Below are 71,747 nucleotides of genomic sequence, written 5' to 3'. Positions count from 1 at the left end.
ACATCGAGTAACAATTGGTTCTGGTTTTACCTGTTGCTGTGCTTAAGCTTCTCCTATTTCTATAGGTTTGTCCTTAAAAATCAGAAAAAGTCTGCTCTTTTGCCTCAGATTTCTCCCATTTGGGGACTTGTGGGAAGGCTGGCCGGGTGTGAAGAGGCTGAGATCCAGCCCCAGAGGGAAAATTGAAGGAAGAGCCATGTATGCTCAGCCTGAAGAAACTCCCTCTTCACTGCCTGCAGCTCTGAGTCTCTCCCCAAATACTAGGATTCCCTAAAAACTGGGGTCCTTAAGAGGTGGTTTTGACCCTGTTTCCAGGAACAAGTAAGTTGGTAGCAAGGTGAGGTGTGTGTTTGGAACCCTTGGCTATTTTTAAGGCACAGCAGATACAAATGAAGGAAGAACAAAATAATCATTACTGAGCTAAAAGTTTTCCTTGTATCATCTCATTTGAACCCCATAACAACCCTCTGTGTTGAGTCTTATTATCCCCACTTTACAAACATGGAAACTGAGGCATGGGGAGGTCAAATCATACATGCAGTATCATTTAGCTCGTAAGTGGAGCACCTGGTATGCAACCCCAGTAAGTGTGACCAGAGCTCACACTCACCCCCCACACACCACCAGCACCAGCACCACGTGCATGAGGGACATGCTGCTCTGCGTGACCAGCACCTGGCTGACAGGTAGAAGCTCAGGAAGACAGGCGGGTGTCTGGTTCACTGAAGCACTTTCTAGAAGTCAGGAAGGTTGGGTTGATGGAATAAGCTGCCTCATAACATGGTGAGCACTGAGTTGGCAGGATGGGCCAGGAAGCCACACTGATCCAATTGAATCCAAGAATCCAATTAAAACTAGATGGAGCAACCTTAAAAAAAAAAAAAGGAGAGTGTGGAATGAATGGTGTTTACAGTGTATCTCTGAGGCCAGATGTGTTTCAGTTGCAGGTGGAAACTCTTTCTCCAATGTCTGCATTTCTGAGTCTCTCCCCAAATACTAAGATTCCCTAAACACTTGGGTCCTTGGGAGGTGATTTTGACCCTGTTTCCAGGAATGAGTTGTCAGAAGCCAGGAAGGGAAGAGGGGTTGATGAGCATTGAGGGACTGTGCCCAGGCCTGCCCAGCCCCTTGTCTTGTACCTCCCTTCCCAGCTCAGGCAGCCCCTGAGAGCCCCAGCTGGCTCCTTTTCCTCACTGCAGGCAGCGCAGGGCAGGCAGAGTCTATGGGTGCCCAGAGGTGGAAAGGAACTATCAGGGGCATATCACTGGGTGAGGGCTGCCAGTCTGGTCCTGCCATCACCTGGGAAGGTGGCAGTGGGCAGGAGGGATGGCCAGTAGCGTGTAGGAGTGCGGGCCTCCACTCCACAGCCACCTGGATCGGCTGCCACCCAGACCTCCTCATGTGACTGAGACAGGATGCTGGCCAAACACTGGCTCTCTTTGAGCCCATTTTGTCCTCCCTGCAGAGGGGACAGTTCTGTCCAGCACACAGAATTCAGGGGCTAATGGGCCTGGCACACAGTCCTGTTCCATAAATAGGAGTGAATATTACCCTAGAGAACACGGCTAAGGACACCTGACGTGGGTTCAAATCCTGACCCTACTACTTCCTAGCTGAGGGCCTGGAGCCAGTGGTGTAACCTCCCTGTGCCTACTTTAAAGTGGGGATAAAATAGCTTGTAGCCCAGGGCCTGCCTGGCTCAGAGAAAGTTCTCAATGAATGGTTACTATTGTCATTATTATCCTCATTAGTTTTGCCCCAAACACCATTGGCTTCCCCTTGGGGGTTTGGGAAGCTTTACAGGAAAAAGGAAGAGCAAGAGAAGTGGACATAAAAACAGTGAGGGGGATTCCGACTACAAATATTTGTGGAGCTGCTATGTTTGCCAGGCACTTGTACTCGTATGTGCACGTTATTTAATCTCCACAAAACGTATGCAGCAGGTGTCCTTTGATCTCCATTTTCTGTGTGATGGGATGAGCCTCAGAGAAGGCAAGTAACTTACCCAGGGCTACAGAGCCCATACGGGGAGTCCAGGAGGGACAGAGCCCTGTGGTTTGGGGGGGTTTGCCCACATTCCGTCCTGGGAAGTCTCAGAGGAGGGGCTGAGCTTGGTACTGTCACCCCCCACCCCAGATCCTCAGGCTCTGGAATAGAATGGATGGAGCATTTTGGCCTCCCGTTTCTCCTGATGATGAATGTTAGGCTCGAAGTCGCTTGAGAACTGGGACCTAGTTGGGAGCGGCAGGTTGGACATGTGTCTGGGGCATTGCTGCTCTTGAGTGACCAAGCTGACGTCCAGATCGTGCTGGGGCTCATCCAGGAGGCAGCTCTGTGGCCGGTTGATGGCTGCTCTGTCAGGCCTGGGCTCTGCGCCTTTTCCTGCCCAGGCTTCTTTCAGCTCCCCCTGTACCTTAGAGGGGTGATTATATTCTTCTGTGATTCTGGCTCTGTCCCTTACAGGCTGAACAGTGACCTGGGATCTGGGGCCAAGGACAGGTGTTCTCCTGTGAGTGGCCAATGGAAGGGGGCGCTTGGGAGAGGGAGGACCTCAGGGCAGCAGCAGCAGGAAGAACAGCCCCAGAGCCTGCTCTCCCAGGATCCCTCTGTCCAGGCGCCCCATGTGGGAGGGCCTTGTAGGTGCCACTTCACAGACCCAGAGGCTGAGCCATTTGCCCGCGGTTGGGCATCTAGTAAGTGCCAGGGCTGGGAACTGGACCTGGTCCCCAGGCCTGCAGTCTTACCACCGTGCTCTCCTCTCATGGCAGCGTCCTGCCTGGAGCACCATTGCTGGGCCCAGGGCACCCGATCCCTCTGCCTCATGGACCCTTGGGGGTCAGAGGTGGGCATGGGGTCAGGTAGCCCCCCTCCTTCCCAGAAAGGCTGCCCACCCACCTTCGCCCTCTCCTCCTGACTCTCCTTTTGTCAAACGGGGAAGAGCTCATGAAGAGCATCTTATGTCTTGTTTGATGGACAAGAAGACTGCAGCCTAGAAAGGGCAAGTGACTTGCCTGGGGCCACAGAGCAAACTAGGGGCAGAGCCAACTGGAACCAGGCGTCCTGACTCCCCTGTACACTCGTGCTCATGGGTGGGGCCTCCACATAAATGTGGAAGGGACCAGGCACAGCCATGACGAGCCCTCTCTGTTCAGCTATTGAGATATTCTAAAACTCAGTAAAACGGAACAATTTATTGGTGGGGATGGTAATGGCTCCTAAGTGCCCTTATCCGGAGAAGCCTCTGGTGTAGAAATCAGGCCCCACCAATTCTCTTGTTTCCAGTTGTTCCCATCTGAAGAGCAAGGCAGTTAAACCAGGGGCTCTGGTTTCCTTCCAGCCACCCCCTCCTGGAATCCCAGCAACTCCCTTTTGATCCTGGGGAAGCTGCTGCCAGCCTCAGTTTCCTCATCTGTGACATCTGGCTCCATACCCTCCTTGTTGGACTCCTCAAGAGACCACTGGAGAAGTAGGGTTCTGAGTGCAAAGTGGGCTCTGAGCCTTTTGTTCCTGTTTTAACTGCAGCAGGCATCCTGCCTTCCAGCCAGGGCCTCTCCTTTCCCCTGAGTAAGCTTTCTCCCTGTGCCAGGGAGACACCGACCTCAAAGGCCAGCCCACAAAGGGGCCCTGACATCTTGGGAACAATGTCGCCTGTTTACCTGACAGATTGTCTGCTTTCTTTTCATCTCGGAGGAAAAGAGCTCCCGCTGGGAGCCGCTAATCCTAGAGTAAACAGATGACCTCCTAGCGCCTTTCTCCTGGAGGTGGGGTGCTAGCAAGCGCCCCAACTGTGCAAACAGACCCTGGAGGCCTCGTGCACTCTCAGGGGGGCGTGGCACTGGGACTGGCCGGGAGGGGCCTTTCCCTCTCCCAGCCCTCTGTCTCCCTTTGTGTTTCACATTGAATGGGGGGAAGCTCAAAGGCAAGGGCATGAAAGGTCAAAGCCAATTTGCAGGGTCAAGCATGGGGGAGGAGAGAAGGGGTGAGACTAAGTGCTTTGGAGGCTTGACCTTCACCTAAATACAACCCCTGTGGCCTCTTAACAGCCTTCTGAGGACACTGCCCCAGGCAGAGCTGGCTGTTCCCTTACTAGCTGTGTGACGAGGCTAGCAATTGTGCCTCTCTGATCCTCAGTTTCCTCATCTGGAAAGCAGGGATGAGGACACCACTCTCTCGGGCTGTTGCAAAATATTGTCATGTACACTCAATAAGCGATAGTGACTTATGATGAGGGAGGGAGTAAGGCTGAGTCTGGAAGCTGGAATCAGCTGCCAACAGCGTGGGGAGGGTATTCTGGGGAGGGGGTAGGCAGAGCCCGGACAAAGGCGCTCAGTTGGGAATGAATAGGGCCTGTATGGGAGACAGCGAATAAAATAGCCTCTGAAACAACATATTACATTGCAGGGTTGTTATCTCTGGGAGGGAACCCAGATTCCCCTTCTTCCTAGCAGTGTGACCTTGGAGAGCTAGTTGGCCTCCCTGTCCTATAGTTTCCTCCTTTAAAAATGAGGTTGAGAAGTTCTGTATCAAAGGACTCTCATAAAGATGAAAAGAACCTGACACGTGGTGGATACTCAATAAACATCAGTTCCTAGGGGTTTAGAAAGGAGAGGGTCTTCATTCCCTCAAAGGAGCTGGGGGAGTCGGGATGAGTCAAAGCCGTGTCCCGTCAGGCCTCACGTGGTCACCCCCGCACCGCAGCCCCTGCCCTTTGCTGCAGAGACGCCTTTCCTCACACCCGCTGAGCCCTCAGAGCCCCGGTGGCCCAGGCCTGAGCCGTGTGCCTTCCTGACCACCCTCTCCTTGGCGGCGCCTCAGGCCTGTTCCTTACCCCTCTGGGCTTGCTCCTCTTGTCTCGGCCTCCTTGAGTCCTAGCAGAGAAGGCGAGAAATGCTGAGGTTAACTGATGCAGGCCGGTGGCTGCTGTAGCCCTGGGCCCACCTCTGACACCTCAGTGTTTTCCTATGTTCCTCCGCTTTCCCTTTTAAAGGGAAAGAAGGAACAAGTAGAGGAAAGGCAGGGAGGAGATGACATATTTGATGAGCATGTTAAAGCAAGCTCATTGGTATCAGAAACGGCTTCGCTTAACAGCAAACTCAACTCAACGTAGCTTAAACAAATGGAGGCTTATTTTTCTAACATAATAAGAATCCTGGGAGTGGGTGATTGCTTGTCTGGGTCAGCTGTTGGTGATGCCAAAAAGGACTGGGCTCTTTCCAGCTTTCTGCTCATTATCCCTAGCACGAGGGCCTACTTGTCACCTCATGGTGGCAGGCAAGACGGCTGCCTCGGCTCCATCCGGAAGTAGAGGGTCTCCCAGGAGCCCCGTGTTGATGTCTCATTGGCCAGAAGTGGGTCACATGGCCACTCCTGGCAACAAGGGATGCTGGGAATGCAAATACCTGAATGTACTTCTCCAGCCTCCAGCAGGGGCAGGTAAGGTGGGTGGCAGCGTGGGGCAAGGGAATGGGTGTCAAGTCATCCAATCAGCTTCCTGCCAGAGGAGAGGGTGCTACTGTGTCTTACAGATGGGAAGCTGGTGCCAAGAGCAGAGAAATGCTTACTCAATAAGCAGTTTGATTGATTTGCTTTGACATTCTGGGCCAGTAACCAGAGATGCAGAGATAAAAGCCACTCCCTTGCCTTCCAGAGAGAGAAGGAGAATAATAATAGTAATAATAACAACAATATAATAGCTAAAATTCACTGAGCATGTACCAAATGCCAAGTGCTTGCTGGGCTCTTTCCAGATTTTGTCTCATCTTATGCCCACTCCAACCCCAAATGACAGGCATGATTCTATCTGCTATGGAAGAAACGGAGGCTCAACTAGGCCCATGACACATAGAGCTGCTCCTCACGCTGCATGAGGTGGTGCATGTAGGAGCCCAAGTATGAATCAGGCTCTTGGGGAGCTCGTGGGAATAGGCTGCCACACACCCTAGGGAGGACACGGAAGCTTTCTGGAGATGGGAAAATGTGCGTAGGGCCTAGAAGCCAATTCTACCACTTAGAGTTTCCCAGTTAGACAAGGTGTGGTTAGTGCCTTAGGGGAGGAAGGACATCTGCAAGGACACATTAGAAGTGACAGTGGCAAAATCTGCAGCACTCCTTAGGTCCGTCCACCCATATTTTCCCAGGAACTTTTGTATTTAAAAAGAGCATTGAAAATAGTATCATACTTCTAAAATCAGTGAGCAACATGAATAACCAAAGAAATGCAAAATTATTGAAAATAAAATTCTTTAGTTTATAAAATTGTCAAAGATTAAAAAAATAAAACACATTGACACTTGATGCTGGTGATGGTGTGGTGAAATAGACAACATTCACATACTGCTGGTGAGAGAGTAAATTGGTGTAAACCTTTAGAAAAGTGAGTTGGAAAATATTCTGTAAAATTTGCTGATCTTTCAGCTTCACTTCCAGAAATATATCTTAAAGAAATGATAAAGCAGATTGTGTAGGACAGATAATTTATTGGAATATGAATTGGTGTTTTCTCACTTGCAGTTTCCCTCTCAATGTCCCAGATTTGTAGCCAGATCCCTGTCTACTCCTTAGTTCCAGGAGTATTTTGTAGAACTCACCCACAAGCCACTCAAAGGCAGCTATCTTTTGTGAAAAGAAAAGAACAAGAAAGAAAATATTCAAGAAGTTCCAAAAAATGGGGTGGGGTGGGGGAGAGAGTTGTGAGAAGGAAGGGGGAAGGTCCCTGGCACATGGGAAGGGGTCTCAAGTCTCAGAGGTGGGACTTGGATAGCAAGGAACATGCCCACTGGGAGGGTGGGTATCTCTGGGGAACCTTCCCTGGTGCCTGGCAGGCTGTGCAAACCCCAGGATCTTTGCATGACCCTGAAAGTCAGGGAGTTTTGAAAATGACTGGAGTTGATTTTCCTGGTCAGGCCTCAAGTGGAATTTAAAGAAAAATTTTGAATGTGACATTTTCACATATCTACTACATTCATGCAAAAAAAAAAAATGTTTTTAAAAGGTAATTGAGTATAGGGTTATCTTGTTTTGATTTTTAAAACTAGAGTTAAATATTTTTCATAGAAAGATACCAAAGTCCCCTGCCCTGTGTTCCCTGACCTTCAGGCACATACCTTTACCATTGCACTAACCCTGCTGGGAAAGTCATTATCTGTATTTAGTGCCTCACTGTTCTTCAAGGTTCTTGGTTCTGGAGACTCATCAGGACATTGTTTTGTTTACCTTCATATCTCCAGAGCCTTGTACAATGCCTGGCAAGCACTCGGGGAATGAAGCAGGGAATAAACAAGTACATGAATGAATGAATGAATGAATGAATGAATGAATGAAGTAACAGGTGTCTGGTGTCTGAGATGAAGGGTCTGGTGAGGTCCTCCCTCTCATCCCTACACAGATACTCCTGGCAGCCCTAGGGCTGTGCACGCAGCCGATGGAGTTAACTGCAAGCACACCCTCGGGGAGTGTAAACAGCCCTCCTCTGGGCCAGGGCTGACTGGCAGCCTCCCGGCAGCTTGCACAATCCTGTGGGCTGCTGTGATTCTCATTTTTGGGGCATGGAGTCATCTCTGCCATGGGCCTCTCCCTCCTTGTCCTGGATTGTCTCTTGGCAACATAAAAGGAGCTGTGAGTCTGTTGTCAGTCTGAAGAACTTCAGACCCCCAAGCCCCCCATGAAGTCCGTCCTGATTCATTGGATCTGCCCAAGAACACAGGGAGGTTCAGGCTGAAAGGGAGCGTGGAGATAATCCTGCTGAACCCCTTCATTTCAACCCCTTCCTGAGTCCCAGTCCCCTGAGATCTTGAGTTGGGGACACAGCCCACTGCACATGTGGCAAAGCATAGTACAGAGCTGGGTGTCCTGGGATGGCAGCGAGGTTCAGAGCCAGCCAAACAGGGCAGCCACTGTCCAGTCATGTGACCTAGGGTCAGGGACCTGTCCTTCCTGCGTCCCAGTCTCCTCGTCTACATTGCACTGCATGCAGACCTGCTGCTCTGCCATCTATGAAGCTCCTCAGGTAGCGACTGGCTCGGACTCGGACTAGCATCTTCTGTCCCCTTCCTCCTCCTGCGCTTTCTTTCCTAACTTCTCCCACTCATCATTTCTCACCATTTCTCCATGTCTGGGCATGAAGCGCCCATGCTTCACTCTGAACCCCCCACTGCAGGGAAATTCACTTCCTCAGTTGGCTGTGCATGATGTCATTGCCCTAGATTCATTAGTATCCGCCTCCTTTCTCTCATGCTTCTCTCCTCACACACCTCTTGATCTTGCCAAATTCATTCATATTTTCCTTTCTCCCTCCCTTCCTGCAAGCTTTTCCAGGCCCCTGCTGTGTGCCAGGCACCTGCTGGGCAGAGACGCTCATGGCCAGCACCTGCCCTTTAAGAGCTCACCTATTGCTCAAGAGAGGCCATGTGGGCAGTGACAACACAGGGGAGGAGAGCTGAATGGCGGAGACTGTTATGTGTCCACAAAGTCCTATGTCCTACATAAAAGGAGCTTTTGTTTCTAGAGCAGTGCAGTAGGCAGAATAATGGCCCCTTAAAGATGGCCATGCCTTATCCCTCAAATCTGTGACTATTACTTTACATGAAGGTGAAGGGTTTTGAGATGGGGAATTACCCTGAATTTCCAGGTGGACACAAGGATCCTTCTAAGAAGGGGGAAGGAGATCAGAGAAGAGAGAAGATGCTATTCTTCTTTTTCTGAAGATGGAAGAAAGGGACCACGAACCAAGGAATGTAGGTGCCCCTGAACCTTCAAAAGGAACCAGCCCTGCTGACACCTTGATTTCAGCCCCCATGATTCATTTTGGATTTCTGATTTCCAGAACTATAAAGAAATAAATATGTATTGTTTTAAGTCATTATGTTTGTGTTAATTTGGTACAACAGCAATGGAAAATTATGGCAAATACAAAAGACTATGCTTTCCCTTCCCCATCCCATGGCACCATGTGACTAATTCTGGCCAATGCAATGTGAGTGCAGGTGACACATCTTCCTTTAAGCCTGAGGCTTGACCCTCTGGCATCCCTCTTCCCCTGCCACAGCCAGTGATGATATTGTAGCTGGTGAAGCTGCAAGATGGTGATGCTGTTGGCAGCCTGGGCCCTGCATGACTGTGTGGAGCAGAGCCCCAGCTGACTGTCAGAACCTATTAGGATTTAGGGGGGTTATTCATTACTGCTGTAACATACCCAAGGCTCTTCTTGCCATGGGAAGTGTGATTCACTCTTGCTTCACAGAGGTGATGATTATGCCTTGAGAAGAAAGACAGGCACTCCAGGCAAAGACAACTGTGTGAACAAAGGCCTGGAGGGGTTTAAGTCTGTTTGGCTGGCCCGGGGTGCATGGGGACAGTGGTGGGAGTGCAGATTGGCTGCAAAGTTTGGGACAAATGGGGAGCAGGGGACTCCCATGCCTTTCTAGCTGTCCAGTCTCCCCCAACTACTCATATGCTCCCTGGATTCAGACTCGTTTCCTAGCATGTACTGCTCAGTGTGTATTTAGCGTGTATGCAGGCCTCGTGTGCACACACACATGTGTATGGTTGAGAGACCTGTGTGTGCACAGGTACATGTGCACACCTTCCCCACATGTGACTGTGTGTGTTTCCTCTAGCTCTAGGGAATTTAGGGACGTGCTAAATTAGTCAGGCTGCAGGAGGGTTTCCAGTGCAGAGGGGCTAGTTAGAGTGCACGGAAAACTGGATTCAAGGAAGATGGTGTATGAGAGTGTAACTGACTAGAGAGACTTTTAAACTCGTCAGCGAAGGAAAAGTTCTGGGGCACAGGGCTAGCTGGTAACACCAGGCCTGCCTCCCAGGGCCGACCTTCAGAGCAGTACAATGATTCATTAACCTGTGCCCCCCTCCAGAGGTGAGTAATGCTGTGTGCGCACAGCTCGTTCGCAAGGAACTGGTGTGAGCCAGAGAACGCCCTGTCACATCAGTCCCAACATGGTCAGGTTTGCACGATGTATTTATTGCTCACATTACTCACTATTTTGTTACCTGAAATACATTTAATTCCTATTAATAATGAGCACTGCAGGGCATAGATTTCATCATTCGCCTTAAATTACTTTATTGCTGTTTACAAAGGAGCTGCCTGTGATATCTGATGCAGGAGCAGCAGCCCGGCCTTCACATGAGAGCCGTTCACACACGTGTGGACACCGTACAGTGGGCGTGTGGGGTCAGAGGCACACGTATTTTCTTGCACACTTACAGCAGCTCATGAAGGTCATCTTTTGCCTGCTTGGCCCCTCTGTGGAGTGTTACAGGGCGGCTGTGCCCCTAAGAGGAGCCTGAGACAGGAGCTGTTATTACTGAGTCTACGACAGCCCGGATGCACGGCTAAGGGCTCTCAGGGCTCTTATCTCAGTAAAACCCAGGACCTGTGGGTAGGGGCTGCAATTGTCATTGTACAAAGGTAGGAATGGAGGCTCGCAGAGCCCAGAGGCTCTGCCTAAGTCTCACAGTAAATCCAGCCAGGCCTGGCTCCAAAGCCTGGGCTCCCTCTGCTCTTTCTTGCTACTTGCACATTCCTTAAACTCTCTGCACCTCAGTTTTCCCAGGCAGGAGGACGGCTCATCGTCCCCTCCCTGCCAACCTCATAGGGCACTTAAGATCAAGCGAGATGATGTGTTGGCAGTGGTGGGAGGTGCTGGGAAGATTACTCATTCTTTCATGTATTTATTTTTTTGCAATAACTTTTGCATTTTTCATTAAGAGTTATGAGAGTCTCCCCTCCATTCCCCCTGCCCCGGACCCCCTTGGTGCAGGGTTAGTAAGAACTGATGTGGGGCGCATGATCAAGGGGTTTGGTGGAACTGCTCTTCTCCTGCCCACCAAGCACACCCACTGCCTTTGCAAAAACAATTCCCTATTTGGCAAAGGGCAGTGTTTGCCCTGGGACAGGGCCTTGCAGCCTTGCGCCAGGCTCTGTTTACTCTGGCATAAAGCACGGTGATGTCCAAGGGCTCCAAGTTTGTCAAACTTCCTGGGTTTCTTATCGTGCAGCCTATCCTGCCAGGGAGCAGATGAAATGCTACTATGTGCCCAAGAGAAGATATTAAGAAGTTCCACAAACATCAGTCCTGCCCCTAGAGGGGCAAGCAGTACTGGCAGGGCCGTGGAGAGCTGGAGGAAGGCAAGGGTGAAGGAGCAGATCAGATATATAGATAAAGCCTCCCCTTTCCTTCACCTGGCCTAAATCTACCTTTCCCATGGCTCAGAGCCCTGTTGCTGAATTCTCTGCTCTGGCCAGCTGGGCTCCTCACTTTATCTGGAGTGCATCTTGCCCTGTCCGGCCTCCACGCCTGTGCCCGGGCCATGCCCGCCATTTGGAATTTCCTTTCCACCATCTCTCCAGTTGGAGTCTTACTTGACTGGCCCAATAAATGAATGGGCCTGGGTAAGTGACAGGGGTGCCGCACACTACACGTTTCTCACGTCTCCCTTCCCCTAGGTTCCTGGTCCTTAAGGGCTTGTTAGGATGTTTATCCTGGGATGTCAGAGTGAACCCTCAGGTAGCCCCACAGACATAGGAGAACTTGTTGCTGCCGCTGTCAGGAAGTTACACAACAGACCGCTGTGGAAGGTGTTGGGGGTGGTAAAAGGGTTTAGGGGGAGGGGCTTCCAGGTTTAGAGTTGGAAAAACGGGGTCACGTCCTAAATCCCAGCCTTCCAGCTTCGTGACCTTAAGAGGTGGCTCCAAGCTTCCTGTGCCTGAGTAGAGCAAGTATAGTGGCAGTGCCTTCCTCAGTTAGAGTATAGATCTAAGAAGCAGCTTGAGAATGGTAGGTATGGTCTATCAGTCCTTACGTCCCTCTAAGAGGACGTCACACAAATGGTTGGCCTTCGGCAGCATTTGCACTCTAATTGAACTGTTCATTGACTGCCTCCCACGAGGCATCTTACTTCACTACAAACCTGTGTGTTGCTATTGTTTTCCCTCCTTGCAGAGGAGGGGATTCAGTGAGCTGAGGTCAGTGGTCCAAGGACACACAGCTGATGGTGGCAGAGCAAGGGTTAAACCACGCCCACTTGACTCAACTCTGCACTCGGTCCTCTCTGCCTCCTGCTCCAGCTCCTGTGGCTGAACCCCAGCCCTCGAGCTGGCCTGGCCCTCCTGTGTCTGGGGGCCGAGGCAGGAGAGGCAGCTGCCAGTGTGGAGAGAGCTCAGGGGTGCTCTAGGGTCCCTTGCCAGACCCCTTTGTCTGCCCTATGCCCTAAATTCCTATCAATCCTTATGCTGCTGTGGTTCCCATGTGTGTGGGCAAGACCCCTGGTACAATGCAAGCTGCTGTCTGCCTATGAGGAAGGGATCCCAAGCCAGAGACATTCTGATGGGAGGAATGTTGGGTCCTAGAGTGGCCATGCTTGGAAGTGGGGTTCATCATATAAGAAAAAAAGGCTGTACAAAGGGAAGCAGAGAGAGAAGGAATGATATGGATCGAGTCCCTACTATGGGCAAGTATTGTCTTTATGGCACTTTCTCATTCTACTCTCTCAACAACCTGGTGGGGGAGGGCCTGATTTGGTCCTCATTTCACAGAAGAGGAAATGAGGCACAGAGAAGTTAAGTGATTTGCCCAAGGGCACACAGCTAACATGGCAGAGGAAGGTTCAATGCAGGCCTGTGACAACTTTCTAATTTTGTGGGACACCGTTCCCTATACCAGGCATGTGGTTATGGAAAGGGATTTGTCTTCAGGCAGAGCTAGCCAGCCTGGGTAGAAGAGAGGTTCAGAGAAAAGAACCATTGGTCCATGAATCAGGGATCTGGCCTTGGCAGCTCCTGCTGCCCACCTGGCATGGCCAGAGGTCTGGAGGTGCTTCGCATGGTTAGTCACCCCAGGCGAACAGTAAGCAGGCACCCATTAGGGGTTTGCTTCTCTCCGTGGCACTTCAGATGAGAAAACAACCGAAGTCCTGCATCTGGCCTCAGCCCTGAGTCTTGGTACCCAGGGTGCATTCCTCACTTCCTTCCTGGGACCTATCACCTCCACGGGAGGGGTTGCTGGCTCCAGCTTCACTGGGGGCCATGTGTCTATAGACGGTGTGTGCAGGTGGGCAGCACTGAATCACTCACATCCCCTTACTGGACCCCAAGGGAACCCCAGGCAATGAGAATGTCAGGCTGAGGCTGGGGTGCCTCTGCCAGAAATATACATTAAACAAGAATAAAGTTATCTGGCTCCTGAGCACCTCCAGGCTTCCCTGAGTCATTTGGTCACCTGCTCTAGCCTTTGGAGGGAGGCAGTATCACTTCATTTTATAGATGTACAAACTGAAACATCAAGAGGTTGACAAACCCAGGCTCACACACAGTACGAAAAAGACAGAGAAGGGATTTGACCACAAATCTGTTTGACTACTGAGCCTCAGTTCTTAATAAATACTGTCTACTACTACAATTCCAGATTTTATACCTAATATCTCATCAGCAGTACTTACCCCACCCTTCTCCCCAATGAGAAATTCAGTGCAAATGTCAGGTTTCATGTCTGTACACCATTCCATCCAATGGTCATCTACCACATGTATGTAACCCTCCGCTGGTGCTGGATACCTCAGTTATTTCTAAGTTCTCACCCTTAGAAACATGCTGTGATGAACTGTTTGGAGTCCAGGTCTGTATTTCGGGTTGTTTCCCTGAGGCACTGCTCCCACTCGAGTAGTGAGATCAGAGGTGGGGAACACTTTGATAAGCAGCTGGGAAGCACCACCCCACGTAGGTACCTGATTTGCCATCTCTGAGTGGACTGGCCACAGCCCAGCCCTGCTGGGCAGAGGTGAGAGGGCTGCTTCCCAGGGCCCGTATTGCCGGTATGCAGCCCCATGCTGAAGACTCACCGGGAGCTTGAACTCACAGCCCAGCTTTCCCTGGTAGGCAGGTACGGTGCCTTCTGCGCCACCACCGGGCAGAAGGTGAGAAAACTGTCTCAGAGAGGCGAAGTCACTTATCCAAGGTTACAGAGCAGGGGCCAGAACCCATGAAATGCAGCATCTCACACAGGGTTTGCAAAGCACCTGCCGCTACTTCTTCAGAAGTTCTAGTGAACGTTCCCCATGGGCTCAGGGTCCATGAGCGCCAGCTTACTTCCTACAGCATCTCAAGGAGGTTTTCACAGAGGTTGTGTTTGGGCTCAGTCCTTGCCTCCTGCCAGCCTCCCTTGAAACTATGTTTGAGACTCCTCTGCTTCTCCCCATCACCTCCTGCCTGGACTGGTGCAGTAGCTGCTGCAGTTCCACTTGGGTTAGATCTTGCTCTTCTCTTCTCAGCAGTAAGAGTGCTTTTTTTTTAAGGACCCAAATCCCACCTTGAGGCTCCCCTACTCTAGCCTCTGAGGAATTCCCTGGCTGGATGTGCGCTAACTAATCTGGGAACGTGCTGATATGGTTCCAGTCCAATAGGGTTTGAGTCAGTGTCCTCCCCATGTCAGGCACAGGGCTGGAATAGTGCACTGGACAGAACTTAGGACGAAAACCAAAGTCCTTAGCATGACCTTCCAGGGCCTGCCTGCGCTCTTCCCGGCCCCCCTCCCTGACCTCGTCCCACGCCTTCCCGGGTGCGCACTGGGCTCCAGCCCTCAGACTCCCCTCTGTCACACAGACCGGCCGGCCCTCAGACTCCCCTCTGTCACACAGACCGGCCGGCCGAGCCCTCGCCCTCTCAGGGGCTTTGCTGCTCCTTCAGCCTAGAACACTTTTCCTCCCAGTCCGAGGTCTGGTCCCCTCCCTTCCTACCCACACCAGCTGCTCTCTCTCTCTCTTGTTCATAAGTGTCCCCCTGAAACACACATACACACCACAGCTTCCCCAGGAAAACTCTCAATTCAGGAATTTTAGAGGTTATGGGAAACAAAGGGTTGGGGGAATGAACTTAAAATTGCCCTGGTCCAAAACTGAGGGTTGCTAGAGGGGTGGGGGGGTGGGGATAAGGGGAAGGTGAGATGTTTAGAAAATAGTCGGTAACCACAAGATGGCCACGGGGTTTTGAAAATTAATTTGGGGAACGTACAGAGGGATAGTGGATGGGGGGAGGGGGGTTCACACAGTGTGAGAGATATAAATGATAAACGTCTAAGTTTTGCTTTGTCTTGTGCACCTGAAACTAATAAAATAAATAAATAAATTAAATTATAAAAAAAAATTGCCCTGGTCATTTCTCTGTGTGCATATTTTCATTTTCATTTTTTAAAAATCCAACAAAGACATCACACTCAATGAGAAGAGTTATGGGATATAGAACTCGTCACTGGGTCTCATTTCCCACTATTTCATCAGGATCCCTATCAATTACGTGGTGAGCTGAGAGGTCTTTTCCTCCTGTGTTGGGTCTTCCAGGAATTAGATGCAGTGACTCTTGCTTCAAGTCCCTCCGTGGTCCCAGAGACATGATTTAGAGAAATCTCCTTGCAGAAATGTGAGTTGAAAGCCTCTTGCTTTGGACAGGGCCTGGCCCTTCCGGGGATGAGGGTGGAAGTGCAGTGGACCACGTCCCCCCCCTCACTGTCCCTCCACTGGCTGCCGAGTTTGCAACAGGCCCCCTTCATGAGCCTCTGCCTCCTTCTGGTTCGTTTGCAAGGGGAATTAAGAGCGCTTCGCTTGAAGCTTCCTGCGGCATTGGTGCAAAGAGCTCTTTGTGTGGGCCACCCACCCTCCATCTTCCTCTCTTCATTGTTATCCTCAACAGGAAAGTCCAGGAAAGCGAGGCAGGAGTTAAGCCACAGGTGCTGAAATGTAGCATAGAGGTGGCACGACACCGAGAGGGATCGCCACTTATACCTGCCTGTCTGCAAATTGACAGGTCTGCCAGGCTCCAGGATGGAGAACGGAATTCCGCAGAAAAAGAGAAATCAGCCCAATGATGGAAAAAGTTTTTACTGAGTTGAAAAAGCATGAATTACAAAATAAAGACATTAATAAAAAGGAGGCCTGGGTAAGTGTGAGCCAGCATGTCTGAAAATATGCTGGAGTGTTCATTCCGAAAAGGACCTACCGTGCGCCAGCCCTGGGCTAGGCACTGTGAGAACAGATATGCCTTCTGACTGCAAGAAATGTAGGGGCTAGAAGCAGGGCCTAAGATAAGCTTGGGCTGGACAAAGTCCTTGTTCTCAGCCTCCCACTGATGAGTTGAGTAGCACTGGACATTACACGTGGGAAGTTGCTCTTCTCAGATCCTTCTGAGATTGGTGACACTTCCTTTTGGAGGAACCTGGCTTCCTTTGGTGAAGCCATTTCTCCTCCTGTCAAGGGCAGGAGGTCTCCCTGCCCCTTCCCACCCTGAGACTCCGTGCTTGACCCACATAAAGGCGCTGGGCATTCTGCCTGGGCATTCAGACAGGACCTGAGGCTTGTGTGAGCTGGATGTTCATCACTCACATTCCAGGTTGCAGGACCTGGGTTTACCTTGAAGAAAGGGTGAGTAATTGTGGATAAGTCTAATATTCTGCAGTTACCCCAGGGAAGGGCAGTAGGCATTTGAGGAAAGCTCAGTGCAGAGCATAAGGGCAGGAGAGATGGGGTCCGCCCCAAGGCCTGGGGTCAGGGGTGGGCTGGTTACCACCCAGCATGTGGATGGAAGATAAATGCATTTGGAGCCAGCTCCCCAGGACAAGGGGCCTGCTTGAGAGAAAAGATACACAGGTGTGTGTGTGTGTGTGTGTGTGTGTGTGTGTGTGTGTGTGTGATGTGTGTGTATTAAAAGTGATGAACCACTAAGAGTTTCATCCTTTAGGGTCCAGGAAATGCTGCTGAGGGACCCCCCTCAACTGCACACAGCTCAGCTGCTTGGGTTCTGGCGGCCTCCCAGCTGGTAGCAGCACCAGTTCCCGGGCGCCTGCTACGGAGTAGGTACACTATAAATATTTGTCCACTGACAGAATGGGCCGCTTTCTGCTTCCCTCACAGGGCTGGGAACACGGTGGCAGCTGGTAGTTTCCAGTATAACTCTTAGCAGCAGAGGCCCCGAAGCCCCACGACCGGAAGGGCCTAGGTGGTGATGCTGCTCCTGCCCTCCCTCCCCGCCCACCCCCACACACACAGGGCCGGCCTCATGCAGGTGGGCAATCCTGCTGCATAGGCAGGTGGGCAGTGAGCAATGCCTGGATGGAGTTTTGGCCACAGGCAGGTGCCTCCAGGAGCTCTGATGTGTGTGGGAAGAGTGCCCTGAAGGAGCCCTTCCTGTAAATCACGCAGAGGCTTGGAGCAGAGTCGAGGCCTTTGTGGGAATGTGGCTCCATTTGACTGCCCAGGCTGCTTCGGGTGAGCAGTTCCGTTCATTCAACAAATATTTATCGAGCTCTAGCCAGATGCGAGATCTTGCCCCAGGGAGCGGTTATGAGGCTTAGAGGAGGTGACGTGGTGGCAGGAAGGGCTCAGTGCATGTTTGCAAGCAGAGTCCAGCTCAAGGGAGGACTGGAGATAGGGTCTCTGCATCGTCAGAGGAATTTTCCATGTCTCCTTCTTCCTGGACCCACCCTGGGTACAGAATTGGCAGGTCTGAGCCCTGCCTATGTGGAAGCTCTGGTGGAAAAGGCCAAGAGTCAAGGCCAGAAGTCTACCCTGAGGCCTTCTCGCTGAATACAGGTACTGGGCCTTCAAGATGATGGCAAAAGTAAAATTGATTTCTCATTCTTCCTTTCTCCTTAAATTGCAGCCAACTTCTGCGGAAAGAGGTAGATTGCACTGACAAGCCCTTCTCTGAGAATGTCAGAGTTGTAAATGACTTTGTCTTCCAGTCCAGGGTTGTCTGGCCCCCTGTTCCACTGGCCCTGGAATTCTTTCTCCCCCAATCCTGCCCTGGGACAATCAATCCATACATGAAGACACCCATAGATAGGGAGCTCAGGACTCACCAACCCGAGCGTGGGCTTGGTAGAGTGTGTGTCCTGAGGCCAAGCAGACAGCAAGGAGAGGCGGGGGTAGGACAAGGCTGTAGGGGTTCAGGAAATGCTGGCACGCCGGGGAAGCCACAGAAGACAAGGGAAGGGAGGCCGAGAGCTCACCCAGGTGCAGCCACTCACCAGGCCCGCTTGGAGGACCGTGTGTGCAGGACGCACCAACTGACTGTAGACGGCCTGCCGCCTCAAGTCACTTATGATGTGGCCCCTCAGGACCTGGTGTGAGGTGTGGTGAGGGCTGACTGTCCACAATCCCCGTGTAGCACACACAGGAAGACACTCAGACACCCATGGGCCACACGGGAGGCTGAAGGACAAACATCATTAAAATCCATCATGTGAAAGAGGCCTGAGGAATCACTCAGTCCAGAGCTCATGCGCCCGCTGTGCACTCAGCCTCCACGAGTGTTCACCTAAGACCCCGGGTGTCCACGTGGGATGGTGTTGACTGAACAGTTGAGCATATTTTCAGCTTCTGACAGCCTCTAATGAGTAAGGAGAGTGAGTAAATCTAGTTTTAACAAACAAGTGGTGGACCTTAAGAGCAGCAGGTAAACAGGGCTCCAGAGGAGGAATTCGCTCATTGTTCTGCCCGGAGATGAACAGAACCTTCTACTCCGCAAAACATTTGAGCATTTCTCGTTACGTTTCTGCTCTGTTTTCTATTCACAAATCCAACAGGATACAGGCCAGTTTTCTAAGGCAACCAGATTTGCTCAGTGGCTGCTAGGGCCTGGTTCTGCTGGTGGTTTCTGAGACTTTTTTGAGTTCAGTGAAGCTCTATAAGCTCGTGAGTGGATTCTGGCTGCCACTTTTCCCCACTGCTGCTTTGCCTGTGGCTCAGGTCCTCTGTAGGCAAGGTGGTGGGTACATTGGGCAAGCATCAACTTCGGGGTCCTGGGAACTGGGTTCAAATGGAGGTTCCCTCACTTACTAATTTGCTCTCGGGCAGGAAAATGTTTACGAATATTTTCTGTTTACAAATGGGAGTAATGGAATTGGCCAGCCTATGGGCTGTGAAGGGAACAAGGTGAGTTAAGACATGTGAGAGCCCCCATGGAGCCTGGGGTCTGGACTCCACGGGTGTTCCCCCCGACAATGCCAGTTCCCTACCCTAGGCCCAGTGTGGCGTAGGGGTCTCTTCCTTCACTGGCAGCTCTGAGTGGCAGTTGTGTCCCCATCCCTGGGCCATGCTGAAGCCCCACTGAGTGAGGCCAGAGCACCTGTCTGGCCACGTGACTGTCCCCACACCCAAGGGCCCCTATTTGAGCTCTGCAGACAGCCTGAACCAGACATGGCCACCACAGCCAACTGCCTGCTTTTCCCTGGAGATGCTGGGGCCCCTGAGATTCCTGGGGCTTAGGAACAGACTGGGGGCCACCTGGGCATGTCCACCCCCACCAGGCACTACCCACTGGACAAGGACATGAGGATTCGCCTGTCTGGGGCAGATATTGGCCCTAGCACTCTGGTCCCGTTCCCTCAGCGTAACCAAGAACTCTCACCTACGTGTTACTGGGACTCAGAGGAGCTCGGAGGAGGAGCAAACACAGAGTCTACCTCTGCTTTGCAATCTCTTGAGAGAGATCAGCTGAGCACATAGGAAACAATTAGAGAACAAGATAATGCTCTATTACCAACTTCTTGTGCATCTGAGGGTACAAATCACAGGTCTTAGTCGCTCAGCTAATAAAGAGCTGGAGTAGTTCCGTGGTTTTCACGCCTCACCTCCCAGAAACCTGGGGCTTCAGTCTTGTGGGCCTTCGGGGGGTGAGGAAGGGCCAGTAGGCAGTGACCCGAGATCTTCCAGGGTTTCACTCTTCAACCAGATGGATCAACAGTTGTGTTTCCTTTCTTGGGACATTATGTTTAATTTTGTTGGAAAAAAGTGTGAAAACTACTGGATTAGTTGAACTCTAAGGTCTCTGAGTCTAGAATTCTTATTCAGAGAAGTAGCATCGAATGTGCTTTGAGCACAAGAAAACTTAACTCCTGGATGAAAAGAGAAAATGTCGTGTATGGTGCAGGACATGTGGCCAGCCTCAGGATGGGTCACTTGCTCAACTCACTGTCTGTCTGTCAGCCCCATGGGCTCCTCTGGCTAGGAGTCTTGAGGCTGCATGCATTTCAGAGTTTGGGGCGTGGTTCTTTGTGCACTCTGTCCCCTAACTGCAAGGGGCCTTTTCACCTGCTGCTCCATGAAAGATCCAGCCATGGGCTCCTCTGTTGGGGGGAAAGTCGGCAGGACTACACCCTGGCCACCCACCCAGGTTTGAAGGTCCATTTTGGCGAAAGGTAATCTTTATTTCTTCTACTTCATTGTATCAAAGAACAGCAAAAGATAGCACAGTTATAAAATCTGTGATGCATAATTACATAGTTATTATGGCACATTGAACCATGCATATACCATGGGCACTTGATAAATGCAGGCATGCGTCCTCTCTGTCCCCACAGGTGGAGGCAGGCTTGTTGTGAAAACAATGTCTCTATTGACTGAAGAATACCTTTGACATCCCGAACTCCTTACCTTATTATCATCTCAGCCATCTCCCAAGAATCCTAAGAGGCAGGAATTTCTGTTCTCACTTTTTAGATAAGGAAACAGAGGCTTGGAGAGGATAGCTAGCTGAGGGTGGCAGAGCCTATATTTGACCCAGAACTGACCCCAAACTCTTGCTCTGTCTATGGTGCCACCCTGGTTCTCTCAACACAGCAGTTGCCAGGTCTGAGGCTGGGATTAGGAGAAAGCTGGGCAAATGGGGGAGAGGCCAGCACCCAACCCCATTTGTATTCTGAGGTTTAAAATTCCAGAAGGTTGGGGTGGGGGGAGGGTAGAGCGAAACTCTGGAATCCAGGAAGTGGCCACAGGGTTTCGAAATTTCCGGGTGGTGGGCCATGGCTGGCAGCAAGGACTTGGCCGGGGAGGGGCAGAGTGGCAGGTCTGAGAGGTCTCAGCGCCGAGGGGCAGGCGGGGCAGGTCGATACCCCCTTGAATATGCCTGCCTCATGTACTCATCTGGAAGCCAGGCTTTGCAGTTAGAATCACAAAATGGAATACGGAGAAAACTGACATGTGTAAGGTCACTCAGAGAGTTAGGGATGAAACCCATCTCCTGCCTGTCACTCAGAGAGTTAGGGATGAAACCCATCTCCTGCCTGTCTCCCGTGCAGTCCCCAGCACTCATGTCGCTGTGGGTCACACATTGAGCTCTTGAGACCATTGGTGCATTACCTGCTTGCTGCTATCTCTGCTGTTTGGGCATTACCTGCCTCGTTTCTCCCGCCGTCAGCATGTGAACGCAGGCCCGGGTCCTTCTTTTCCTGATCTCCTTCCTGCAGTGCCCTGCCCCAAAACTGTATTCATAAAAACTGCTCAATAAACGTCCATTGGGTCCATGAGTGTTTGTACAGTGTCACCTGGTCCATTGACATCAGGTCCCCAGAGCCATGTAGAGAGTCCCAAGATGAGGATGATGGAAAAGACGAGGTACCTGAAGGCAGTTCTGGGATCGAATCCCAAAGCAGCCATTTATTCTGCATATAAGCCTGCCCTGACTCTATGTGCCAAGGGGGCAGAAAGGCAACTACTGTGTGTCCCAGTGAGTGACGGGGCAAACATAATTCCCTTGGACCATGCTGGCTTCCAAGAGGTAAGTGCCACTTCCAAGGTATTCGACACACTGAGCCCTCACACAACCCATCACCTACAGACGAGGTGGTTGGCCTTCCTGGCTCTGTGGGTGGTGTGAAGAAAGCCTGTCCCTCCCCATGGACTTCCCTCTCCTGCTTCATCACTGCTTTGGGCTCTGGGAACCCTGGATCCCTGTGAACCCCCAACCGTTCTCTCAGCCTGGTGCACCGTTCCCTCCTTTGTACCTGCTTCTTCCCCATCCTTCAAGCTGAGTGCCGGTGACCTGGCTCTGAGGAGGCCTCTTGATATCAGTGTCTCCCACCTGACCCTCGTCTTGGCCAAAGCCCGGAAAATGGTGGGGCCGGAGGCTGAGTGTGGCGTGTGCGAGCCCACGTGATGAGGGCGCAGGCCGGCTTTGCTGCGTGGCTTGTAACCTGCTTTCCTCCCTCGCTGATTGCTTTACTTTGCTGTTTGGCTGCAGTCCTCAATGACTTCCTTGTTCTGTGGGCTTCCTTCCTCCTCAGGCCCTCTCACCTCGCAGGACAGGTTTTCTTCCTGGCCAGGTGGCTTTCCCAAGACCAGGAACTGAGCCGGCCCAGCTGGAGCCCAGAATGAGGCCCTGGCCCACTGCTCCCTTCCAGAGCCTTGCCCTCTCCGTGCCTTCCCCTTGCCCTCCTGCTCGGGGCCTGGGCAAGGAGCCACAGTGATCAGGAGCCCTGAGGACTTGGGCACTGTCCTCTCCCATTCCCTGGGCTTGGCCTGGACACCCCTCAGCCTCAAGACCACTGACTGAATGTGGGTTGAGAAGGCTGTCTTGAGGGGTGTGGCCCCATGGCAGTATCAGAAGGGGAGGGGCTCTTCCCCAAGACCCCCTCGGGGAGCCCAAGGAAGGGGCCAGAGAAGGAGCTAACATTTCTCCGCAATGCCCATGACCAGGCACTGCGCTAATACTTCACAGTGATCGCGACATCTGACTCTCACCACAGGAAGGGGGCATTAGCAGTCCCATGCTGAGGACATAACAATGTCCCACCCCCAGCCTGTGCTCATGCTCCCAGAGCTGTGATCTCACGTGACAATGGACTGTCTCCTGTGAACTCACACACCAGTGCCCAGGAAGTAAAGGGGCAGGGCCACACGCTGACACCAGGAGCTCCCTACATTGCTAAGGTGCAGCTCCCCCGGGATGCCCCGGGTGGAAAAGCCTGGGGTGGGGGGGGGAGATGCCTGGGGTGTAAGTCACCTTTCCTTCCCTTGCCCCAGCTGCCAGCCGTCTGGCTCCCGGCTGGGACACCCAAGCTCAGAGCCCAGCTCAGGATGGTTCTCGGTGAACACCAGCCCCCTCCGCCTTGTGTCCCCAGATGCTCTGTCCTTCTCCTTAAGATCAGACAAGTCTCAAGTCATTCCACCAAATGTGATGAGCGCTTTCTAGCACCGGGAGCTCATGATCTTTTAAATCCTGGATATGATGATAAGAACCACAGATGTGGAGTCAAGCATTGACACTGTGGCTTTGGCTCTGGCACTCAACATTTAAGTCTGTTTGGCAGATCGCTTCATCCCCTGGGCCTCTATTTTCTCATCAGAAAAAGGGGCGACAACAATAGCTGCCATTCCTGCAGCAGAGATTCTTGTGAATGCCAAATAAGATACAAGTATGCTACATGAAGACACTTGTAAAGTGCACCGAGAGATCCCATCATCATCGTCGTCGTTACTCACAACATCCGCGGCCGGAGCCTAAGGACCTGGAGTGAAATTAACAAGGACGTTAAGCCCCTGGTGCAGGGCCAGGCCCACAGCCGCACTCAGCAAATACTGGTCTCGTTCCTTCTTACCTATTCAGAACCTCCTCAAGCTGCTTGGTAAATAAATGCCTGCCCGGTGACTCCCTGCGGGAGGCATCCATACATCACATGCTGCTCCTGGGCTCACCGATCCAGCTGGACTCCCAGAAACATCCCTACCTGTCAGCCAGGTTTGCACACTAGATGGTGATCCACAGGGGAGCGTGCTGCCCGGGGCGGTTTCCATGCAGCTTCCCAGCCTGTGCCCAGTTAGGAGGTGTGAGTGCAGGTCACCATGCTCTGCCTCTGGGGCCTCTGGCATGATGATGGCTGCTGCCATAGTGTCATCCAGGAGAGCATATCTTGGGTCCCAAAACAAATAGGGACACCCAACAAACCTCTGTTTGCCCTCCATGTCTTTCTGAAGATTTAATGTCTTTCTTTTCTTTTTCTCTGATTCCTCATGCAAATATCCTTATTAACCATGGTCTAAATTGAAATCTCGGCTCTGGCTCTGTGTGTGTGTGTGTGTGTGTGTGTATTGTTTTTCTTAGCAAGATTAAGAATCCCTTTTAAGATGGAAGTTCACATACGAACACTATGGACCATTGGTTGTTTGGCTTGGATGTGTGTGTGCTGTGGCCAGCACACGCCTTCCTAGTCTTAGAGCCTGGTGTGTTTGCGAAAGCCACAGAGGACTGGTTTTGGAATTGTCTTTGACTTTGCTTCTAACATGAAGGAGCTACCTTGGCAGCAAGGCTCCTGTTCCCTCAGCTCAAGCCACTGGAGCCCCACTGCCTTCGATGCCACGTGACCCCTTACACCTGTGAGGTCAGCCAGTCTGGGTGCGCTGGGCTCCCGGTGGAGGCAAGGGCAAGGTCTCCATCCAAGGAGCAGCTCCAAGTTGCCAAGTACGGATGGGTCACACCTTTATTCAGAGGCCAGTGGCACCAACAAGAGGTGCCTCATACACTCAAGCTCACATTTGTGAGCAGGAATTCAGGTGTTTTCTCTGGGTCCTGAGGTTTCAAGGATGGGAATGTTGTAGGGGAGAGGCGAGGAAGGCACTCCTGTATGTATCAAGCAGGAAACACTTGGTTAAGATTTATAAAGAGTCTTGTAAGTGAAGGGACTATTTGCAGAGATGCCATTGAGTGTAAGGCACCCAGGGACTGGCCACCATGGGAGTTATTACCACCCCAGGACTCAGAAGCGTGGGGGAGGAAGCAGAGCTAAAGGAGCCGGGTTCAAAGCTGGAGAGAGGGGAGAAGCTGGAGCTCGCCAGCCGCAAAAGACAAAAGAAGGTGAGCAGATCTTCTCACCAATCTTTCTTCCACCATCCAGTCTCCTGCCAGGACTCCTCATTGGGAATCCAACTGGTGGCCAGCTGAAAGGAGCCCAGGGGATATACTCCATAGAGGGCACCTTCCTGGGGCACAGAGCAGGGCAAGAAGGAATCAAAGGGACAAACAGAATAATCAGCACGATAAACTCTGGACAGGAGTTAGGTGATGGGATTCTAACCCCAGCTTAGCCACTAATTCCTCATGTGATTTTCAGCAGGCAGCTTTGGCATGCTCAGTCTCAGCTTCCTCCTCTGGGGAAAGGAGATGGTGGACTAAGCCAGTGTTTCTCAGAGCTTGCTAGCTCTGCCTACTGCACACAGGATAATTTTAGCAGCACACAACTTCGTCTCAATAGCCAGCCCGTCCCTCTGTGTGAGTGCCACCATGATCAGTGGATGAGACCTATTTCTGGGCCACATCTGCTCATCGTGTGGCCCACCCCATGGCACACTTGTAGTTGGACCTGGACAGCCGGGAAAGGGGGCTTCATCTGTGGGTCCACACCAGAGGTCTTGGGTCTGGGGTGAGGCGACGCTCACGAGTACTGCTAAACTGTCGGGGATGGAGGGGGAAATGCCACTGGCTTCTATGTATGGTGCAGGTATAAAGTTTCTTTATAAAACACCTTTGTTGGTGTTGTTTTTTTAAGTGAGTCTATTTAAAGGTAAACATGTGGATATGGATAGAGGATAAATGGCAACAAAATCATGGTGGTGGTGGTAGTTGTTAGCAAGGGAGTAATGACTGGAATTTAAGGAAGAAATAATACCAATTCTACACAAATTCTTCCAGAAAATTCAAGAAGAAGGAATATTTTTCAATTCATTCTATGAGGTCAGCATTACTTTGATATCAAAAGCAGACAGAGACATCACAAGAAAAGAAGACTTCAGACCCATCCTTCAAGAACAGAAATGCAAAAATTCTTAAATTTTTTTAAATGAAATTGAATCCAACAATATATAAAAAAGAGAAGATATCATGATCAAATGGGGTTTATCATATGAATGCAGGGTAGTTTAACATTAGAAAATTCCATCAATGATATTCACATTAACTGACAAAAAAAAATCATATGATCATCTCAATAGATGCAGAAAACAGATGTGACAAAATCCAGCATCCGTTCATTATAAAGACTCAGCAAACAAGAACTAGGAGGGAATGTCTCCAATCTGATGAAAGGCGTCTACCAAAACCCATGGCTAACGTCATGCTCAATGGAGAAAGACTAAGTGCTGTTCCCCCTAAGATCAGAAATAAGACAACAAATGACACCCCCAAAATGGGCAAAATTTGAACAAACATTTCACCAAAGAAGATACATAAATGGCAAATCAGCGCAAGAAAAAGTTCAATTTCATTAGTCATTGAGGAAACACATGTTTAAACTACCCAACACCACTGTGCACCTATTAGAATGGCCCTTTCTTCAGGTTTGTTCTATTTTATTGTTAAATATCTGCTCCACAGGTGATATTTGGCTACCTATAACTTAACCTGGAAGACACATATCACCTTCCTCATCAGGAGCTCTTTCAGTGTCCCTCAGAAACCTCTACACCAGGGGGGTCCAAACTGCAGCCCGCGGGCCAATTACAGCCCCGCGATCCATTGTTAATTGGCCCTCAGCAAATTCCAAAAATATATTTCGTTTACTTAAATAAACCAGGTGAGGCAATACGTACTTCACCTCCAGTGAGTGGCCCGGCTGTTTGTGTATTTTACCGCATATGGCCCTCGGTGAAAAACATTGAAAAAAGTTTGGACAACCCTGCTCTACACCATGCTCCACTTTTCTCTTTGAAATCTTCAGGAGTGAAAGAAGACTCTTCAGTGTATATGAACAGAACGCGCTCTGTAACAAGGAGAGGCTGAGTGTGGTGGTGGGAAAAATCCAGGAGAAGTTGTTGGGAAACTGGGCTCCAGTCCCACCTCTCGGCACTAACTTCCAGGATACCTATCGTGACCCTAGTCTTGCTCTGTCTCCTTGTGCCCCTCCCCAGTGATGAGTACCTCCAGCCCACGTCTGCCTCCCCAGCACCCCAGGAGCCTCCCCGACTCCCTCTGCTCTTCCACAGCCACACCTGGGCCTTCCCCAGGCTGCAACATCTCCACCTGTTCAGTGGTGTGCAGCGTGTCCCCCCTCTCTGTGTATGTCCTGTGTACACCTTTGCCAACGTCTCCCCTGGGATCCATTATGAGCCCCCGCCTGAGGGCTCTCTGCTCCCATCTTCTCCCATTGGGAGACACTCACTTTAAGTCTCAGGTTAGGTACCACGTCTTCCAGGAAGGCCTGTCCTACCCCCAATCCTAGGCTGGGGATGCAGCCCCCCAGGCAGTCTTGTGTGAGCCCCCAAGACTCCAGCAAGAGTGGATGAGGGCCCTGGCACAGCTGGAGCCCAGCGCTCAGGAGGACACCCAAGCCAGCGGTGCTTGTTAAAAACAGTTTTTATAAAATTGTCAAACATACACAAGAGTAGAGAGAGCTGTGTAATAACCCTCTCTGCACCTGCCACACAGCTCTAACAACTACCGATTGTGGCCGACTCCAACTTCAATTCCTCTGTTGGGTAATTCCACCCTTACATACTTTAGCACGCGTCTCTAAAAGATAAGGGCTCTCTTTAAAAATCCATAATGCTATTATTATCAAATCTAAAAATATTAACAGGAAGTCCTTAATGTCATCTCATATCTTTCTCTTGAAATTTCCCCACTGCCCCATAAATGTTTTTTACAATTATTTATATTTATTCAAATCAGAACCAGACAGGGTCTGTACATTGTCTTGGTTGATACGTCTTCTAAGTCTATTTAATCAATTACAGCTTCCCCTGCCCTCTTTTTTTTTTTTCTTTAATGCCACTTATTTGTTGAAAAAATAAAACCCAAAACAAAACCTTGAGTTTGTCTTTAGAGCTTCCTATGTTCTGGGCCTGGGCAATTGCTCTTTGCATCCCATGTTCTTAGGGAACGCATCGCCCATCACCTGTGTTTTCTGTAAACGTATGGTTTGATCCAGAACTTAACACCAGATTTGGGTTCAGCTTTTTCACAATAAGCCTCAGAGGTGGTGCCACGCACTTCCTGTTGTGTGGCATCCTGAGACACACATGTGACCCTGTTTCCGTGAAGTTACAACCCATCTGTAGGCTCAGGTGTTGTTGGCTGGACCTGTCCATCATAAACTTCCCATCAGCCCTTCAGTTCATGGTTTTAGCAGCCATGACACCCCATTATTTCACTAGGGTTTGCAAAGTGGTGATATGCTGTTATTCCTTCTGCGTTTTCTAGGTGAAATTCTTCTATAACACTCTTTCCTTTATTACTGATTTCTTGGACTGAAGTTTGTACAGGAAAGGCAGGATAAATGTTTGATCCTTTCCTAAAATAATGATTTAAAAAAGTTTTTCAAAATAATGTGTTGGTTCACCAGCATCTTCCAAAGGTGACAAATGAATATTTTTAAAATATCATCATGAACTCAATATTTGGTTTATTTCTATCTATTTTAGTCATTTTTATTTTTGATGATAAAATTTTCCCATTGTTGGTCAGTAAGAACCACTCTGAATTAGCTCCTTCTGACACAACTATAGAGATTTGGGACAACTTCTTTGCTTTTTGGTATGACAAGATGGTTCAGCTTATTATTTTTCTTACCTCAGCCCTAGAATCATCCATTTCTCCAAGGCTCCCTGGTTCCTGGGAGACCCCAGTCTGGGGCTATAAGGCTCATTGCCTCTGGGTTGGTGTTACTTAGAGAGCTTTTCAGTGGACAGATCTAGGTGCTGTGGTGTGTGTGTGTGTGTGTGTGTGTGTGTGTGTGTGTGTGTGTTTATGAAAGGAAAAACACATCATAAGTTCATGCCGATGTTTCCAATTCAAGTTTAAGATTACAGGATTTTTAACCTTGCCTATATTATCTTATCGTTTTATCTCATTATTATGCTGAAAATCTTGGCTCTTAACTACATTAACATCATTCCTTATCTACAAAGCGTTAAAGCCTCTTAACCTAGGATGCATGGGACTCTATATACCCCTAAGGGTAGATGCAGAGCAGCTTGTGAGTGTGGGTGGAAATGTGAGTGTGAGAGTATGAGTATGTGTGAATGAGCGTGTATGTCTCTGCGTGTGCGTGTATGTGTGTGAGAGTTGAGTGAATGCATGTGTTAGCAGATGAATACTTTTCTGAGGAGAGGATCCACAGCACTCATCAGATTGTGAAAAGCGTTTCCAATCTTGACACTGTTAACATTTTGGACCAGATAATGCTCTGTTGTGGGGGCATATACTCTGTACTGTAGGATGTTTAGCAGCATCCCTGGCCTCTACCCACTAGATGCCAGTAGCACCCTCCCAGTGTGACAATCAGAAATGTGTCCAAGACATTGCCGTAGCTGCTTCTTGTTGAGAACCACTCGTCTAGGACCCCAAACAGATTATGAGTCTAACGGTGGAATTTCTGTAGCATTTCTGGAGGAATGGGGAATTGCTTTGGGAAATGCCATAGAAAGACTACAGTGATGGTTTCAGTTTGCTAGGGCCGTCATAATGAAGTACCACAAAGTAGGTGGCTTAAACAACAGAAATGTCCTGTCTCACCGTTCTGGAAGCCAAAAGTCTGAGATCAAGGTGTCGGCAGGGCTGGTTCCTTCTGGTTGCTGTGAAGGTCTCTCTCCCAGCTTGCAGGCAATATCTGATGTTCGCTGGCTTGTAGAAGCATCGGCCCGATCTCTGCTTTCATCTTCCCAGGGCGTTCTCCTTGTGTGCAGTCTCTGCGTCCAAATTTCCCCTTTTTATTAGGACGCCAGTCACAGTGGATTAGGGCCCACCCTAATTACCTCATATTGACCACATCTGCAAAAAACCTTATTTTCAAATAAAGTCCCACATTCTGAGGCACTAGGGGTTAGGACTTCACCATCTCCTTTTTGGAGGTCACAGTTCAAGCCTCACATTGATGACACCGCTCTTCTCAGCTGGCAGTAGGTGGACAGAACAGTAGTTGAAAACAGACACTTGGAGTCATACCTTCTGGGTTCAACTTGCAACCTCACCATTTACTATCTGTGTGTCTGTGAAGTGGGGTAATGCTAGCACCTACTTCTTAGGGTCGTTATGAAGAGTAAGGGAGTCCCCACGTGTGAAGGCCTTGGTCTGGAGTCTGGCACATAGTTGGTGTATATAAATGTTAAATGAGTAAACACCATCAGCACAGCTGTAAGTCTAGTCCGGCACAGGCTGGCTGTGAGGGTGTCAGCGTGAAGGAGGGAATGAGTGACAGTGTCTCGGAACCCAGAGCCTGCTCACCTCTGCTGCTCGTACAGGCACCCTACCCCAGGGCAAGAGGAAGGAGGTCTTCCGCTTAGGGAGTGCCTCCTGTGCTGGGACAGGATGTTACAAACACCACGGCTGATGCTCGGCACTAGCCAGGAGGGAGATCTTTGTTCCCCCATTTTCCTTATGAGGAATGTGAGGTTTGCAGACCTTGATGAACCAGCATGGTCTGGCCACCAAGCCGGTGCTCCTTCCTCTCTACCTTTCTCCCTGGGGGAGAAGAGCACAGGAGCCCTCCCCCCTACATCCACCACCCATCCCCTGTTAACTTAGCCTGGTGGGCGAGCCCTGGCCTGGGCATGAAGAGCCCTCTGGCCTACCCTGGCTCTCAGCTCTCCACTGCTTAGTCTGTGAAACGGGCTGAGGCATCTGCGGGAGCCCATCCCACAGGCAAGGTGTGAAGATGCTGTGAAAATGTGTTGGGAACCCGGGCCAGAGCCAGCGGACAGAAGGCACTGTTGTGAGGTGCCTACGACATGCCCAGCTTTTCACGGTGACCCCCTTCACCCCCCTCCACCACCACCCCAGGGTGCCTTTTCTTCTTAAACTTGGCAAATTGACTCTAGTCTCAATATCACCAAATCCTACATGAAAGAGTTAGAATTTACACATCTTTTCGCCATTGAAAAAAAAAATCCTAATGTTAGGTGCAAAGCCCTTGTGCTGACATATTTGCAGGATGGGACTCTCTTTAAAGTTTGAATTCAGGTGTGCTTGAGAATATGGTGGCTGTTCCCCATGGTGTGATGGACTGCAAAGGGCCAGGAATTAGGGCTGGCCTGCACTACAGCCTCCCCTCGCTCCTGTTTCCAGTGACAGATAAGACCGGCCCCCTCCACACCCCTGGTTCTGGAGCCCCTGTGCTCACAGCACATGGGCATCCACTCCCACACCCAGGCGGTTTTCCGCCTCAGGCCTTCACAGTGCTGTTCTCCCAGCCTAAGTCTCTGCCACCCTTCAAATGACAGCTGCAGAATAGCTGCCCAGGGAAGCCTGCTCATCCCAGGACAGGGAATACGAGGCCATTGCACACATGCTCGATCCCTGCAGACTGCCCTTCACAGCCCTCACTGTCACGTGTGCCTTCATGCTGGTTTGTGGGAATCATTGATTAGTATCTCCCGTGCCACCCCGAGCCAGGGGCCCAGAGCCGGGCTTGGATCCTGCTCTCCGCCCTATCCCCAGTGCCCTGTAGAAGTTTGCTCGGTAGGGAAACAGATGAATGACTCTTTGAAAGGAGGAAGCTGGCTCTGTGCTCTCCTGGCTCTGACAGCTGTGGGTCCACAGCCCCAGGGCTGCTGGTCCAGGCCCTTGATCTGCAGGATGGCAGTAATGACAGCCTGCTGGGTGCCCGACGCGGCTCTAAGTGCTCTACATTTATCCCCATAACCTATGCAGTAGATACTATCATTAATCCTACTTGTTAAACTTTGTTATTGAAATAATTTCAGATTTGAAATACTGTTGCAGAAATAGTCCAAAGAGTTCCCATACACCCTTTATCCAGGCCTCCCTAATGCTAATGCCCCGTGAACCCCTGTGCGATGGTCCAAACCAGATCGTGGGGAGACATGACACTATGAACTAATCTGCAGGCTTTATTAGAATTTTGCAAGTTTCCCCCCCCACGTCCTTTTCTGTTCCGGGATCTAATCTGGATGTCGCTTTGCATTTTGTGGTCCTGTCTTCTTAGAGCCCTCCAGCTTGTCTACCTTTTCTTGTCTTTCATGACCCTGACACTTTTGAGGAGTTCTGGATAATTATGTTGTAGAAATGTCTCTCAGTGCGTGTTTGTCTTGTTTTCCTCATGTCCAGGTTACGTATTTTTGGCAAGAACACCACCAAAGGGAGGCTGTGCCCTGCTCAGTGCAACATATCAGCAGGTACCTGATGTTGCATTAATCTCATTTTAGACATGAGTGAACTGTAGCCCTGAAGAGTCCAGAAACTTGATTAAAATGCAGCTAATAGCTAACATTTGTTGAGCACTTACTCATATTCCAGGGTAAGTAACATATCACCTATGTATCTGGGGGCACAGTCAGTGGATCCCCCCAACTCTGCAACCAGCTGGGAAGGAATGGGGAGAGGATACAGGGTACCAGGGGGAACGGCCAGGATGCAGGTCAGAGAAGGCCAGGCTGGGCTCCTTTTGTGCATTTGACCCAGGCAGATAGGGACAGACCTTGGGATAGAGACCCTAACAGACTCAACAGGAGGCAACCTGGGCTCCAACGGGGAGGCTGGTGATTAATGGGGGCACAACTGGGGCTTAGCGGGGGTCGGGGCTTGCTCTGGGGGTCAGGCTGAGGAAGAGCCTGGGCGTGAACCAGACCCAACTGGTGGCTGCAGGCCCTCTGCTCATGAGAGGAGGGGACAAAGCTGAGGTGCTGCTCTGGGCGCCCGCAGTGTTTCCTTCGAGGCTCTCCCATCTCAAGTTGGTCATGGTGGGGAGCAAGGAAGTAGTGACAGCCCCCGTGCCCTGCAGTATGTAAATAGGCATCTTTAATGCAGTTTGCCCGTTGTGCTCCCCACCCTGTCCTACCAGTTTCACCTGCCTCCTTTCTCCCTCTTTTGTACTCATCTCTGAGCTCCCCATCCTGGCATCCCTCTCCCTTTGTTCATCCCCTCCTCCTGTCTATCCACCCAGCACTCCCTTTCTGTTTGCCCTTCTTTTTCTCTCTCTGGGATGCAATAAATGAAATAACAGCCATCAGCACAGGAGAGCTTGCTGTCCCCTCCCGTCTCTGCAGCCCCTGCAGTGCACAGCCTGCCCTTCGAGCAGGACGAGAACCCAGAGCCAGCCAGGCAGGGCCATCCAAGCCCTCTGGGGTCTTGGGGGACCTCCACATAACAGCTCTTGCAAGCTTTGTTCTCCCATCCCTTTGCTTTCTCTCAACCACGAACAGCCACCCTGCGTTACCGCAGGGCAAGAGGGAGAATGGGAAGGATTTCACTCCTGGCCGTGGACTCCTCAGTCATGGCCAAGGCCAATGCTATTACCCCATTTTACGGACAAGGATAATGAGGCTGCACCTGCTCCTCGAGAGGATAACAACAGACTCTCCTGCTTTCCTTCCCCTTTTGGTTGCTAGACCAACAGAGCCCAATTTGCCACAGACCATGGCTGCAGCCCAAGCCACCAGGGCCTACAGTTTCCCGTTTCCCTCTCCAGGCAACTTGTACTGCACCCAGGCGTCTCCTCTAATTCATGCTGTGGGGATCCTGGCTTTAACTGTTCTGTCTGTGTTTCCCATCGGTGTGTTTGCTGGTCACCTTCCCGCCATCCATCCTTGGGAGGGGGTGTAGTCCACCCCAAAAAGAGAAGCTTTTGATTTAGGATTATTAAAACCAGCCCACCTCTGTCATCCTCACCTGCCTGATTTCCACTCTTCCTAGCATCTTGAACCCAAGATTACATTCATCCTTTGGGACCCAATTTATAAGACCTGCCAACTGCTGTGGCCCAGCAAAGAATCTTAGTCACCAAGTCTGTCACTTGCAACTCAAGTGTGCCTCACCATAAAATGCCATCGAGCTCTCATTGGCTTCACCTCCCCTCCCCCTGTCTGAGCAGGGTTCCTTGAGAGGGTGGCAGGGACAGTGGACTCTCCGCCCGTGCATACTGTTTGGCATCGGCTCCTCTGGGTGCAGTTGACCCAATTGTGCTGACATTGGTACCATCTTTGCCGTGTGTGAGCAGGCTAGGGCGAGGGTAGTGTGGACTGGTGGGTAAGCCCAGAAACGCTACGTGTGCCCCATAATTGTAAGGGAAACATCCTTTGGGGCCCACTCCTGTCCCCAGAGCCTCTGCTCTCCAACCTCATCTCTGGTACCTCCCCTGCTTGGCATCTTGTGTCTTCCCTGGCCCTGTGCGGAATGACCTGCCCCACCTCTCCGGTCACCTGGTCCTTCTGCCCTTCACAGGTGAATACAGCTGAAGCTTGGCCCTCGAGGGTCTCAGGGTGTGGTGGGTTCTCTGTGCGGCCTTCCCGTCCACTGTGCCTGCGCTGCTGTCACTCCCCTGCAGGCCACAGAGTGGGGACTGCCTGGCCGCTGGGCCCATCACCACATGCACCTGCCCCCTTGCTGCCCTCCCCCGACACTGGGATAGAAGCTGTAATTCTGTCTGGCATCCCCACTCCCCAGCCGCAGCCATCACCAGCCCATGCTCTGTCCATGGGGTGGATCATACGCTATGGACCCACAGACGACGGAGACGACGAAGGGCTACAAGCTACTGTGGTTTGGTATATAATCAATTACAGTGTTTCCTGAGCACTCTACCTACTCTGGGGATATAAGTGAGATACTCCTCGTAAAGCAGTGTCTGGCTATCATGGGTCCTCAATAAGTGCTCGCAGATCTCGCCATAGTCAATGCTATGAAGTTGAACCACACGAAATTGCCGTTTTTGCAGGTCAGGAGCCCTGTGGCCAACCATCATCAATTTCATGTTTCAACACTTTTTTCCCCCTCAAAACTGACATGCTTTGTTTATTAAATGAATGTACTTTTGAAAGAAACTTTACATCTTTACTGTTATGGGAGACCAACAGCACCTTCCATAGTAGAAGGCGACTACAATGCAAGTTGAGGAATATTATTAAATTCTACTTAGACGTGCTTGCCTCTCAAGACATCGTCCTGAGGTTGGCTCTCCTCGTTTAAGATGGAGATCAGCAAAAATTTGAGAGGTGTTAGCATGCGAGCTCCACTTTTTCCTTTAAGTAATCAGAAGAGTTAAAAGAGAATATGAGGGGTCTATGCACCCTATGTTCCATCAGGTGGTCTATGCACCTCAGGAACCCTTGGAGCTCCTGGAATCTACTGCCTGAAGGGACAGGAACCCTGCACTTGTGGAAAACACCGAGCCCAAGCTTATAACCGCCCAGCTCCGGCCCAGGCCCAAGCGGAGGGTCCTTCTCCCTGCAGGGTCAAAGGCCAAAAGGAAGTTCAAAGACCATCCAACCCAATCTCTTCATTTTCCAGTGCACAAATTGAGACCCAAAGGAAGGAGGACTCACCCAGGGTCCCCTAGTAAATCAGGGCACCTCGTTTTCTGAGCCAGAGTCCCTTTCTACTCGGCCCTAATGCCTTCCTACAAGACCCCCTCACTGCTGCTGCTCGGGAAACAGCAGAGGTGCCTGGGCTTCCTGACAGCATGACCTCTGGACTATAATTGTTCTTGACAAGCCAGTCTTCTGGACCCCAGGAGAAAAGGGCGGTGTCTTAGCACAGCGCCTGGCATAAAAAAAATATATGCTGAACAAATAAGCATTGATTGAGCGCCACTGAGGTAGATGCCTTTAGCCCATTTTAAAGAAGAGAAAAGTTGAGGCGTAAGGAGGTTAAATAGCTTGCCCAAGGTCACACAGCTAATAATCAATATAATCGGTCTTAGAACCCAGTCTGCCCAAATCAAAACACGTAGTCCTCTCACCCCTTCTCCTAGCGTTCTGAAGAGTAGACAGGACAAAGAGTTCCATTGCAGATGAGGGTCTGAGGCCCTGAGAGGAGAGGCATTCTCCAGGGAGGGGAGTCAAGGCCCCGCCCGGCGCCAGCCGTCGGCCCCACACTTTGGCTTTCCAACCCCCAGCCCTCCCACGGCTAGGTCTCCCTTGCGCCCAGTTGGCTCCTCTACCAAGAGTCTGGGTGTGGCCTCCTGAGAATATGACAGAACTGCCACCACCCAGCACCTCCCACCTGGCCTCTCCTAGAGCCTCCTACATGGTTTCCTGGCTTCTGCCAGGCCCTTGCATTCACTTCTCCATGCAGCAGTCACAGTGGAAATCGGACCAAGTCACCCCACAGTGGAAACTCTCCACTGGCCTTCCATCTGCTTTAAATGAGCCCTGACTCCTCACCATGGCGCCCCAGGCCCTGCATAAGGGCCTGTGCACACAGTCTGGCCTTCCTCCTTATATTTGAAGATATAAAATGCAAAACGCGTTCCTGAAGACGGTGTGTTTGCCCACCCACCTCCTGAAATGCTCTTCCTCCAGATATCTGCGTAGCAGTAGGCTACAGCCTCATTTCTTTGTGTTTATGGCCTGTTTCCCCTGAAATCAGAGCTCCAGGGAGGAGGGACCGGCTGTCCCCTCACAATGCCTGCCACGCGCTTAGCCTGATTGCCGTTGGAGCCCTGAGCCTGGCACATGGCTGAGTCCAGAGCCAGCTGTGCCCTCCTCACCCCACCTGGAGCCCCACAAACAGGACAAATGACAGGCGTGTCTTTGGAAATTAGCAGTGGTCACTGCGTTAAGGGAAGTACTCTACCCCATGGGCTAGGCCCTGGGGGGAAGAAAGAAAAGAGGAAAACGAGATCACCAGGGGGCCAGCGCCGGTGCCTTTTCACTGCCTGAGATGCACACTTCATTTAATTTTCATAGTGGAGGGAGATGTGGGGTCTTTTGAGCACCGATATCCTCATGGGCCAGTCTGTGTCAGACAATGAGTGGAGGGGCGAGCACAGGGCACCTCGGCCCTCTGTCAGTCTTGCACAGATTAACAACTTCATCAGAGGCTTTGTTGATATTGACACTCAGTTGCTAGGTAACATGTTTACTGCCCCATGAATAGGGACTTGAGGGCCAGGGGGCACAGTCAACAGATTGGCAAATAAGGCGGACGTGCTGTGACTTGATGGGCCCACTGTGGTACCCAGGAACAGTTCAGGGATGCTGACACCCGGCTGCCCAAGCCCACAAGCATCCTGAGTCAGAGCGGCCTCGTGCCCAGGCAGGGCCAGTCCGGGAGAGAGGCTCGTTGTGACCCAGGGTCCATCCTTGTGGTGACATCAATGTGACCGGCCGCTTAGCGGGAGTGTTGCTGTTCAGCAAGATTGCAATACAGCTTGCTGGCAATACTCTGGGGCCATGAAGAGGCCTGAGAAGGGCACCCTGGGCAGCCCCAGACCCCCACTTTACCCCTGTCCACAAGGGGTGTTCCATCCTGAAAAAACACCCACTGTTAGGAGTCAGAAGGCCATGCGTATGTGCTTTAACCCCTGAGTTTGTCAGCTGAGAACACGACACCTACCCCACCGGGGTGTCCAAAGGAAGGGGCAGGACTCCCACTTATGAAGCACCAGCTGTGTGCCAGGCACTGCACTAGGGACAGCCGGCTGGGTGTTTCCTTTAGGCCTTCCAACCCCCTAGGAGGTGGCTGCTGTTGTTACTAACCCCTTTTCGACAAATACAGCGGCTGAGTCTCTGTGAAGTGATCAGCCAGAGAGCACTCACGAGAATTCGATCTGCAAACTTCGGACCTCCCCTTTTCACCGCACCACTGCATTTAAGGAGGAAACCCAGAGAATGAATGGGTATTCCGTGGTTGTGGGGGACGCTCAGTGTGGGCACCGGAGGGGACTAACAAGTCGCAGGATTCAGGACCTCCCACGCGGATCGCAGGTGTCAGGGAGCTGGGCCCCCACCCCTACCGGCGTTGCCTACTGACTCAAGGGCTCTGCAGTGAAAGGTGGGTCTGGTGAGCAGGGAGGAAGCCATCTCGGGCTCAGGGCTAAGCAGCAGGCCCTGCGCTGAGGGGGCTGGGGAAGCAGAGCAACCCAAGGTAAACCACCAACAAGGGGAAACAGAGCAGTCTCCGGGACTATGCAAACACAGAGGGCGTGACCTTCCGGCCTCAAGGTGAAAGTGGTGAAGAAGCTGATCAGTGGGTGTGCGAACATGAAGAGGGGGCAAATCTGGGCCAACACGGTGTCCAGGGCCTGAGGGTTCCCACCACCCTTGAACAAGAAGAACCTTGACGTGTCTACGCCAGACTCGGTGACTTTTCATCGTATGCAGTCAGGCTGGAGCCCGCTCTACGGGCAACTCCACCTCAGTTTTTCTGTGGAGGTCCACTCACGCCCATCCCACACAGCTGTGGCCGCCATAGACTCTTGATTAAAGAGGCTTCGTTTACGTACTCATTCATTCACTCCGCAAATGTCTGCACCTTCTCGATGTTAGGCTGTGTCGATATTGGGGCTACCACTGGGTAGGAGCTAAGCCTGGTCCCCTCTTTATCGGAGCCTTCAGTTTAGCAGAGGAGATAGAAATTAGACAGATGATTACACAACTACATATCTAATTATAATTGTGCTAAATGCTAAGAAGTTGACAACACAGTGTGTGCATTAAGGAGGGAGGGGCTCACCCCCCACCTACCCCCAGCGGTCACAGGGGCCCTCCCTGAGGAAGCTGCAATGAAGCTGAGATGTGGAGGATGAACTGGAGACATGTAGGAGATGGGGGAGGGGGGAGGTATGTCTAAGGCAGGAAAGAGATCAGAATGTTGGAGGAACAGGGAAAAACCCAGATCGACTGGAGCTAAAATTGAGGGGAGATAGGGTGGGAAATGAGGTGTTAGGCAGGGGCGAGAGTCCTCAGGCCTTGTCAGCTGTGATTAGGACTTGGATTTTGTTCCAATAATAAAGTAGGGTGGAGAACCATTGATGAGCATAAGCAGGGGAGTGACGTGATCCGGTTCTAGGTGCTTTTATAGACACTGAACTGATGAGATTCTTTACAGGATACCAGTAGCAGGGTGGGCTGACCAGGTGGGATGCCCCCTTCCCCAGTCCTATTTTAGAGAGCTCCTCCAGGATAGGAAACCCCTAGCCCTGGTTATTCCCAGTGTCTGGCTTGGAATCTAAACAGAGAACAGGCTCAATCCATGCTTTTTGAGTTGAAGGGAACTGTCTAGGAGACCCTGGCCCTTTAAATGCATTGTACAACTGAAAGATATCTGGAGATTTTGCTCCCACTCCTCTTCTCACTACTAGTCAATGTGCCTGGCTGCTGTCAAACCGCTGGACTCCTGACCACTGGGATCCTTCCGTGAAACTCCTTAGTTCTTTACTTGTTGAGCTATAGCACCCCGATCTCCTAGCATGCTTGAATCATGAAGTGGTCCACATAACTGACATTTATATATAACAGATAATTTACCCACCAAAGCCAAAAGTTTTTCTTGTATCTATTTTGCATCAGACACTTTCTAAACTCTAAAATTCCCCGACCTAAAGGAAATTGAATGAGATCTATGAACTGATAATCATTTTAATATCAATCCTTGAACTAAACAAAGACTCATGGCGGAGAGTCAGGAGGGCTGTTTGCACCTAAACTGAATAAATCCCTTGTAGTTACAGGGCTCCCAATCCAACTCAGCATAAGTCTGGCACATATGCCACCATTCCACAATTCCTCACCCAGGCAGACATTGCAAAGGACATCGACAGACCTTTTTCCTGCTGAGTCTGGGTTTAGCATCAGAGCTCTCAGTGCCACACTCTAGGCAGCCACAACTAATGGGTGGTAATGAGATTTGAAATGGACCAATTAGTAATTCAGGTTACTACTTTCGAGGTTCTTCTTTGCAATCATCTCACTCCTCTCTAAATATTATCTTCCCAATGCCTCCCCGCCTCTGTTTTCCCATATGCTACCACTTGCTTCTTTCTACTCTCTTCCATACCTGCTCCTTCTTCCTCCATCCTCTTTCTCCTACTTCTTATACACTTCTCACTGTTGGCTTCCAGAACCATCAACAGCCCCGGAGAGATGGGGAGTTGCCTGTGTCGTCCTTAACCATCCAGGGTCAGACCTTTGGGCTGGGTCAGGGCTTCTTACAAGAGGACACCAAACAGCTGAGAGCTAGATCACAGACTCGCTTCCTGGTCTGTCCTTTTGATAATTTGTTCAGTAGAAACTTTCTAGTGCTTCCACATGTATGCCTTCTGACTCCTTAATTGGTGTATGTCCTCTCCTAGGAGAGGAAGGAAGAGAAAGGAAGTCGCAGCTTTTGAGCGTGTACTTTTCATATTTCATTGGTTCCTCAAAGTGACTTTTCCAGGCGTAGCTATTTTACAGATGAGAAAGCTGAGGCTTAGAGAAGTTGTGACATACTGAAGGTTAATTAGTTTGTACACCATTGGAAAGGGTTCACAGCCTGTCCCAGCCTACGCATGCCCGCTGTCCCTCTGGCCATCCATGCACTGCTGCTCTCGACCTTCTCTGACTCACTGGGCCCCCCAGCCTCATCCCACCATCTGTCAAGGCAGAGAGGCTCATTTGCCACTGCTGCCATGAAGCCTCGGGGATTTTCCAAAAGCAGAGGTTTTTAATTTTGAAGAAATCCAGTGTATCAATTTTTTTTCCTTTATGGATTATGCTTTTGTGTTGTACTTAAGAATCCTCTGCTTAACTCAAGGTGACAAAGACTTTCTGTGGGGACAGAGCCCCAGAGAGTAGTTTACAGGCTCTCGGCCTCACATGGAAGGGTGCTGGCTCCGGTGGTGGATGGCCGTCGGCTGAGGCTGGTTGGCCGTCGGCTGTGGCCAGTTGACCAATTGGCCACTAGTATAACTGCTGTGGCTACCGAGGAGAGTCGAGGGTTGCTGAGGAGCCGAGGAGCGCCGAGGAGAGCGGAAGAGAGTAAAGGAACAGAGTCCAGGAGAATGGAGGAGAGTCGTCGGTTGGTTGGCGGAAAGGCAGACGGCAGGTCGCGCGTCCGGTAGGCCCAGCCTCCAGTGAGACTATAGTGGTATGACTCCCCTACCTATGGCTCCGTGGGTGTTCCTTTTTGGCCTCACCATGTCCTGCGTTCTTATGTGGGGAGCGGGATCAGAGACCCTGCAGGCCGCCCCGCACGACACTTTCTCTTATGCTTTATTCTAGAAGTTTTATGAGTTTAGGTTTTACATATAGGTCTATGGTCTATTCTGAGTTATTTTTTGTATAAGATGTGAACAAGGATCCAGATCTGTCTCTTTGAATATGGACGTTCAATTACCCCAACACCATTTGTTGAAAAGATTGAGTTGCCTATGTCTTTGCTGGAAATCAATTGACCATAGCTGTGTGTTACTATTTTTGAATATCTGTTCTCAACCAATGACAGTCTGGTCACTAGCAGACTGTCTTGATTATTGTAGCTTTATAGTTAGTCTTGAAATCACGAAGCATGAGTCCTTCAAGTTTGTTCTTTTTCATACTTGTTTTGGCTTTCCCAGTCTCTGGTTTTTCCATAAAAATTTTAGAACCAACTTGTCAATTTCTATTTTTTAAAACTCCTGCTACAGCTTTGATTGGGATGGTATTGAACCTACAGGTAATTTGGACAGGAACTAATATCTTAAAGCCCTAAGGATTTTAATGAACATCTCATTTCGGGCTCTTGCTCCCAAGCCACAGCCCTTGAAAGGCTTAATTTTAAAATACAAAAAAATAACTAGAGCTATAGTGGAGAACGATGGCAAGAAAGATTAACCCTTACAAGTCCATTGTGTATGTTGCTGAGATATAGATACAGATAGAATTCTTGTTAATATTAGACAATAATGATGTCTGAAATTCCGCTTTGAGGTAAGCTCTGAAGACTGGTCAAAATGCCAGTGCCAAGGGGACAGGATCACCCAGGACATTCCTTATTGCCTTTAGCAACTCAGCTGACTCCATGCCTCTAAGTAGCCCGGTTGGCAGGGCGGGAGGAGAGCAGGTGTTCGTGAGGGCAGGAGCATGAGTTTCGCATCCTGTAGATCTGGGCTCAGATCCCAGCTCTGCCTCTCCCAGCTGTGTGACCCCAGGCAAGCCACTTAATCTCTCTGAGCCTCAGTTCCCTTGGCTATAAACTGAGATATATATAGTAAATTATATATATATATATATATATATATATATATATATATATATATATATATATGTAGTACTTAACACGAGGTAAGACACAATAAGCAGGAAGCAGTATATCATGATGGGCTGTGACCCAGACAACTAGAAAAGAGAATTTGGGGTGGACAGGCCTAGGCTGGCCCTACAGGGAGGGGGTTGTGGCCACAGAGCAGTAGGAGGGCCCTGGTGTGTCACAGCACCTGGGGCAAAGCTTCTAAATGCTTTGTTCCAGGGCACTTGAAGGAGTGGGAGGAGGGGAAGAGAAGAGGGCAGGGGCCTCATGGGGTCAGGAGGCTGGCTGTGACTACATGCCAAGCCCTGGGCCTTCCCTGTGGCCGCAGCATGGCTGAGAGGCAGGTCCTGCTCTGCCAGGCTTTGTGCCCAGGTGGGCAGTACTCTCGTGGAGATGGGCCTGCAGGCTGCAAGAGGAAAGTGGAGGCTGCGTACTTGGGGACAGCTTGGAGCAGGTGTCAAGCAGAGCGGGTATTTCACTGTAGTCATGAAGGACCAACAGTTCACCCAGGAGACAGGAGAGGAGGGCCCCCCAGCTGGCAGGAAAGGCAGGTACAGGGCCTGGGGTCCTACATGAATGAAGAGGGCTGGAGCGCATGCCTCAGTGATGCTGGACCCTGGGTTACGCATGGCTGGAGGAAGGCAGTGACGGAGGCTGCAGGGAAGGGGACCCAGGATACCAGCGGAGGTGTTTGAGCTCCTAGAAGACAGGAGGTCATGGAAGGGGCTGACACGGGGATTGATAGGTTTAGATCCTTATGATGAAAGCAGCATCCTAGGGGACCATGTGGGGAAGGAGAGACTGGGGTGAACAGCTCAGGGGAGAAATAGAAATGCCCAGTTCTTCGCTCAGCAAAGCCAACTGGCTCTGTGTTCTGGCCTCAGTTTCCCCATCTACAAAAGGAGAGACTGCCCTGAAGGATCCTAACGGCCCTTCCTACTCCAAGATGCTATAGAACTCCTCCTTGACCCCTCACCTCTGAGGCCAGGTCTGTAGCAGCCCAAGGAAGGGTTCCTTCGTGTTGCTGCCAAACCCTGGTATGACTGGAAAGGCTAAACTGAGGTTCCATAGAATCTGGGCTTCTGTGAGTCACTCCACTAATATTGCTTCCAGGAAACCTTGCCAGACAGGGAGGAGGCAGGGGGCAGATGGGGCACTGAGAGGCCAAGTAATCTGCTTAAGGTCACCCAGCAAAGCAGCAGCAAGCTGGACCAGACCCCAAGCCTCCAGATGTCCAGTCTGATGCCCTGCGCACTGGACCATGAGGCCTTTAATGAGGCCACCTCCGCAGGGGCTGCAGGCTGGCCCACCGCCCAGGGCCAGTGACTTGCCAGGCATCCCAATCAGCCATTCCGAGAGGCTCTGCCCTCGGCCTCCAGGCACACAGAGGCCAGGAGTGAGCGTGCCAGCCAAGACTGGTGGTTCTTGGAGGTTACCCTGGGGTCTGAGCATGCCCAGCCTTCTGGCCAGTATCCCCAAGGAAGAGAGCTCTGTGTCAAGAAAGGGGCCAAGCATATCTCGAGGGCTGTGGCAGGCAGCAGCCCCCAAGCGTCCCGGGCTACAGAGACTCCAATCAGTGTCAGTGACTCTGTGGCCAGCAGGGCCTGCCTCCCTCTCCATCCGTCCCCCCAGAGCCCATAGCTTCAGGCTGCATGCAGATCCCCAGGCTCAGCCCTTTATGTACAAAAGAGAGCAGAGAGCTTCGGAGAGAGGTGGGATTGGACCTGAGTTACACAGGGAGATGGTGAGGAAAGCAGGATTCTAGTTGAGTCTCCTGATTCCCAGGCCAACCCTCCTGGCCTGCCCCATAAGGTCTCAGCTTTGTCCCCACCCTGTTGACCCCTGGACAAACCACCCTCTGCTGAGCCATAACCAGGACCCTGGCCCAGCTCCTGGAGGTTGCCTCGCTGTTGCCCCTTAGGCCTTATTCTCTTAGAAAAAGAAGACCTGCCCAGAGGTCCTGAAGCCAGAGCGTAAGTCCATAGACAGGGCAGACCAGAGCAGGCAGAGGCAAGTGGACCCTCACCCTGGGACTTTGGAGGGAGGGGACAGAATACTGCCCAGCTGCTAGGGAGGCAGGAGGCTGGGCACACCACGCCATCAGGGCCCTGGGTTTGTGTCCCAGCTCTGCCACCTCTCCAGCCCTTGCAGTCTCAGGTTAACATTTACATTTAGGAATTATTGGGTGACATATGACAGGAGTGCTCTGAGGACTTCTCCTTCTGAAGCTGAGTCTCTGGGGGAGCCAGGGCAGCCATGAGCACGGCTGGCAACCTGGCTGGCCACGGCTCTCTGGGCCTGCCACCCACCCCTGTATAGCTGGCAATCTGGCCAGCAGGGGCCAAGGGGTGCCATTTTTTTCCCAGGGCTTAACCTTCCCCTCCCCCTCCCCTTTCCTCTCTTTGGTTTCCACACCCTCCCTCCTCAACACACACACCTCAAAGAGACTCATTTAATCCCCTCCCCCACCTTTCCCCAGCCCTTCCAAGAACCCACCGGCTGCCCCCCACTTCCCCTTGCCCAGCTATTTGGGGGTAGATAGCAGAAGGAAGGGATGGGGAGGGTTAAAGTAAAAAAGCACATGCCCAACAACAACAGAACCCCCAACACCCCACATTATGTTCCACAAAGCTGGAAATACGCAGTGAGCCGGCGTCTGTGCGGAATAATAAAACCGGTGTGGACGTGGCGTTCTCACAGGGCATTTGGCTGAGCCCGGGCAACGCGAAAGCATGCATAGTTAACGCTCCTGACTGTGTGAAACCCTTTGTCGGGGCACCAGCTCCGTGAGGGACCCCAGGCCCACGGCTTGGCAAGGGCCCGAGACATCGCTTGGAACGGTTTCTTGTTCATCACTGACACTCGTAATGAGAAATTTATACACCATCCTAAGCGGATAAATTAATTTCAAACACTTTAGACTTTGGAAGACAATGGTTCCTGGCAGGACCCTTTATCACCCGTTTTATTAAAAAAAAAAAAAAAATGAAGAAGAAAAAGAAATAGAAGAAGGAAAGAAAAGAAAGGAGAAAAAAAAAACAACCCACCCCTTGGGACCGTCCAAACACAACCTGCGCCTGGCCCTGGAGTTTGCAGTCCTGCTGGGGGAGATCCCATTTGGCCCCATGTGGGCCCAGGGGCCCTGGGTCACTTTTTAAACTTCATTAGAGTATGTGCAGCTCCTCAGGGGTGCTCCCTGGGCCCTGGGGGAGCACCACTTCCGCTCACCCCGGGCTCCATTCGAGGTTGGCATGGAGGCCAAGGAATGGGGTTTCTCAGGCTGTGTTTGTGAAAGGTAATTAAATTGTGATAATGTTTCCATTCAGGTCCCCGCTTGGGTGAAGGTTGGGGACCTGTCAGACAGACATGCTCTTGCTGGCCACTGAACACGCAGCTCAGCCTGGCCAGATCCCCTGCCAAGGGCCACAGGGTGTCCCGAACCTTCCCAACCAGCAGGGATGGCCTGTTCCAGGCCTGCACATACAGGGGAACTGACAGGAGGAGCAGGCAGTGACCTTGCCATCCCTGTCATTACCTCAGGAGGACACTGTTTGCAGCCAGGGTTGTGGCAGCTGCTTAGCGTAGGTGTCAAAGGGAAGGAGGTGGGGTGCTGGGTTCTGTCCCTAGACCCCTCAGCTCCTTCCCTGAAATACTGGGAGTGGGAGGGAGGTGCAGGTAAACTCTCCCAGGGCAGGGAGGCCATTTTTTTCTCAGCCGGAGACCCTAGCTGATCAGAAGAGTGTCCAAGAGCTCCTCAGATGTGCAGCCCCTTTGCCCCAGTTCCCACCTGCAGCCCCTAGTTGCAAACCTCTCCTTTCAGTAGCCCTCACTCTACTCTTATGTGAGCTCACCTGCCTTACGCTTTCTTAGCGTTACCTAAATGCCACTCACATTTCACTTCCAGACCCACCTGGCCAGACCCTCAGGGGCCTTGGCCCACCCAGCCCTGCCTCTGCAGGCTGCCCAGCATTTTGGCTCCTTGGAACCCCTGCTGAGAACCTCAGTGACTTCCTGACTCCCTCAGGGGTCCTGTCCATGACTGGGCTGGGCCCCCCAGGGTCAGTGTCCCACCTCTGGACAGCAGTTCCCCGTTTTTTCCAAGTTGGAGCAGATGTACAAAGTTAGCAATTCATGGACACTTTGGAGTTAAGAGGAGACATTACGGACACAAGAAGGAAAAAGAAAACAAAAGAAAAAAAACAGAAAAGAAAAAAATTACATTTTTTTGTATTTTATAAAATTAGGCTAAAAAAAATGAAACATATAATGAAGTATACTAAATAAATAACAAATATAAATAAGCTTCCATAACAAAACTTATTTCTAATCAGGTATACTGCTAGAGATAGCTGCATGCGATTCCAGAGCAAGAGGGTTTTGTTTGTTTTTTAATTTCTTGTTTTGAAATAATTATAGAGTCACAAAAAGGTGCAAGAATAGTAGAGAGAGGTCCTGTCTACTCATCAGCCAGCTTTGAGCAGTGCTGACGGCTGCACATATAACAGAACGCTTCCCCCAAACCAGGAAGCTGACCAAGATCTTTAATGACAGACGACGTCTTCAAACTCTTGACAGCCCCTATTAATAAGAAACATTATTCGTGCAAATAGGAGATGAAAATTGAAAACTATCTTACAACAGTTGAAACTATATTTTAAAAACCTAACAACTGCTCTTCTCTTTCTTTCATTGACAATTTCGTGATGTTGAAATGTCTTACGATAATACAAGTGGATTTTGTATCCCCTTAAATTTTCTCATGGGAAGGGGTTTTTAATAATGATGAAGCAGCCCTGGTTTTTGAGGTTGTCTCAGTGACCTGCAGCTGTTGTAGGCTTGGCGGAGGGGCCACGTGGCTTGATGCATGTGAAGTGGAGACCCAGGGCTGCCAGGGAGCTGTGCACCGGGAGAGCCCCTGCTCAGACTTGGTCCCCACCTGCATTCCAGCCTGGCCACACCCGGAGCAGAGGACCTGCATCTTGAGAAGCAGGAGCAGGAGCCCCTCTGGCCTTGCCTTCTGCAGCTGCTAGGCAGCTCCCTGTCTTTTCTTGACATCTTCATTTTGTCAGCACCTCCTTCAGGAAGCCCTCTCTGATTTGTCCCATCTTTTTCTCCAATGTTCGGTGGTGCCCACGATCGTCACACAGGTCATACTACATGGCATTTCCTGGTTACTGGTCTATACCTGCCACAGACGTGGAGCATCCTGAGTGTAGGGTTGCGTCTGATTCAGCTTGGGCCTCTTAGCATCCTGCCCACAGCCTGGCTCACAGTTGGTGCTCAGTGTTTGGGGAAGGCAGAAACCTCCTCCCTGGCACTCTGTAATCTCTTGTTCTCTGCCTGAACACCCCCACTGACAGAGCGCTCGCTGCTTCACAAACCAGCCCATTTCAATGTGTGTGACTGCCAGAACATTCTTCCGGTAAAGACCTGAAATAGCTCTCCCTCTGCCCACCCCCCTGTGTCCTAGTCCCGGCTCTGCCCTCTGGAGTGATTCTTCTATAGGACAGATGTGTCTGACCCCCACCTTTGCTCAGCTGAGAGACCTCGGATACTCCTAACAGCAATGCCCACCCTCAGGCGCCAGGGCCCTGCCCTGGGTAGAAACGCCCACCCTTGGGCCAGCCATGAGCTACCATGGTGGGACATCACCTTCCTCAGACTTCCCTCCTTCCACAAACATTTATCTGCACCTGTTCCATGCCAGGACTTCTCCAGGCCATGGCAGTGAAAAGGCCAACAGAGCCCTGCTCTCCGGGAGCCCTCATGTAGTGGGGACAGACAGGAACAAATAAACACATGGATAAGCAAGAGCTTGGATTGGCCACCCTGCTGTCATTCACTGTCAGTTCACCCCGAGCATGTGGTTGCCCTCTTCATTCCTGAGTCCTTTACCTTGAGCTGCCTCTGCTGAGCCAGCTCCCCGTCTGGCCTCCCCTCTACCCTGGCCCACCCTCCTCTCTGACTGGCCTTCCTCCCCAGCTCATCTTCCTCCTTGGTGCTCCTTCCTCCTTCTCTCCCTCTGCTCTGGGCTCCCCTTTCCCTCTGGTCTCTGACTCCCATTTCTTCCTGGGTCAGCCTTATTCTTCCCCCTCCCTGGCATGCTCTCCTCCCAGCTCACCACCTCCCTACCTTTCTCCTTCCTGACTGCCCACCCTCCCCAGCTCACCTTCCTCCCTGACTCTCCGATTGATTTTCTAAATCCCGGGGCGGGGCCTTACATTTCTTGCTGGGAAACCCCATCTTGGTGTGTTCTTCTACTTGTGCTGTTGCCTTGGGTCAAGCAAGATCTTTGGGTCTCAACTTGAGCCCCTGCCTTTGTGGGCTAGGCCCTCCCTGTGTCCACTCAGTATTGGCGAGACTCCTCAGCATGCATTGAGCTCTGGAGCGTCCCCCCCTGGGCGGTCCGCTCAGGTCTCGGACGCCAGCAGACCTGTTAAGGTTCCGAGCTTCAGAAAGCAAGTAGAGAAAGTGAAGGAGATTTAGGGACAGGCAGCCTCACCAAGCTGTGGGGCCGCCCTCAAGGGGCTGCTCAGGGATTATCAAGTTCCGTGGCACCATTTAGAAGCTGTGTGCCTCAGGTGTCGGGGCTCCCCAGGGAGCCCCAGGACTCCGCGGAAAATGGACCCTGAGCACTTCACTCTCCTGCATAAGTGCCCACGTGGACTTCTACTCACAGTGGGGCAGAGAGTCCTAACTCTTTGCCACAACCTACAAAGTCAGCAAACACATGTCCCTGCCCATCCATCTGACCCCTGGCTCCCTGCGGTTCAGCCATTCTGAGCCGGTGTCTCTCTGTACCTCCACCTACACAGCCAATTCCCGCCTCCGGGCCTGTTCACCGGCTGCTCCCTCTGAGCTTCACAAGGCTCTGGACTCCTCCTTCAGGCTCAGATGTCACCTCCACAGAATGGTCCTCCCTGACTACCCCACTCAGCCATGTATGGTCTGCCTTGAGCCCCTCCGGCTAGTGCCCTGCCCTGCTGCGTTGAGAATGCTGAGCAGCGTGCTGTACAGGCTCTCACCTCTGACGGCCCTGTGACTGGGCACTCAGATTCTCTGGGCCTCAGTTTTCCTCATCTGTAAGTAAGAATCATGCGTTTCCTGGAATTGTTGAGTTCAGAACAATACTGGCATTCAATAAAAGTTTTGACTATAAGACCATCTTCTAAAGTTACCCGTCTTCCCATGTACTTTTTAGTTGTCCTTCTTCCCCAGCCCCCTCATGTCCCTGGACTATAAGAATATGATTCTGCTGGACGTTCTTGTTTCCACTGTGTTAACAGGATTTAGAACGTGCCTGGTGCATACTAGGTGTTTGCCAAATATTAGATGAAAAAAATGAACAAAGCTTGGAAATGGCCCCTGTTTTGCCTTCTTCTCCAGGTTCTTGAGCATTTTGGATGCACAGAAAGGAGCTGGTGTTTCACCTGCCACTCAAAGACAAGCTGTCGGGCCTCCATTCCATTTTGGCGCTTCTTAGCCACATGGCCTCAGCAAGTCACTTACCTGGTCCAAGCCCCCGTTTCCTCAAGTGCAAAATGAGAATAATTCAACTGTTCCAACCTCCTGGGGTGGCTGGAGGATCAGGCAAAACTATGTTTGTAAAGGCCCAATAATTTTCGGCTCCTACTTAGTAGCTCTTTCTGTCACCTGAATACTTGCTAAGCATGTTTTCTAAGTCTTTATTGAATGCATTGAAAATAATGTTCCAAGACAGGAGCAGATCACGTTAACAGAGCTCTGTCACCCTGCTGGAGACCTCCACCTGGTTGCTATGAGGCCAGCGGTCATTACTCTTTGAATACAATTGTTTAACCAGTTGAAAGTCCAATGACCTGTTCTAACATCCCCTCAGCACTTGCCGACTTCCTCCCCAAGCCCAGTGGAGCCTGTGAACAATCCAGGTGGATAGTGTAACTGATTCCAAAACCTCTAACACAAGAAACTCTTGTAAATAATTGCTTAAAACAAACATACTTTCTGTTGGCCATTTCCTCTGACCTCTGAAGCTCATATGCCCAAGAGAGAGAACAAGATGAGTTTGTCATGGCCTTCTCTCAGGAGAAACACATTCCTTCCGAATTCTTTCCAAACCCTTCTCCATATTTCAGAAGAGAATGTAGCTGGCTTATAAGGGAAGGAGAAGGAAAATAATACATTTATTTGGCCCTTTTGGAAAGTCACATGCATTATCTCATGCAATTCTCAGCATCAGACTCTAGGGTACATGATATTATCTCCGTTTCATAGACGAAGAAAGTCAGGCTGAAGGACTGGCTCAAGGTAACACACACCAGTAGAGACTCTATCCCAGCTCTTTCTAATCCCAAACCCTCTTCTTTCCCCAACAGCACACTGCCTTCCATCAGCTGTAGTTGCTAAAATGTATTTGCCTCCCATTGGGAGGATGACAAATTTGGTCATGTATTCCACTTCCAGCTCTCCATGATTTCTCCAAGGTTCCCGAAGGAGGGTCTGAGTTCACATCTGCAAATTCCCCTGATATTCTGGAAGGTCATTTGTCTGGGCCAGAAAGCTGGAGCTTCGTTTGAGGGCTCCAGGTGCTCTCTGACCATCCCCTCTCCCGTCTCGTGGCTGCACTTCCCTCTCTGGGATGTGGGGGCAGCGCCCCCTTGGGAAGACTCTTCTCCTGGCTGACACAGGGAGCCGCAGCCTCCTGGGATTTGGTCCCGACCATATGAAAATTATTAAGCCTTCAACATGCTCTTCCTCGTAGCAGTGAGGCCCAGTAATTGACAAAGGCCTCATTTCAAATAAATAATGACCACCGTTGACAATGGAAGGATAAACATGACCTCAAAAGATGAATCACTGATCATGGACCCTATTAATAGACACTCTCTCTTTGCTGTGCACACATGTGGTTCAAGGCTGATGCTCACGAGAGGACAGTGCGCAGCATTATCTGGGAGGGGACAGCTAGCGCTCGGGGTCAACTAAAATGAAAATCAAAGGAGAGGGGCCAGCCTTCCCTCAGTCCCCAACCCTGTGCTACAGTGTGACTCAGTCAATTTATTCCGTTGCTCAGATGAGCAGCAATCAGGAAACCTGGACTGTACTCCTACCCCGGGAGAAAGCTTTTTGTGTTTAGTTCAGAACAGATGGGTCCTCAGGCGACCAACACACACACACACACACACACACACACACACACACACACACACACCTGCATAAGTCCCACTTGGATTTTTCACGGGACCCTATTCAATTGTGTCAAGTGATGAGAACACTGTAAGCCCTTCACAAAGAAGCCTCTGGATGCCTCCTGTTTGAACATACCCCGTGTGCTTTTATGTGTAGACTACACAGATTTTTGTGGGGTAATTTTTAAGATAGGATTTGATTTCTCTGTCACATAAAAATCCGGTCGTAGGTGGTCATGGCTGGCTTGGCAGTTCTCTTCTTGAAGTCCTCAGGAGCCCAGGCTCCTGCTAGCTTGTTGCTCTGCCATGCCTGGCCACTATTCCCAAGGATACCTCATGCCCAAATGGCTGTTTCAACCATCGTCCTCACATTCTAGCCCACTGGAAAAAGGAAAAGATGAAGGAGAAGGGAATAAAAGGGTACAGCTGTCTCTTAAGATACGTCCCCAGAAGCTATCACAAGACAATTCCATTAGTCAGAAGTTAGTTATATGACTCCATTTTGCTTCAAAGGAAGCTGGGACATGTTGTTTTCAATCCAGATGACCCATTGCTACAGGAGAGAGAATGGATTTGTTTGGATGAATAATGGTCTCATCTAGTGGAATAAGGTCTCTTTTACGGCCTGGTGAAGAGCTGAGTTCCAGGACCTGGAACCAGTATTTATTTCTCTTACAGCCAGAAGACACCTCAGGGACAAAACAAGAAAGGAGAAGCAACCCTCACAGATGCCATAAAACCAGCCAATGACAATGCTGAGAGTGGCCTGTCAATCTCCACACTCCTACCTCAGAGCCTTACTCTACACCCACAGGAGCTGTTGTGTCCTGGCTCCTGGATGCCTCCTGTTGGTGACCCAGGAAAGATGTGAACGGAAGAAGGGAATGTGGTTGTAAGACCTGGGAAGAGAAATCCCTGAGACCTAGCTAGAGGCTAGATGCCAGGCTAGACATTTTACACCATTGTCTTATTTAAAACTCAACAACCTGTGAGGAGATAAGAACCATTAATTTACAGATGGGGAAATTGAGTCTTGGAGAGGCTAAGCCCTTTGTCTAAGGTCGTAGCTGTTAAATAGCAGAAGTGGGTGGGGGGCGTACTTAGGTCCATTTCATCTTTCTGCTGTACCTGGAAGCCACTATCTCACCCTAAAGCCAACTTTGTCCCGCATCTGAGTGGCCCTCAAGCTGCTTCTTGCATGGAGTCGTGGTACCCAGCGCTGGTCATGTGCCTTCGGGGCCACTTCTCTTTGAGTTCCTTCTGTTCTACCCCACACCCATCCATGCTGACTCCTCTTCTTGTTCCTGCCCAGAGAGGACCATGTGAAAATCCCAGCTCTCCCTCCATTCAGCCAGTAAGGGATATTTACTGAGCTGAGAAACATTCCAGGTGCTTTGGACCAACAACTGCTCTGAGCTCAGTGTCCTCATCTGTAGATCAGGCAGAGTGCTATTCACCCTGCAGGACTGTGGGGAAGAGCAAATGAGACCCCATCGGGTAGGTGGGAGCACCCCTTTGCCCCCATAAATGCTCATTTCCTGTCATCCCACAACTGCCCAGGTCCCTCTCTGTTGATGGCCTCCATGGGTCCATGTTGCCCTCCCCTGTCTCTGGTGAGGGGTAGTCCGCTGTGTCCTAGAGACAGGCATGGGACTGTCCTCAAGAGCCTGCCTTCCCACTAGTTTCCTCCTTGCGTTCAGCATCCCCTTTCGGAGAACCCTGTGCCCAACGCTGGCCATTCTGAGGGGAATCCATCCTGGGCAGCCTCGAGAAGCTTGCACGCTGGCAGACGGCTGCCTGGAGGTATGTGTTGTCCAGCAGTGTTAGCTGATGGCCCAGCAACACCCCTCAAGGGCCTGACTCCAAACAGCTCCCCTTGGCTTTATGAGGAGCCTGGTGGAATGTGCTCTGAGACATAAGAACCCCAAAGCCCTGATATCCTCTAAATGTTACCTGAATGAGCTGAAACAGAAGCAGACACTGTCTCTGACCCTGGTCTGGAGGGGTGGGAGTATGTGTCCAAAGAGGGCTTGCTGCATTAAGGGGTGGGTCCCTCATGGTCCTCTTCCCCTCCGTGCCTGTGCTCACTCCTTTCCCTCTGCCTGGAGTGTCCTTTGTGACTGCTTTGTCAGACAGGTCCTGCTCGTCCTCGGGATTTAGAACAAGTACCACCTTGTTCAGGGAACCCCCACCCACTGTGGGACTAGGCACTCACCACAGGGGTCTCCCAGCCCCATCGGAGGAATCCTCGTCATCTGAATTACTATTGTCTGGGTCCCTCCCTCCACCGTGAACACCTTGGGAGCAAGCTCAAGCCTGGCTAACCCTGGAGATCTGAAAATATCTGCCAAATGAGTAAGTGGAGTTCTCAGGCCCAGAATAAAGGTAATCCTTAGCAAGTGTCGGCTGAGTGAGTGATTGATTGTAGGATTAATGAAGTTTCTGCGGAATCGGAGTGGGAAACATGCAGAAGAGGTAAAGACACAAGCTTCACCATCATTCCAATTTTATCCAGGACTATTCCATTGTCTGTAGTAAATGAAAATAGTAGTTGACGTATATATATCACTTACCGTGTACTGGGCACCTCTCTAAGCACTTAGTATGTAACCCATTTCATCCTCACAACACCATTTTGAGAAAGGTGCTTGTATTAATTTGCTAGTGCTGCCAGATCAAAACATCATAGATTGGGTGGCTGCAACAGCAGAGATTTCTTTTCTCACAGTTCTGGAGGCTGGAGTTCCGGGATCGGGGGCCAGCATGGTCGGGTTCTGATGAGGACTCTTCCTGGCTCGAAGATGGCTGCCATCTTGCTGTGTGCTCATCTGAACTCTTTGTGTGCACTGAGAGGGAGAGATGCAGAGTGAGCACGGTGCGGTCTCTTCTTATAAGGACACTAATCCCATCATGAGGGCCCCACCCTTATGGTCACATTTAAACAGAATTACCTCCCAAAGGCCCCACTTCCTAATACCATCACACGGGGGGAAGGGTTTTAATATATGAATTTTGAGGGGACATAATTCGGTCCACAGTAGTGCTAAATGTATTTGACAGTTTAGGCCATGTCATGCTATGGCAACAAACAATCCCAAAATCTCCGTGGCTTAAAACAACAAATGTGTATTTCTTGCATATGGGACAGGTCAGCAGGGGGCCTCTGCTTTTCATGGTAATTTCATGGTCACCATGGGAATGATGATGGTGGAGAGGATTTGCAAATCACTTACATTTCATTAGCTGAAAAAAGTCACAAAGCTATGCCTAAGTTCAAAGTAGGTAGGGAAACGAGATTACTTCTCTGAATGTTCCAAGAATGTTTAAAAGAAAATGTTGTCTATTTTTAAAAAAAGAAGGTAGATAGACAAGTACAATCTTACCATGTGTCCAGAAGGAAAACTAGAGTATTTGTGAACAGCCTAAAAGACCCACATAATCTTATCCCCATTTTACAGATAGATAAACTGAGACAAAAAGAAGTTAAGAAAATTTGCCCAAGGTCACTCAGCTGAGAAGTGGTAGAGCCGGAATTTGCACGCAGGAAGTCTAGTGGCCGTTTGTGACACTAATTGCTCCTCCATAGTGATGCTAGCAGGACAGTCTCCAATACCATCCTAGGGGATCGCCAGGCCAGTTTCCGTGGGCTCTAAGCACATTCAGATACCATTGCCCTGTTACCTCACTCAGTCTCTTCCCCCACCATGGAGGTGCACTCTTACCCAGAGCACATAGATAGCACGTGACTTATTGGATTGGATCGAACTAGATTGAAGACAAGGCACTGACTTCATAGTTTTGCCGCAGGCCAGTCACTGATGTATATAGCACTCAGGCATCTGGGGTTTGCCTAGGGAGTCGCAAATGCGAGTGCAACCCCCTGTGCTCCCAGGAGAACCCCATAGTCCTCAGAGCTCATGTCTCCCTCCTTGGCACACAACACTCTGTTACTCCACTCCACAGTCTTTGGGGCGTCCTTTTATCCACTGGCACCACAAGTGAACCTCCTGGTAAATCCAAATGAACATTGAAAGGCTGGGCCCTGGTTGCTGGGGTCTGTCCTCCATCTGCCCCTTGCAGCTTATCATTGCTGTCCTCGATATACGTCTCCCTGATGGCTTCTTATGGACAGGTACCTGGTCCTCAAGGCCAGCCTGGCCACTACTTTGTTGGCTTCTTCAGGGGTCCAAGCAGTGTGTTACTGTAAGTGAATTTAATTAAAAACAGGCGTAAAGTGAATTGAAGGACTAAATGAAGAAGAGCTCCTTGTCACTATGTCCCTTTCATCCTGGGTTAACTGCTCGCTGGAGTCAGGGCAGGGTGTGGGTGAGGCTTGCTGGCACTTCTCTTTACATCGGTGCCTTGTCCACCTGGGAGCCCAGTCTGTAATGGATGGACAGACAGATGGACGATAGATGGACAGATGGATGGATGGACGGCTGACTGGATGGTGGAGGTGTAATCCTATGCAGTTACCTACCAAGCCTTTTCAGGATCAGGAGCCCATCTGATGCTGGCACACGTTCCACCAGCACGTGCTTGGTGAATGGATGAATGAATGAAACCAGAGACCTGCATAAGGTCTGGGTGAGACTTCAGGTTCTCGTCCCCAGTGCAGCCCCCACCAAGTGCACGAGTCACCCGGACTAAAGGAAATTTGCTATACCTGGCCTTACTTACCGCAGCCCTGCACCTGAGGTGTGGCGGAAAAGCACAGGAGCCTCGGAGAGTGCCTTTTGGACAGCTTATCTCTTGGCAAGATTAAGCCACTCTCCGTAGAGGGGCCCGTATTGCAGGTCTGCGGGGAGGGCCCGGCCCGCTGAGTTTGCACCTTTTTACCCGGCATCTGTCCCTGGGATCAGGAGAGCCAGGAGGCTGGATTAGACGGGTCAGCGCCCTGATTGGCAGTGACACTTCCTCCGGCGCCCCCTCCTGCCCCCCGGCCTCTCCCGCTGTTCCTCTCCTGCCTCACCCGGGCCCCATCCTGTTCCTTCTAATCTCCTTACCAGGAAATTATTTTCTTGGGTGTGAAATCCCTGTCGGGGGGGGGGGGGGGGGGGGGGGGGGGGGGCAGCAGATCAGTCCTGCCCTGGCCTGGAGGCTGACCACAGGGCTGTCTCCCGCAGACATCTGGCGTGGCAGTGGGGGGGGGGCACAGCCAGGGATGGGCAGAGCCCTGGCAACTCTACCCCCAAATGTGGGCCTGACCTCCGGAGTGGGCTGTCCCCAAACTGCCTCCTCCTGTCTCCGTTCAAGGGACTTCTCAAAAATGATGCACATCTACTGTTGGTGATTATCCCTGCCGGGAACAAGTACTATGGGTGGGGTGGTGGGTGGCGCTGGGAAGAACCTAGCCCTGGGGGACAAGGCCTGGGACCCATCGTTGGCCCTGGGTCAACCTGCTCCGTGACTCTGGACAAGTCCCAACCTCTGCGACCTCAGTTTCTCTCTAATTTAACCATGAACGGACTCCAAGGTCAGGCATGGGGTAAGGTGTAGCATCTACACCTCACCACTCCCCATTCCGGTTGTGTAAAATGTCAGAAACGTGGCTGAGGGAGCAAGGCAGCACCCCATCCCCTGTACCTTCTTCAAAGAGGCTCAGCTCCACCTGATGACATGTTTCCAGGGAACATGTCACTCAGATAGTTATTACACTTGATCTTAGCCAAAAGACCGAGAAGCGATCGGATAGTTATTAAGTCCATGAAGGAAAACACCATGAGGGAAGCAGCATGAAAGCCAAGGCCAGCTTGTATCATTCATAATATTAAAAACCTGTGGCCAGATCACGAGATGAACAAATGCAGAGAGGGGTGTAGCTCCTTAACGCACTTGCTGGCACCCAGATAAGATCCCCCACTAAATGACTGGTGATGGAGAAGGCAGCGGGGGGTAGTGGTTCGGCCAATCCAACCACACCACTTGTCTGTGTGACCTTGGACCATTGATAAGTTCTCTATGCCTCGGTTTCCCCAAATGTAAAGTGGAGATGACAACCATACCTGCTCATCAGATTGCTGTGAGGGTTCTGATCAATCACTATATAGAGAATCCCTAGGATGGTCTCTGGGACAAGGAAGTACTTTATGATGATGACTATTATATGGGTATTATTATGCTTGTCACCGAGAAGGGCTCAGCACATTTTTTACTGTTATGTTCTCTAAGAAGTTATCAAGTCCTAACTCCTGATACCTGTGAATATGACCCTTTTTGGAAATAAGGGCTTTGCAGATATAATCAAATTAAGATGAGGTCCTACTAGCGTAGGGTGGGCCGTAATGGGGTCCTTATAAGAGGAGAGTGACACAGAGACAGACACACAGGGAGAAGGCCATGTGAGGACAGAGGCAGAGACCGCAATAATGCCACTGCATGCCAAGGTCATCAGGGAGTGACGGCCACACTAGAAGCTAGGAAGAGGCAAGGGAGGATTCTGCCCAGTGTCTCAGAGAAACATGGTCCTGCTGACACCATGATTTGGACTTCTGGCCTCCAGCACTGTGAGGGAATAAATTTCTGTTGTTTTACAAAAAGACAAATAATCCAATTAAAAATGGACAGAGGACATGAACAGAAACTTCTCCCAAAAAGACATACAAGCGGCCAATAGACATATGAAAAAATGCTCAACTTCACTAGCTATCAGGGAAATGCAAATCAAAACCACAATGAGATATCACCTCACCCCAGTCAGAATGGCTATCATCAACAAGACAAATAGTAACAAGTGTTGGAGAGGCTGTGGAGAAAAAGGGACCCTCATACACTGTTGGTGGAAATGCAGACCGATTCAGCCTCTATGGAAGGCAGTGTGGAGGTTCCTCAAAGAATTACGAATAGAATTGCCGTATGACCCAGCAATCCCTCTCCTGGGTATCTACCCAAAAAATCTGAAAACATTTAGAGATAAAGACACATGTGCTCCAATGTTCATTGCAGCTTTGTTTATGGTGGCTAAGACATGGAAAAAACCAAAATGTTTTTCGATAGATGATTGGATAAAGAAGATGTGGTACATATTTACAATGGAATATTACTCCACCATAGGAAAAGATGAAATACTGCCATTTGTGACAACATAGATGGATCTTGGGATTATTATGTTAAGCAAAATAAGTCAGACAGAAAAAGTCAAGAACCATATGACTTCACTCATATGTGGGATATAAAACTGAAAGCAACAAAAGACCGAGACAAACAAACAAAAACTCATAGACACAGACAATAATTTAGTGGGTACCGGAGGGTAAGGGGGGAGCGGGGAAGGTAGAAGAGGGAAATGTGGTCAAATATATGGTGATGGAAGGAGAACTGACTCTGGGTGGTGAACACACAATGTGATATATAGATGATGTAATACAGAATTGTACACTTGAAACCTACGTAATTTTACTAACCATTGTCACTCCAATAAATTTAATTTAAAAATTTTCTGTTGTTTTAAGCCACCCCATTGGTGGTACTGTGTTTCCACAGTCCTAGGAGACTGATACATAACGAATCAGGAAGGACACCTCAGTAGATGGTAGGTGCTCATTTAGGAGAGGCTGATCCACATGTAAGATGTGTGAGTGCGTGGGGGGAGCCAGATTTGGGGATGGGCCGGGCATCACTCCCCTCTTCTAGGCCTGGCTGTAGGCTCTGATGTAGCTCATAGGGAACGTCCGCGCTGGCTAGTCTTGGGAAAGCACGGCTTTTTGATGTACATGTCTGACCTCTTGGCCACAGGTCAGCCATCAAAGGTGAAGAGGGTGTGGCCAGGGGTCTTGCTGACAGAGTCAAGGGTCCCGGGATCAGCGACACCTCTGAGGGGCTGCAGCTGCCTTTGAACCAGGCACTCTGGACAGACAGACAGAAAACAGGCCCGGGGTAGGGCCTCCCCCCTCCTCTCCCAGGTTCACCGTTGCAGGAGACCCTGTGCCCCTGTGACACTGACTTGGTCCAAACACCTCAAATCTTTGCAAGACCCCTGGAGAGGCAGCTGGCGTGACGCCTGTTCTGGAAGCCCCTTGAGGGAGGTGCTCAGATGCCTGGATCTCGAAAGGAAGTTTCCTGCATGTTCCTCAAGCTTGGAGTAGGGCATGTACACAGGGCATCTGTGGGGACAGAGCCAGGAGTGCAGTTTCCAGGCTCTCGGCCTCACGTGGAAAGGTGCTGGCTCAGGTAGTAAATGGTCATCAACTGTGATTGCATGGCCATCAGCTGTGGCCAGTTGGCCGTCAGCTGTAACCAGTGAGCCATTGGCCACTAATATAACTGCTGTGGCTATGCTAGCAGCAAACGGGGGCTAGCAAGAAGGTGGTGGCTGAGCTAGCCAGCGCGGATTGCAGTTAGCAAGTGGAGTCGGTCGGTTGTCAGAAAAGCGGACAGCAGGTCACGTGTCGTGTGAATCCAGCCGCCAGTGAGACTTTAGTGGTATGACTCCCCTATCTATGGCTCCGTGGGTGTTCCTTTTTGGCCTCACCATGTCCTGCGTTTTTATGTGGGGAGCGGGAGCTGAGACCCTGCAGGCCGCCCCATGTGACAAATGGTGTAGCGAGCAGGGTCTCCCGCACGACAGCATCTCTGCTAGGAAGGCACAACTACAGCTTTTACATATTTGGAAACTGAGGCTCATCTGATTCAGCAACTTGCCCAAACAGACATACTAAGCAGAGAGCAGTTAGGTTTTGACTCCAGTTCCCTCTGACCCCACAGCTCAATCCTTCTGTATGCCATTTCCCTTCTGGCTTTTCTGAATCCCTTCACCTACCTTGAAAACCCTTCTCCTGTCCAGTTTTCTAGAATACCAATGCTGTTAACTACTCCTTATAGGTACCATTCTGAGTCACCTCTCAAACCAACATTTTCCTTTTGGGCCCTTAAAAATTCGAGCTCTACAGAATGAGCAGATGCAGGGCCTGGGGAAGGCAGGAAGAACCCTGGGGGCTTGACTCCTATGCGACTCAGCCACAGACTTTCTCTATAACTCTGGGCAGAATACAGGAACTTCTTGTGTTTCTAATAGGCTGTGTATCAGTTACCTATTGCTAAGTAACAAACTGCCCCAAACTTAGTGACTTAAAAACATGGGTTTGCTCGTGATTCTGCAGTTGGGGCAGGTCTTGCCAGGTTCACTCATGCAGCTTCAGTTATCTAGAAGCTCACCTGGCTGATGGTCTACTATGGCCTCACTCACCTGTCTGGCATCCAGCTAAAGCTGTTGGCTAGCACCTGGTGCTCCTCTGCATGGCCTCTCCAGCAGGGTAGCCTGCTTTCTTACATGGCAGCAGCAGATACTCCAGGAGGGCAAGCCCCAACGTGCAGGCACTTAGCAGGCCTCTGCTGCATCATGTGGCCGATGTCTCATTACCGAGCAAGTCACACAGCCAAGTCCAGAGTCAAGGTGGGAGGGACCCCCAAGGCTATGCGTACCAGGAAGTGGGATTGATGGGGGCAGTTATGTAATAATGGGCCACATCTTGTATGTATGGCAGAGAAACAGCTAGAAGATCAGGTGTTTCTACTGTCTTGGTCTCCCACCATATAGCATTCACATAGGGCTTTACAATTTAGGAAGAAATCATTTTCAACATAATGGTGCTGCTTAATTTCTCTACCACCCCTCTGCGACAGGTGTCATTAGAGAAGTAGGGTTCGGCAAAGCTGAAGCACCAGGCTAAGAAGCGGTGTAGGAGGTAGGGCCCAGGCCACACAGCACCTTGACCTATTTGGCCATGTCTGTCCCACTGAGCTGTCATCCTTGGGTCCCTCCCAGCGAGCAGGGCTCAGCACAGGCCGAGGGTCTCTCCCTGGACAATGCATCCTAGAAACGGCCTTAGAGAAAACCAAGGGCCATGGTCAATTTTTCAAAGAGCCCTGGAGTCTGGATGATAAACGCGATGGACCTCTCTCTCCAGAGGAGCTGACTTGCTGCCTGGGGGCCATTCCCGGAGAGAGCATTGGCCCGTGTTCCCCCAGTCTAAGGAGTGTCGTGTGGAATAACTCAAGTTGCTGCTGACTAACAGGGTCCTGGAGGTCAGGCTGGGGCCAGGGAGTAGGAGAGGAGAACAGGGATTCCCCAGCCTCGGTGGCCAAGGCTCTGTGGCCTGGTGCCCTGTTTCCCTGCTCGGCATGACTCCACAGCACCTGAGCAAGCTGGGGTTACGCCATCGGCAGCCTCAGAAAGTCCCTGTCTGGACCAAGGGCTGCTTCCTACTATAGACCTGGGCTTCCGTCTCATCCAGCGTCCCATTTGGGATGTATTGTTCCTTCTGCTGTGACGCCATCACCTGCTTCTGGAGGGGACCTGCCCATTCATGCTGGCAGCTGCTGGGGAGAGAAGATTCATTGTTTACAATTGTTCACATAAATAATGTGTGTTTCCGGCGGGAGGAAAGTGAGACTATACTCCTGCAACCCTTCTCAGGGAACAGTCCATTCCAGTTTGTCTTCCTTTCTGGATTGATTTTAGGTCACAAATATAGGGTGACACATATGACACACTGGACTGGGGCCACATACACACCTGATATGTAGGTATATCATTTATGGAGTGTGCACACAGCATATAGTGACATGTTATATGGGTGTTCATGTTATATGTGCACCTTGCTGTGAAGTCTGCTGGTAAGCACCCCACACGTGTGTGTGCACACTGGGTGTGGATCTGGTTATACACATACATGCACAGTAGTTATATGCCATGTATGGAGCTAGACATATCACCTTTGGACACGTGTATCCATACATACTTCATACACAGCCACATGTACATAGCATGTGTTCATATGTACTGTATATGAGATTTGTCTATAAATATACATTGGGGAGCCACGTGTGTGTGTGTGTCTGTCCTCCTAAGTATGTGGTACATTTACTCTAGTCCTCCGTAAACAGACACTATGTGTGGGCATGGGCATACGAGGACGTGGACATGTGGACGTCAGTGTGCCCGTTCTGTCTCTGCGTCAGCTGTCACCCCCTGGCGGCCCTCCCTCGGTCCTGGCTTCCTCCTCGCGGTGTTTGTAAACAGCCTGGCGCCATCCCTCTGTCCCAGCTTTACTGCACCTTTAGCTCTTCTAATCCTCCCACGATTCAATCCCCTAATCACGGAGCCTGATCTCTCTGGAATATCCGCTTGGAAAGGAGAGGGGATGTGGCTGGTCCCACGGCTGTTGGGGGCAGGGAGGAGACTCATTCCCAAACACTACTGCTCCTTCTTCACATTGCTCCCCCGGAAGCCCTGGGTGCTGTCCAGGTGGTGACAGAGCCTGGGACCGGGGACGCTGGGACTTGTTCTTGGCCCTGTGGGTGGGGACTAAGAGCCAGGATCTGGGTTTCCATGTGCTTCTAGCTGGGGTCACCTTGGTCACGTCTCCAGAACTGTGCTGCTTCTCTCAGGAAACCTCCTCCAGGAAGCCCCCCTGCCCTCTCTCATACTTCCCTCAATCAACCAACAGCTCTATTTGCTCACAGTTTTTCACTTCTACAAGACTGAAGTCTCCTTAGCCTTCATGTAATTCATCCAGCATCTGTTTGTTATACAGCAGGAAGATAGAATGCATCTTCCCCACCTCAGGTCCCATCAGGAGGGATTTTTCCCTGAGCACCTGGCCTCCTGCCCTACCCTTACTTCTCACCTTAGAGGGGGCACAGCCACCTGTGTGGTGAACTTGGCAGGAGGAAGGGGCAACACACCCACAGGCAACACAAGCTCAGCATGTGGCTGAGCTTTACAGAGCTGCCATCCACTGGGTGGGGGGCAGGGGGGATCCAATCTGAGGCTCATCCTCTTGCCGCCACACACTTAACTACAACCTCCAGTACACCTCTTCTTGTTAAAACTGGTATTTTTATCTCCATCTGCCAGAATTTTTTGTCTCCTAATTAGTTCCAAACTGGAGTGTACACAAAATTTTGTTTTATTTCTAATTCAGTCTCCTCTAACCCCAGATTATTGATCCCCATTTTGTGCCAGACACTGCACTGGGTACTGGGGACAACTGGATGATAAAGCAGACATAGTCCCTGCCCTCACGAAATGCACAGTCCTGTGGGGGAGGACAGCAAGCATATAAATTGACTCCTCATGTATAATTACACTGTGACCAGGGCTTTAAAAGAAAGGAACAAATTGCTGAGGCAGACATCGCAGGCTGGGTAAGGAAGGGTATAGATAGAGCGGTCGATGAAGGCCTTTTCGAGGAGAAACCAGAAAGGTGAGGGTCAGTCTTGCAAAAAGCTAGGAAAAGACACTTCTGGGGTGAGAAATAGCATGTGCAAATGCCCTGAGGTTGAGTGTGGCTGGAATATAGTGAGTGAGGGGAGAGGACCAAGAGTGAAGTTGAGAGATGCTGGTTCATCTACCGCTTTAGTCCTCAGTAAGGTGGATTCTATTTGAAGTGGGCTGGGAAGCCTTTGAAGGTTTGGGGTGGGGAAAGGGCAGTGACATGATTCATGAATTTGAAGAGAGCTCTGGCAGCCCTAAGGTCTGAGAGAGGAAGTGGGCGGCAGTAAGGCAGCTATTGCAGTGCTTTCCGCCCGTCACAAGAACAACGCCTGGGCAACCACTGAGCGGTCAGAGCAATACTTCATCTCAAATCCTGGTCACAGCCCAACAGAGCAGTGGTGATGGCTAATGCCTTCCCCCTCCAGCAGCCACATGCAGTGCTGGAGAATGGGGCCAGCCACATGGATATCAATACAACAAGCACAACAGGAAGACAACTTGGAGTTTCTTAGCAGTGTTTTATAGGCGTTATCTCATGTAATCCTCCCCCACCCCCACCCCAACCCCCCACTCTGTCACAAGGTAGGCACTATTTTGATTTTGTATCTCCATTTGTCAGGCACAAAGCTGAGGCTTAGAGAAGTTAAGGAACTTACCCAACGTCACACAGGCTTTTGGGCACCAAACATAAGCGCTCCTGACCTACTACTGAGGTTGCGTGCCTGTTTCTGAAAGAGATACATTTTGCTCATTGTGAAACGTTTTCCTTTGATGTCTTACAAAACTTGTTCTTAAACATTTTTAGAAGACAATAACTTTGCTCTAGTGTTTGCTTTGTTCAGAAAAAAATGTGGAGTTCTTTTTTTTTTCCTTTTGGGGGATGGTCCAGGGTGAGATAGAAGAATGAGGGGGACGGGGGCACAGTTGCTGCTCCTCCCCCAGCAATCTCCCAAAGCGGTCCTTTTCCATGGTTATTAAGGAGATGATGAAAAGATGAAAGATGGAGAGGGTGGAATACAGGGGGAGCCTGTGAAGCCAGGAACCACGGGGGTGTCTGTTTGATGTGCTCTCTTTCCTGTTAGCCAGCAGTGCCCCCTAGTTCAGGCTCCCTCCCTCAGATGTGAGAACACAGGCAAGCCATTAACGGGGGTCCTGTGTGTACCCCCAATGTCCCAACTTCGGGTCTTGACATCCCAGAAGGGGGGAAATGTAATTGCTGGAGATTTGATAGAAATGTCAAAAATACAGGAAGTAGGTCTCCTGAATTGTGAAACATGCTGAAAATGTTCTACTGGATAAGACATCATCTCAAAGCAAGGTGATGGCGGTCACCTGTTAACAGACCCACTCCACCGTGTACATGTATCTGTGCTCCCCCTCTGCACACACACACACACACACACACACACACACACACACACGCACATAAAGCGCCACATTTTTCTTAGCTTATAATTCAGAGACATGGATTCCCTGCGTCTGATCAGGCTTCCATGCAACAAAAATTTTTCCACCTACCACACACTTTTTCTTCCAGTTCACCAATTCTCTTTTTAGCTGTGGCCATTCCACTGTTTTCAGTTGCAATGACCGTACCTTTCATTTGCGTAGGTTCTAGTTGATGCTTTTTGCACATTTACATTTATTACAGTGCCCAGGTCTTCATTAATTTTTCTTGTCCTTTGATCTGTGACTAGTTGAAGTGTGTTTCTTTTGCAGTCTCCTTCATGCTGTTCTCTTGTTCCTATTCTTGGGGTGCAATTCATCCCCTTTGCGGTGTCTGCCGACGCCTCCCTCAGGGTTTGCTTCAGCTTCTGCTTGTTTACTGCAAGCTCATCTTCAGCAGGGGCTGTTTCTTCCGAGGGGGTCCCTCCCGCATGCTGCAGGTGGGGGAAGAAGCGCTACAGAGTGGTTGGGCTTTCCATTCCGAGGACTCCAGGGGTTCCCTAGTTCTGGTGCCTGGGTTTTATGTTAATTTCTCAGCTTGGGGTTCCTCCTTGAGGCTGCCTGCCCTAGTCCTTTAAGCCCCACACCTGCACCTGGCACGGGCTTGAGCTTTCAAATTCTCACAGAAGGCTTTTTAAATCCCACTCAGAGCCCTGAGCAGAGGGGACATAACTCCTTTTCTGGAGCTCTCTAGTCCCGTTTTCAGAGACTGTGGCTGCCTTTCAAGTGTCTTAGCTTTCTGCATGAGTCCCCTTTCCAGCTTTCCGACAGTACAAGCCCCAGGCGTATCTCCTGCTCCCACCTGGGCATTCAATCCCAGCCGCCAGCCCCACCAGCCGTTCACGGGGCTGGAAATGGCCATGGCCAGCTGCAGCATCAGCCCCAGCAGAGCAATGTCTCTGGCTTGTGTTCGCTCTGTCACTGGCCCTGGGAGTTCTCTTCCTCTAAAGGTCAGCTGTGCATTGAAAAAGTGTTTTAAAGGACACATTAACTTGTGTACAGTGTTTGTCTATGTTTGCATCAGAAGAGAGGGCCCACATTATTCAGTCTGCCATGTTGTCAGACGTTGAAGTTCTTAAATCTCCCCCTCTACATGTCCTTATTCGTTTTTAAAGAATTTATGAACATGAGCTTCAGTGGCTACTGCTGTGGGCTTGCTTATGGTAAGAAGAATCACAAATTCGGGATATGTTTGAGCCACGGCAGGTTAGCAGATGCTGTAACCCCATGTTGCAGGTGCAGAAACTGAGTCAGTAAGATGATGTGATGTGTTCAAGGCCGCAGACTTGGTGAGTGGTGGAACCACATTCAAGTCCACGTGTTCTACCCTCCGCGTCCCTCTGGTGGGAAGGCTCAGAATGGACAGTCACCGTCCGGTGAACAAACAACCCATGAACAGTGTGGGTGGGCCTCCATTCGGGAAGGCTTCCTGGAAGAAGCGAACTTGGTAAAAGTCCTCAAATGGCCAGCGTCCTTCTTCAGAGGGCTCACCTCTCCTTCAGGTCACTTGGTCTCCCTGCTCCCCAGCCTTTCCCCTACCCTGTCTTAAAAGGAGACACATCTCAGTCAGGTAAGCCTTTGTGAAGCCTGCCCCTGCCAGAACATTCTGTCCATGTAGGCTGAGAAAGGCCTGCCCAGTCAAGTCAGATTTGCAGGCATGTGAGTTTGGGCAGCTACCCTGGACTGTGTGCAGCTGAGACCACTCCTTGACCCTGAGTGTCCCCTGGGCTGGCCTCTCCCTCAAAGCCATACAGATCAGAAAATCCCAGGGAAGAGCCCCTCAGGGACACTCACAGCTGGCTGGGCCGGAGCTCTGGAACCAGGCCTGCAGCCACCCAGGGAGAAAATGGTTCCTGGTTCCTGAGACAGTGTGGAAAGGGGAAAGCCACTGGCTTACATGCCGGTGGACCTGAGTTCAAATTCTGGTTTTGTTTAGACTCTCTGTATCTCAGTTCCTCATCTGTGAAATGGGTTAACAGTGCCTGCCTTATAAAGATGTTTCGAGAATTACAAAGTAATGTATGTGACGTGTATGACTGTGTCAGAGACAGAGGGGAGGTTCCGTGAACGGTGGTCTGAGCCTCTCAGAACACCCTGACATCACAGAGTTCCTGGGGAGTGGCAGGGAACTGATAAGCTATTGTTGGCTTCAGCCTTGGGGTTGGGAAGGGTATAAATCCAGAATGGGGAGGGTTAGGGAGCAGGGAGAAGAGCAGGTTTCATCCCACTCTAATGTGCTCAGAATCACAGTCGAGGGGGACTAGGTGTGGGGTATATGGGAACACTGTATAGACTCTGTTCACACTTTTCTAAAGCTGCTCTGATGTAAAAAGTTTATTTAATGGCCACAGATCTTGTTAACTGCCGCTTCTGACTCAGCTGGTCTGAGTGGGGCCTTAACATGTGCATTTCTTGGACGTTTCACATAGTGCTCAGGCTGTAAGTCCTTGGACCTCACTTAGGGGACCAAAAAAGTAGAGGTTCATGTGAGGGGTAAGGGTCCCACTGGGCCCCAGCATGAGGGAGGGCTCTAGGCATGGACTTGTGCAGATTCCTTCAAGGAGGCTGTTTGGCCCAGCTGATGGTGATGGTGGTGATGATTATGATGACAAGATGAAGGTCTCATGGGGGCTGGGGGAGTGTGGCTCATCCACCAGAATGGGGCCCTGCAGAAATCACGTGGTAGCCAGTTGTCCCTTCTGTGTGGCTCACAAGCCAGCCCCTCCCCTCTACTCCTGTGAGAAGGGCAATGGTGGGCATTTCATTGTGTCCTTGGCTGGAGGTGAGGAATCCTGAAGCCTTAAGTGCCTCAGCTGACCCTGGGGTTTTCCAAGGCTGGAGACCCTTCCCCATCATAGGGGAAACTGGGAGCAGTGCCTGAGACACAACCCCAAAGGGGATAGGGGTTATGGTATGGCTGCTTCTGCTCTTGAGAGTTCAAGGTGACACCTGAAGACCCTCAGAAGGTTGGGTTCCCCAGGGCTCTATGGAGAGAGCAGAACCTGGTCCTGTCCTGAGACCCTGACAGTGACCAGGCAGGGCCTGGTGCTCCGATGGCCGCCGCTGGGAGCTGTGACCTCCTCCCCTGCCCCGTCCTTGTGTCCCACCTGCCTGCGGGTAGCTTTCCTCCAGCTGGCCTGCTCAGGTGGTCACTCTGCACAGTGGGAGTCAGGCTGCCTGCTCCTAATTCTCCACGTGATCTTCCCTCTCTGCACCACAGCTTCCCTGACAGTCATTGTGGAGGTAACCAGCACGTTTTCCCTGAGTTCTCCCAGCTCTAGCCATCTTGGGTCTCAGCAATGTCTTAGGAGCCAAGGGGTCTTCCAGTCTGCGTCCCTGTGCCCCCCCCAGATCCCTGTCATGCCCACGCCACCTGCCCCTACTCATGCACATGTGGCATTGTGGCTCGGGCCAGTTGAGGGGTGAAGTGAAGGTGGGAGGCTGAAATCCAGCTTACCCCAACTCATGTGCACCTCAGGGCCCGTCCTTCCAGATGGGGGGCCAAGGAGCCCTGGAGCTGCTCTGACCTGACTGTCACCACCTGAGACTTGAGTGTGATGTGAGCCACTTGGGGGCACGGACCAGCCTTGTGGCCCCCCCCCCCAGCACCTCATCATGGTACTCAGGACATGTTTGGGCATGAATGAATGCTGAAGGATCGGTCATTGCAGGATCCAATGCTGAAGGATTGATTAATTGTACTAATAGTTAATGTTGACAGTGACCTTGACTGTTTGCTAAGCGCTTCCCTGTACATGACGGTCTCAAACAGGCTTTCACAAGAAAGGAGGGGAACCTCACTGGTTGAGTGCCTACTGGGTGCCAGGCACAGCCACACTTTAGAGAAGACTGGGACTTGTCAATTGCTCACAATGCAGTTCCTTTAAAATTGCATAAGGCAGCCACCATGCTCCAGGGGCTTACAAATACAATAGGGTTTCTCAAAGAGAAGCACAGAGTAATAGTGACACAAGAGCTAACACTACAGATGGAAAAAAACCGGGACTCAAAAGAGTGAGTCACTGGCCCAAGGTCACCACCTGGCAGTGGCAGACATGGAGGGCAAACCCCAGGCTGACTGATTGCAAAGCCCGTGCTTTTTCAAAGAACTTTGCAAAGTGCCAGCTGAAGGCCATGAGCTTATGCCACCATTGCTGTGCCACCGGGACTGGCACCTTCCACTCTCGCTTTAAAGACTACTCATATCTTCACAGCAGTGAAACCATCTTGAATACAGTAGTCCCTGAGCTGTGCTCTTGTATCCTATGCCATGGAGATTGCGCATCGTAAAGGCTCAGAAAACACTGCCGGGAGTTGTTTATTCTGAACACATCTCTTCCATCTCTGACAGGCCCTGATCTGCAATACTGCCCGGGGTTTAGCTTGGCAGGTATGACTGTAAGCTGTGAGCAGGACTCTATAGAGGGAAGATAAATACATGGCATATATGTGGGCATTCCCCTTCCTACCTACAGCATCACCACTAATCAATCATGGTTTTTCCCAAGGAACAGACACAAGGTCTCAGGATCCTTCTCCACGCAGTGCTTCAGGCAGTTCCGTGTTGCCAGGAGTGGGAGGGAGATGAAGCTGATTCCATCCCCGCCTCTGTTGTGAGACCCAGGCAGGGCCTGGGAGAAGTGTGGGGGGGGGAATTGAGGAGTATGGAACTACGTGAGGGAGGAAAGCAGACAGGAGGGGGACAAAGGTGGGATGTCCCCCTCTTGGGGACCAGCATCTAATAGGGACCAAGAATCTTTCCAACTGGTTCTTCAAGAAACAATAACAAGAGGCAGTAGACCCATTAGCAATCAGGGAGGGAAAAGGCCGAGTCTTCAGTAATTAGAGAAATGCAATCAGCCCTCTTCTGTTTCTTAATTACGAAAGAAGCAGTGATTTAAAAAAAAAAAAAAGAAAGAAAATGAGAAAAGCCAGTGCTGCTGCTGCTGATGTAATGAGGTTACATTCACATTTGGCTGGCGGGGTGATATGCTGTTGGCAGTTTGACCATGTGTATTAAGGTTTAAAGAGGTTCATGTCTTATAATCCAATAGTTCCATGGAGGGTCTCTAAAATACAGAGTAAAGCTTTGTACTCAAAGATGCTTACCATAGCATCATGTATGACAGTGTGACACAAGAGTCAGCCTGCAAGTCTTATAAGAGAGGTTTGGTTAAATAAATTAAGGCATTCATTAATAGACTATCAGATAGCCATAAGGTGATGCTTATAACGAATTTCTAACAATATGGTGTACGGTTGGGATGGTTTGAATATAGCAGAAAACTGTGTTATCTCACAGAGCCAGAGGCAGGGTCATGCAGCCCGTTCCTTCCAGCTGTGTACTTGGATGTCCTCCGTCCCCTGTTGGCTCTTCCTGCAGCTGGTCTTGGGTTGCAAGATGCAGCAGCTGTTCCAGGAATACATCTCGACACAACCATGCTCAGAGGAAGAACAGGGACTTTGTCTTGCAGGATAATGAAACCCAGGAGGCCTCCTTGCTCTCATAACCTGTGAGTGGGTACATGTCCATTCACAGACCAGTAGATGGCGGGGGGCTGGGGCTGACCAAGACTGGCTGTGGCGGATTCCTGGGGGGGCTGTGGTCTCCCACATCACATGCAAAATCACGTAACAGTGTGAAACAGGAAAAGCAATACAAAATATTGTGTATAATAGGAACTCTGTATTTGCAACTCTCCTATGAATCTAAAATTATTTCTACATAAAAAGTTAAAATCTGAAGCCATTCTCCTAGGCTAACCTTTCAATAAATCAGTGGAAGACAAATACATTTTATTGATGATGGTAACATATCTTTTCCTCACCAGTGCCTGTATGCTTTATTGATAAAGAGGAATCAGATGTGACAATGACCTTGTTGGACTGCCATTATGGGTGGCATTTAGTCAATACCAAAGCTAAACCTATGGAACCTAAATATGCAAATGCATTTTTAGAAACTGAATATGCAAATAAATTTTTAAAAATGTTTTTCAAATAAAAATTGCATATACAGCATGATCACTCACTGGCTCACCCTGGGCTCCCTGGGAGCAGAGCCAAGAGCTGGCATGCAGGTGGTGTAGTTGGGAACTGTTACCAGGAACTAGAGTGAAGGAATCCGGAGAGTGAGAAAAGCAGGAGGGGAAGCCAACTCAAGAGTACGTTCTTGAGTTGACCATCACTGTGGGCAACTGGTGCTCCACCCCACTGGAGACATACAATGTGTCTCCAAACTACCCACCCCAGAGAGGAAAGGAGGAGCATTTGTTCATTGGCTCCCATCCCATTGCTCCAAGGGTGGCCAGTAGGCGGAGCACACTGCACTTCTGATCTGCGCATGCGTGAGCACGGGCAGGGCGGTTTTGGAGAAGCAGCCGGGGCCGCCATAGGCTGCGTTCTCCTGTGGGCAGCTGCTGGAAGCCCACCCGGAACTGGTGTCCATTAAAGTGGTTGAGGACACTTGAAGTGGAAGAAAAGTGTGAAACTATGTAAAATTAAAACCTTACACACGCAGACTTTATCTTAACTCTTCAGCCGCCTCATAGGGAAGAGCTCAATAAATGTTTGCTGAAAAAGAGTGAAGAGGAAGACAGACAGGTTACTAGTTAATGTTGGGTGGCAGGTTAGGGGCTCACCCTGGCCCCATCCCTCTGTATTTACTGCATTTTCTCTAATAGCATATTATTTTCATGGTGAATACATGAGTCTTTTACTGTTTTAAATCTTGATAATTTCAAAAGGCGTTGCACTCTGATAGATAAAACATTCTCTTCTCTTGAGAGATCTGGTGACAAAGTGATCCATAAGAGACCTGCTTATTCTACTGGTCATTTTGATCCTGGTCAGCTGGTTGTCATAAATAAAAGTGCCGTCCTTCACAGCCCAGAGGACGGGCCATGTGTTGCATTCTTTTGTTCTTTTTCTGGGAATGAGAGATACTTTAGCCTGAGCCACACGTGTGGGCTGGAGAGGAGAGAATACCAGCTTCCGAGTCAGCCAGCTCGACTCCTGGCACCCACACACACCTGTGTGGTGACTGGGGGCAGCAAAGGCCCTCTCAGATCCTCAGGGTCGTCTTCTCCAAAGCAGGACCCTGGCAGAGCTGCTGAAAGGTTTGGGGGTGAAGAGGCCTTCCTGAACCGGTGGGGCTCAGCAAGATCAGCTGGCATGCTGTCCTCACTTTGTGACCAAACCGCGCTGG

Source organism: Rhinolophus sinicus, chromosome 17, assembly GCF_057876585.1.
Source record: "Rhinolophus sinicus isolate RSI-liver-muscle chromosome 17, RSI-T2T, whole genome shotgun sequence".
Taxonomy (NCBI): Eukaryota; Metazoa; Chordata; class Mammalia; order Chiroptera; family Rhinolophidae; genus Rhinolophus; species Rhinolophus sinicus.
This window is presented reverse-complemented; position numbering follows the sequence as displayed.